We start from the raw sequence: 72,089 nt of genomic DNA, 5'->3' as shown, positions 1-72,089 counted from the left end.
TAAATAAATTGATGTAAGACCTGTAAAGACTAGTTTATGCTTATGTTTCTATATAGGTTATGACATCTCAAGCTTTCAAATATTAATGATAATTGTTTCTTCAGAAATGCTTTTTGATATTAATATCATTCCATATTAATAACATTTTGGGAAAAATTCCACACTGATAAAAATATTATGTTTTAAATCAGCATAAAGAAAAAATTAATCGGCCGTGAAAATGGAAATGTCACACCAGTCACTATTATTTTTTGCGTGAATTTCCTTGCACCAAAATTCCACGAGGTTTATTGCCCATTGTTTTGCCTTTAAAGTTGATGCTATAGATTTTCCTTTCCAATTCTTTAGCATGTAACACCCGAAATCAGAAAGGTCAAGAAAGAAAAGGAAAAACCCTAAGTTAAAGAGGGTTGACTCGTCGAGTCTAGGGAGGAACTCGGCGAGTCGGATCGGGATCCGGGTGTAAAGTAAGTGACCGACTCGGCGAGTCGGCAAGTGGACTCGGCGAGTCTGGTCTGGGTTGGGAAACCCTAATTTCGGGACTTGGTACCCTATTTAAGCATCTTATTCTCTTCCCTAAGGCTCATTTGCGGCCCCTATAGTCCAGAACCAGAAACCCTAAGCCTCCATTGTTGCTCATTCAAGCTTTCTTGCCATTTTGGGTGAATTGAAGGAAGAAGGAAGAAGGCACCCATTGGGGATTCAAGGATTGACAGTAGATCCAAAGTTTGTGAGGTCTTCTAGAACATTTGAAGGTAATGAGTCGCTACCTTCCCTCTTTTGCATATAGATCAACCTTTATCATGGGATTTGGGGCTTTTAGGGCAAGTTTAAGAACCATTTCGAGTTAGAAGCCCAGATCTGAAGTTGCTACTTTAGATTTAAGTGTATCTTGGCCTAGAGAATCATAAAGCATCAGTCTTTGGGTTGATTGTTAAGCCCCTTTGTCTTAAACCCTAGTTTATAGTGTTTTGAGCCTAGATCTCCTTAGCTACACGTAAAGTTTGCCACTTTACGTAAGGAATAGACTTTAGAAGAGTGGATCTACAGTTTGGAGTCCATGCATGACTCAAAAGTCCTCTGCATGTATGTAGATCTGAATGGACTCGGCGAGTAGCATGAAGATGAGGATGAACTCGACGGGTGGGATGAACAACTCGTCGAGTCGGATGAAGTTGGGCATGAACTCGGCGAGTTGGAAGAAAAACTCGACGAGTTGGTTGAAGATTGCATTGGGCTCGGTGAGTCTATTCGTGGACTTGGCGAGTCAGGTCGCGAAACCCCAAACCCTTCGAGTTGAGACTCGAATTAGTGAGTCGGGTGGAGACTCAGTGAGTTGGACAGGACAGGACTCGGAAATCGTTGGACTCGGCGAGTCATGGACTGACTCGGCGAGTCGAGTCATGAATAGAAGGACCCTGAGCATATGAACTCGGCGAGTCAGTAGGTGGACTCGGCGAGTAGGGTTGGCCTGGAAGGTTGACTTTGACCAGAGTTGAATTGGTTGACTTTTAGAGGACTGTCAGACTAAGTGTCATATTGATATTGGTAGCTCGGAGAGCTGGAGGAGCAGCGACTCAGGGGATTGTCGATTAGCAGCCAGAGGATTATCGGCGGAGCTCAGCAGTTCAGGTGAGTTTCCTTCCAGTAGGAACGGGTCTAAGGCCACAATGCCGGCCCGTTTAGCTAGCAGTAGTTTCCGGACTTCGATCCGATGCAGTAGTTAGTATGTTTGATGCCTTCGTGGCTCAGACAGGATTTATGTGTTATGTTTTCCGAGTCACGACCCGATGCAGTATGCAATATATGTGTGTCCATGTTAGTTGATATGTTCATGTTATGCTTTGTTCAGTTAGTTCCGGACTTCGGTCCGATCCAGTTAGTCCGGACTTCGATCCGATGCAGAGGATAAGGTCCCAGCCAGTTTCCGGATTTCGGTCCGATGCAGGGGGCAAGGCCCCAGTTAGTCCGGGCTTCGGCCCGATGCAGTTTCCGGACTTCGGTCCGATGCAGGGGACATGGTCCCAGTTAGTCAGGGCTTCGGTCAGATGCAGTTTTCGGACTTCGGTCCGATGCAGGGGACATGGTCCCAGTTAGTCCGAGCATCGGCTCGATGCAGGTTCCGGACTTCGGTCCGATGCAGGGGACATGGTCCCAGTTAGTCCGGGCATCAGCCCGATGCAGTTTCCGGACTTTGGTCTGATGCAGTGGGCAAGGCCCAGTATGCGATTTATATGTTGTATGGTATGTGGTAGTTTGGGGGAGCTCACTAAGCTTCGTGCTTACGGTTTTCAGTTTTGGTTTCAGGTACTCAGTTTTCAAAAGAGGAGCTCGGAGAGGTTGTAGTGCACACACCATAGTCAGTTAGCTTGGGGAATGTTTTACTCTGATAATGAGATTATGTTTTGAATTTAATGCTCGAAAATTATGTTATGACTTATGATACGTTTTTATAAACATGGTTTAGTAATGTTTTAAAAGAAACTTTTAGTCGTGATTTTTGGGTCGTTACATAACAACTCTTACATCCCTGAATCTGAAAAATGCGAAGTCTTTTTTCCCTTTCATTCATGTTCTATTACCCATGTAAACATCTCTCAACTCTTCATGTTTGGTAAAAATGCTTCAGATCTATCCTTTGTTTGATTCATTAGGCATGTTCGTAACAAAGTACGTGGTTATCTGACTTATCTCTCTAGTGTATGTGTTCACCGGTGGGTTTCTTTGTCGAACCTCATTCCATTCTGACTTTTCGTTCCCCTTTATTCTCCCTCGAGAGAAAATAGTGTCAATCTTTTAAGTGGCATTCTGTGACATCCCCATTTTTACATTCAGAAAATACCGATTTCGTTTATGCTTTTTAATAAAAATCAGAGTAACTTCTTAAGAAAAGTATTGCGGAATTTGTTCCCAAAACAAAATATGATATAGATTTTATCAAAGCATTTCTTAAAGAAATGTATTTCTATTACATTACAAAAACTCAGGATGTCAATCATTGATACAGACCATAAGCATAAACTAAAAAGAAATAAACATCTTAGGCCACAAAACACTATATGGCCTCAAATCCGTAATCTCTCGTCAAATCATCCAACTATGCTTTTGTCACCACCTGTAATACAAGAAACTGAGTGGGTCAGGCTGGGGAGCTTGGTGAGCATATAGGGTTTTCAACCCACAATAATAAGTTCATTATTTATTTTCATCAAATCACTAGCCCGATTACCCGTTTCCGTTATCCTCACTTTACGTCCCTAAAGCATCTATTACAAGGGACCTATCCTAAGGAATTTCATCGGGATGGGCACTACTGCTAAGGGGATTCCTCAGCCATATGTGTCCGTAAGGCAACCATGGGGGGATGGAGTACATCTTCAAAAACACCTACAGGTTGCGAGCCTGTTAACGTTCCACTGGACTGCCTAGAAAAGTTTGTGGTCGTCATCTATACTCCGCTAGCTGACTGGATCATCTTAAACAACGTAAACATTGAGGCCTCTCATCATTTTATCGCACATCATCTATTTCATCTACCCATTGTTCTACCCAACATATTTGTAGATATAAAATACATACACAGTCCAGATCTGAAAAACAATGTTTACATCTTTCATCCAGCATAACTTTCAAAGCATAAAATATTTATACAATCTAGATTCGAAAAATAATGTTTACATTTTTCATCCAACATAACTTTCAAAGCATACAATACATATACGCTCTACATCTGAAGAAAAAAAGTTCAAATCTAAAGGAAAGAAGTTCAGATCTTTCATACAACATAGATCTCAAAGTATACAGTTTAGATCTGAAGAAAAAGTTTAGATCTGAGATGAGAAAGTGTAGATCTGAAGGAAAAAGTTTCAGATCTGAAAGAAAGAAGTTCAAATCTTTTATCCAACATAGATCTCAAAGTATACAGTTTAGATCTGAGAAAAAGTTTAGATCTGAGATGAGAAAGTGTAGATCTGAAGGAAAAAGTTTCAGATCTGAAAGAAAGAAGTATAGATCTTTCATCCAACAAACATCTCAGATAAACAGATAATATATATATATATATATATATATATATATACACACACACATACATAGCACATAATTTATATAAAATACTTCATATCTATGTGTAAGATGAAAGTGACTATACATTCACCTGATACGGAGTGATTTGGACAGCACCACGTTTCTAAAAATAACCTTCTTTGACGAAACTGGGAAGTTTTCTTGAAAACCGGGCTCTGTGCGAGCAGAGTTTCAAACCGAAAAACTCTTTTTCTTGGAGACTTCGAGAGCCTCGGGGCTTCCTTCGGGTGCTAGGCAGTATACCTAGGCTTAGGAGGGTATTTGGGTGAGTTAGAGATGATAGAGAGAGAAAGATAGTTGAAAATGTGTGGAAAATGGGGCTGCACCTCGCACCCTTTTATAGGTCGAGGCCTCGCAGTACGCTGGGCGTACTGGTGATCTATGCGGGGCGTAATCCTCGCTCCTTACATACGTGTCCGGTTCTCGGCGGTGGTGCATGGCTTATCTCAGACCGCATAAAAATTCAATACGCGTGGCTTAGAGTCCTTGTATGCAGGGCGTACTTGGTACGCTAGGCGTCCGAAGTCTACGTTGGGTGTAGCCTCGCATCCAACTTCGTAATTTGCACTTCCGACTTCTAAAAAGCATAACTATCGCATACGAGCTCCGTTTTTGACGTTCTTTATATCCACACGTAGGTGAGACCGTACTCTACAACTTTCGTTTCGACTCTGTCAGCTAATTTTGACTTTATTTTAAAAGTTATATTATTAACAGGCCGGGACATGATTGGTCTGTTAAGATCTCATAACTTCTTCATCCGACGTCCGTTTCTGTCTGTCTTTTTATCTTTACGCTACTATTAACTAGATCTTCGATTCTCGTTTAGGTTGTGTCGGCTAAAAACCGTTCGATCTAATATTCGAACTTCAAGTTGTACACTGTTAAGCCGAAACTTCGAAAAATCATAACTTCCTCATACGAAATCAGATTTGGGCGTTCTTTTTATGGACGCTCTCGGTTTCACGTATTCTAAGACTTTTGTTTAGATTTCTAAGGCTAAAAGTCGCTCTATCGTAAATTCACTATTTACACTTTCCGGTGTCGCGTCGGTTCCGTCGCGAAACTTCGACGGGTCATAACTTCTTCGTTGTAACTTGGATTTCGGCGCTCTTTATATAATCCGGAATCCTTGTTTCGACCACTAAAACTTTATGTAAAGATATAGGGTTTATCTCACACTTTAATTTTGACGCTTATTTGTATCCCTTATTTATTGTATTATTATAAACAAGTAATAATTACACAAAAGCACATAATTCACATAATATTCAAGTAATCCATCTTTATTATTTTAAAATGAGTTACAATGGTTGACCTAGACTATTACATCATCTACTAATGCTTAGCCCCGAAACACGGACGTTACACATTCATAATGAAAACAACTTATACATTCTAAATTACTTACAAGATTGGTCTCTTTTGGAACCATTAGCGACAATGATAAGTTGATGACATTTACTTTGCATAAGAGGTTTGGTTGTGCTAACTATATTATATTAATTACTTAAATATTAGTATATTAACATCACTTAATGGCCAAAATGTTTTATTTTATTGAAAATTATGCATGTGTGAAACAAGTTGCGACTTTTCATCTATTCATTGATCAGTTTGTATAAATTTAATCACAAAGATTTTAGGAATAAATTACATATTTTCATTCAATCACTTACATGGTTCTTAACATAAATTATTTCTTAGTATTCATATTTTTCAAAAAATTTATCGGTATTAAACTAAAGAACAAATTATTAAAATCGTTCTTTTTACAATTAGACCTAGGAATAAAAAAGGCCTTACCAATTGTTCTCATTTATTGATCCATCCATTGATGATGTGTGTCTATACGCAATGACTTTTACGTTAAAAACGTAACATAATAGTTTTTATTTTTGTTCTTTTTTATTTTATTTTATGATAATTACTTATATTAATGTAATGTAATGCAAATGTGTCTTCCTAGAGAACTAACCCGGTCAAATCCGGTCAAATCGTACCTAAAAAGTGGCAAAAAAGAAAACATATAATAATAAAACAATAAATCAATTATTTTACGAAAATATGTTTTTCTAGACGTAACCATTAAAACAACTTTATTTTAACCGGTGTTGTAGAAATCGACTTTGGCGACCGATTAATCGGCGATTAATCGTTTGGTGGCCTTGAACCGATTATGATTAGTGTTTGACCGAAATTGGTCAAAATCGGTCAAACTAGGGTTTGACGGTCCTCGGCGGTCATAGGCGGTAAATATTTTAAAAAATCAAAACTTTTAATTTGCTAATATTACACCGAATTGTTAAATTTTTAAGTTTTCAAATTTTAAAATATTATACTAAAATTTTCAAATTTTCATATTTTTAAAATTTAAAATTTTCAAATACTTATTTTTTTTAGATGAATTTTTTAAATAATTTAATTTATAATTTAGGGTCCCCGATTAATCGACCATTAACCTCCACCTAGTCTGATTAATCGTTTATTGTCAGTCAACCGCCGAACGTTTTTTACACCTTGATTTTAGCTAAAGAATCAATCTTAACTATTTAGTTTCTTTTCTATGGTTATTTGCAATTTATTTTTCCATGCTTATATTTTTTTCTAAACAACATGTTAATTGTTAGCGGTTAGTATACGAAAGCTAGGGACGGATCTTCTTTGAGGTCAGGAGGGGTTGTGGCCCTCCCTGTTTTTTATCACAATAAGTCCTTAAGTATTAAATTTTTTACATATTAGGCCCAAAAGCTATAAAATTTGGCTTTGGCCTCCCGTTCTCCGATTTTCATACTTATTATACTTTTGCCCAAAAGCAAATGTGTGTTCCTAGAGAACTAACCCAGTCAGATCGTATCTAAAAACTGGCAAAAAAGAAAACATATAATAAAAAACAATAAATTAATTATTTTATGAAAATATGTTTTTCTAGACATAACCATTAAAACAACTTTATTTTAACCAGTGTTGCAGAAATCGGCTTTGGCGACCGATTAATCGGCGATTAATCGTTTGGCGGTCTTGAACCGATTATGATCAGGTATTTGACCAAAATCGGTCCAAATCGGTCAAACTAGGACTTGACGGTCGTCGGCGGTCATAGGCGGGAAATATTTTAAAAAATCTAAAATTTTAATTTGCTAATATTACACCGAATTGTTAAAGTTTCAAAATTTTTAAGTTTTCAAAATTTAAAATATTATACTGAAAATTTCAAATTTTCATATTTTTAAAATTTAAAATTTTCAAATACTTAAGTTTTTAGGAAATATGAATTTTTAAATAATTTAATTTATAATTTAGGGTCCCCGATTAATCGACGATTAACCTCCACCTAGTCTGATTAATCGTTTATCGTCAATCAACCGCCGAACGATTTTTATACCTTGATTTTAGTTAAAGAATCAATCTTAACTATTTAGTTTCTTTTCTATGGTTATTTGCAATTTATTTTTCCATGCTTGGTATTTTTTTTCTATACAACATGTTAATTGTTAGTGGTTAGTATAGCGGACGGATCTTCTTTGGAGTGAGGAGGGGTTGTGGCCCTCCCTGTTTTTTTTATCACAATTAGTCCTTAAATATTAAATTTTTTACATATTAGGCCCAAAAGCTATAAAATTTGGCTTTGCCCCGTTCTCCAATTTTCATACTTATTACGACATATTTAAAAAAAACTAAAACTATACACACCTAAATAACTTTATGTATATAAGGACTCCATATTCACTCCCCCCTTTTCAATTATTAAATGAAAATATAATTCCATCAACCCAATGTCTAGATAATAAATAGTAAATAATAGACACATTTCAGATATTTATGATCATTTTTAGGAAGTAGTTTCTGAAATTTGTGTTTTAATTTCTATATTCTGTTGGCCGTAAAAATTATGGAAGATAACGACGGATCATCCTTAATAGTTAAGACACCAGTGTCGGATTCGGTCCCCCGCTTACCGGTCCCCGCCCTACCACCATATCCTTTCTCTCTCTATCTCTCTCTCTCTAGTCTCTATAGCACACACTTTCTCTCTCTAGAACACACCCAAACCCCAAAAGCCATCTTATCTAATTGATGATGTAATCGTAGTCGTAGTAGAATTGAATTGAAAAGTTGTGGACCGATGAGAAAAACGTTGCTTTCCTTCTACTCCAAAACCAAATGCTCTCCTTCACCTTAATCATCAAATAAATCCGAAATTTCCAGAAGATTAATAGATACGCACACCGGCAGCAGCTTCAACTTCATCCGCCATTGAAAGCCAAACAAGATCGCATCGCATGGTTTCTTTTGTGGGTGCAAACTGCAAAGTCATAGGTTCTTCTGATTGAAGAAAGAGAAAGGTGAACGTCTTTTCTCTGCCGCGGAAAGTGGGAAAGTACCATTTGGCAGTTCTCTTTTCCTTCCGTCATTTTCCGTCAGCGGTGCCTTTATTTTATTTTTTTTTTCAGTTTTCCGATTCAACTTTTCCACCTCCACTTGAATTGCTTTTTGGGTTTGGTTTGGTACAATCGTTTTCGTTGGAATATTTGCTTCTGTTGTGCGTCTTTGAGTTGTTGTTCATTCTTCAATTATTGTGTACTTTGATGGAGAAACATGAAGAAATGGGGGTTGAATCGTTTCAATTCGGCGAAGATGATATTCAGAGCCTCATGTCGGTGGTGCCACCGCCTGAGCCCGGCAATTCTTTCACGGCTCTCCTTGAACTCCCACCGAACCAGGCTGTCAAGCTCTTACACTCCCCCGAAGAAACCACACCCCCCGCTATTTTCCCCCCTTCGGTGTTTCCGGCCATGGAAACCGACAATTCACTGGAGACGACGAGCTCAATTCTCCCAAATTCGAGCCCTAATTACTGCAATTTGGTGAAACAAGAACCGATTGATTCTGATTCTCTGCATAATTCATCACCTATACAGTCAGATCCGATTATCCCGAAATTAACGAAGCGCAAGGAGCGAGAGAAGAAGGTTTGTGTCACTTCATGTCTTTATTCCTCAATTCTACCTGTTTAAAATTTTCAATATTCGAGTTCTAAATCCATCACTCCACCATTTAAAACTTCAGGTAAAACCATCGGTGAAGAAGATCAAAAACGTCGCAAATGAGACCGACAGTGAGAAGCTTCCGTACGTTCATGTCCGTGCTCGGCGAGGTCAAGCAACAGATAGCCATAGCTTAGCTGAACGAGTAATCATCATTAATCATCTCATAACTTAATCATGTTTAATTAACATTAAGCTTCCCCTAACCACTAATTACGATCAACTGTTGTTAGGCAAGAAGAGAGAAGATTAATGCTAGGATGAAGCTCCTTCAAGAGCTGGTTCCTGGATGCAACAAGGTTAGCTTAACTATATATATATTCACAAGTTCTGTATTCGTCTGCATTCCTCACTTGTACTGTACAAATGGTCAATGCATGTTTACATTGCTTATCTAATATTGTTATTTCCCTGATTATCATTAGGCTTTCTTTACTATGGTTTAGTTGATATTGCCTGTGTCCATTCCATTGCATAGTAGGACCGGGGTAAAGATGTAATTTACTAATTTTTATTATTATTATTATTCATCTTTCCTCGTGGTCAAGAGCTTTTCTTTTGAGCTCATAGAAATACTCTTGTAGTATGCAAATAGACAAATAATCTTTATTCGGTTTATCATTGTTTTAAGAAAATTTCCTTTCAGATTGATAGATTATTTTTAAAACCCTGTTACGTGGGACATGACAAGACAGAACAGATTGTACATTGTTGAGACTGATGTCGTGTTGAGACTGATGTCAGCAGGACAAAACTATCTTATTGTCTTGCAGATTTCAGGTACGGCGATGGTGCTTGACGAGATCATCAATCATGTACAAACCCTGCAACGCCAAGTGGAGGTTAGTTTTTGTATAATCTTTTTATTTTTATATAATTTTTAACTTTTTTTTTTAATAACTAAAAAACTTGCTTTTGGTGCAGTTCTTATCAATGAGACTGGCTGCAGTGCACCCTTGTATCGATATCAACCTAGACAACATCTTCTCTGCAGAGGTAATTATTTTTTACCTAGTGGTAAATAATGATACCAAAACCTTTAATGCCTTGTTGTTACAGTGGGTCAAAATACATAATAAATGAACATCTGTGATGGGAATAAGCTTTCATAGAAAATTGGACCACTTTGCTAAGCTTTGCAATGTAGTATTTATTTAATTTCTCTGCACATTGAACATTGAACATTGAACGTTGAAAGGCATTGTTGTTCCAATTGGGTACTATGTGGTTCATTCATGGTAGCATATATTATTAGACATATAAAAGAAGCAATTAATGTGGGTCTTCACTTGTATGGACAAGATTGACATAATGACATTCTTGTCCCTAATAATTTTGTTTGACCATGTTGCAGAGTGGGTCACTTATGGACTGTAGTTTTGCTGGCATGGTTTCACTAGATGGACAAATGAATGGAAACAGCCACAACCACCACCACCACCACCAGCAGTTATGGCAGCAGCAGCAGCCTGATGGGATGCCACTCCAGGGACTGTGGGGTGGGGAAGACCTCCACCTGCACCCTAATTTCTTGACACCAGATGACTCCCTTTTAAGTTATGACTCATCTGGGAATTCAGGTAAAAAAATTCTAAATATTTAATTAATTAGTTTTTAAAAGTTTAAAGAGTTGTTGATTTGAATTGTGTTGTGTTATGTAGCTTCTTTGCATACACAGCAGTTGAAAATGGAGTTGTTGTGAAGAAGATGGTAGCAAGGAAAGGTTTGGATTGTATATAATGGATAGAAGAAGAAGAAGATAGTGGGTTAATTTAGAAGAAGCTTAATTAAGAGTTTAATCATTGATAATTAGAGGTTTAGAAATGGATATTTAAGAATGGTATTATGCATATAATTATTATATAGTTGCACTAATTTCTCACGACCACCAACATTCATAATCTATTAATTTCTCAACTCTTAATTACGCATATCACCACACAGACTTTTTCATGATAAAACCAGATTAGAAATTAAGTCAAGGGACTTTGACTAATTGACTTGCAGGGGTATCTTTGTGATTTCCTTTTCTAATGCTTCATCTGTTAAATTATTGATAGAACTCCACCATTACGTTCTTGTATTTGGTTATAGATATGACATAAATCAGGTCGAGTTTGAATTGTCGAATGAACAAAACGTCTTTGAGAAACAAATTGTCATTAGTTTAATATTATCCCTTAAATGGATTTAAATGAGCAATAGAATTGACGAACATACCTTATTTTTGGTAATTTTATTTTTATGGATATCAACAAACAGATCTTTGTTGTTGCAAGTAATGAGAGAGTAGCACTACAATCTAATAGAAATTAAATAAATTAAATATCTTCCTACCATTTGTTTTTATTTTTCCTCCTATCATATCAAATGTTGACAAGTGGATTAAATGATTATTAATTTTATTAAATGTCTAATTAAATGTGACACATGTCAACATTTGATATGACAGGAGGAATAATAGGAACAAATGGTACGAGGATATTTAATTTCTCATAATCTAATATCCAAACAATTGGATATTACATGTTAAGAATTTACAATCGTTAGGTTGGTTTTATTATTTTTTTTTCATCTTTTAATTTTTTGATAATGAGATCTGACTGCTAATGTCAACTTGGTAATTTAATAATAATAATCTAATTTTTTATTTGCATCCATTAACATTTACTTCTTAAATTTATTTTTTGACGTGTACAAGTTTTAATACAATTACCATCAAACACTGTTACCATCTGCATACTTTATATATACACAAGGTAACCTACACATGACAACTAACAAAATGTCTAACTAACAAAACGACAATTAACGAACTTAACTACCATCTTGCATACTTTATTTTAAATATTAGTCTAAATATATCCCATCACTTTGTTTTAAAAGGTAAATGAAAGGAGAGGAATATTTAATTATAATGTTAATTAATAAAAAAAATGGGGGGGGGGGGGGGGGGGGGTGGGTTAACCTTGTAGAAGGAAAACGATCGCCGATCGATCGGGGAAGGGGAAAGACACCCTTGTGTGTGTTCGATAGAAAGAAAAACATCGAGATTCAAAGAGAAGAAACAAAGCTTATTGTGTATGTGCGTTCTAGTTCGATTGAAAAAAAAAAAAAAAACAGAAACAAGAGGACGAGCGATCCTGAGGTTGGAGGGGAAAATGGAAGCAACAATGTTGCAATCAAGATGAAGGGGAGCTGAAGCAGCGACGACTGCCAGTGGTGGCCGAAGGCGGCATCCAACGCCTGAACTACGCCAGAATTGACCACTGTGGCAGTAACCTATGATGGACAAATTCAAATGATCCCATGTTTTGTAATTAAACCAATTGAGGTAATTTCATACCCTAGAAGTTTTATGAACGAAATAGGGTTAGGGTTTGTTGTAAATTGGATTTTGTGATAATTTGATCATGTCAATGAGGTTATTGCTAGTAATGACCCTGATTAGTTCCTTCCATTGCATAACAGCGCAGTGTTATTCACTAATTTTGCAATGCCAATAGACAAATAGTCTTCATTCGATCTATAAATCCATTCATCCTTAAACTATACATGATGTACTACTGTGTTTGTGTTTGGCATACAATGAGTAGATAATAATCAATCATGTACAAATTACAATCCCTTCAACATTAAGTGGAGGTTAGTTTATATACAATCTTTCTATTTTTAACTAGAAAACTTATTTTTTGCTGCAGATGTTATGAATGAGACTAGCTGCTGTGCACCCTTGTATCATATCAACATAGACAACATATTTTCTGCAGAGGTAATGCTTATGGAGTCCTTTTGCCTATTTATATGCAATTTCACATGCTATGATACATATATAATTCCCCTTGGTTTTTACCTACAAGTGAAAATTTTGTAACAGTTATCAATGTTTCCTTGTTACTGTTAGTCAAAAGTGTCAAAATACATATTAAATGAAACCAATGAACATCTGTCATGATTTCCCTCAACCAAGGACATGCTCGATGATAACAACATGGGAATAAGTTAGCATTAAAAATTGGACCACTTTGCAATGTAGTATTTATTTACTATTGTGGGACTGCAAATTGAAGCCATTGTTGCTTCAATTGGGTTTCTATATTGTTCATTCATGGTAGCATAAATTAGGCATATAAAAGAAGTCATTAATGTGGTGAACTTAAGGTGGGCCTTCACTTGTATCAACAAGGGTGACATTGTTGTTGGGGGAATTCATTTATATCTGTAAATAATGAATTAACTTGGGTTTTAACTTTTAAATTTAGAGATTTGTTGATTTGAATTATTGATAAGTAGTGGGTTAGAAATGAGGATTTGAGGATGATATTATCCATAAAATTATTATATAGTTGTACTAAAATAATTTGACTTGACATATGTGTTAACAAAAATACGTTTCTTATGTCTCCCCACCTATAAAATAAAAGAAAGGTATAGAAGAACACTTGGATATTAAGAACACTTGGAAACGTTTTGAGTGAAATTTGTGATAATGGTTTAGAAAAAAAAGCTAAAAATTGACACTTATTTGTAAATGTATGGTCATTTCTCTCTTTTATCTAAAATTATGGTTACATGGAAATATATATTTTTCGAGTACATCATATTCGCGAATAGCTCTTAATTTATTGTATAAGTAGGAGTATGACATTAAGGCTATATGGAATAGAAAACAACACCATTCCCGTAGAGGTGTGCCTCTTCACCCAAAAAAGCAAGTCAATTGCTTCTTACTAGGTGTCTAGATATAGGAAATGGTGTTCAATGGTCAAGTTGTTAGCGAGTAAGAGATAGAAAAAGAGAAAGCAGAGGGAAAAAAAAAGAGAGAGAGAAAGTTTTTCTTTCTCATTTGTAAAGGATCGTAGCCACAGTCATAAGAGGTCATACTTACGCTGTTACGCAATACGAGATTGTGTTGGAATGCATGTCACACGTTGCCAAGTCATGTAACGCATAAGTAGATGCATTATGAATAGCCTTATTTTAGTTTTCAAAAATTGTTAAGGCTTTTCCAACCCATACAATTCTCATACCACTTCAATTAACTATTTCATATTTATAAAACTTGCCATTTAAATCCCTTCAACACATACATGATACAACCCTCATGCTACTCGATATTCATCTCATTCTTTATATATTTATCACAAAAGAAAAAAAATCATACTAGAGTTGTATGTTCATACCACTCTCCACCCAATATGATCACCCTCCAACCCATTTAAAAAAAAAAAAAAAAGAACACTCCACCTCACTCCATGGATGTAAACGAACCGAATATTAGCAAACAATTTGTAAACCGTTAAACAAGAAGTTCGTTTATTTAATAAATGGATCAACATGAACAATAATCTAGTTCGTTCATTTATGTTCATGAACATTAGTTTATGCTGTTTGTTTACATTCATTTATGTTTGGTTATTATATTACATTATATATAATATGTATTTTCTGTTCATATATATATATATATATATATATATATATATATATATATATATATATATATATATATATATAGAGAGAGAGAGAGAGAGAGAAAGAGAGAGATGTTCAGGTGTTTAAAGTAATTATTGTGTTATTGTATGCATAAATATGAATCAATCATTTTAAAAACCTAAATAGGGGTAAAATTGTAATCTTAGCTTTTAATTAATTTAGGTAATTAATTATTCAAATCATAAACCCTTTAATTTAGGCAAAATTGTTTACATTTACCCTTTAAAACCCTATACAAAAACATCAACCTTTTATAATCAATCAAAATCAGATGAAAGGTGAAGAAAGGTCAAGCTCCAAAGTTGTAGAGACCTTTGCCTCGCGCACCTTCATCAGATCAATATTACATGATGAATTTTGGCTTCATTCGACACATGCTTCCAATAGTTCGAATGGTCCCCACACTAGACTGGATCCCACATGCGAAGAGCACGTCGTGCGTTTGTCATTTTCGAGCTCTGATTCTTTGATTCCTCCTACTTTCAAGGTACCTCTATTGCATATTTTAACTTCTACTTAGTTCATAACAACCAATGATTCTGTATTTAGCATTTTTTAGGGTGTATAGTATTTTGCCACTTTGGCTTGTAATACTCGAAATTGATTAGCTAAATGTTTAGTTTAACTACCGATTATTAAACCCCAATGCCCGATTTCTCCTTTACTCAGTTAATCTATCCTTAATTTGAGGTTTCGTTTTTTAGGTAAAACCTAGGGTTTTGCTAAATCCATCGATTCATGGTGTTTTTGATTAGATTGATGCTGTATTCTACTAGTATAAGCTTCACCTAACATTCCCCTATAGATTCTAGGTTGAATTTTGGACGATTTCGGGGGATTTTGGTACCGAATGTTTGTCGTGTTCTTGAAGCACGTTGGGCATCTTCATTGCACGCGACGCATCTTCATACCGCGCATGGTGCAGTTCTTGACACACACGAACAATATTTTCTGTTATTTTGCAATCCTTTTACTTACATTACTTTAATTCTAACTTTCTTGCCCTATTTTTCTCAGGTTATGTCTCGATTAAGTCGCAGAGGGCTAGTCAGTTGCCGCCTAACTACTCATCCTATCCATTTCTACAGTTCACAGATGATATACCTACTGAGCATCGGAGCTTCTTCATTTCCCGGTTGATTGCTCTACTGTCCAAGCAGTTCAATACTCCTCAGGCCCTCATATGGCAGACCGTTGATGATCTTGGATTGTCGGCGCGATTGGAGTGGTATCTCACTCGGGTGCTTAGTGATTGTAACACCCCATTTATTAAATAAATAAGTAAATAAATTAATGATTGAATAGTACCCATAAAATCATTAATTATATAGCAAGGTGCTGGTCTCGAGGAGCTAATTGTCACAATTTTAGAGATTGGGGGTTTAAAGTGTAAAATTTGGACTTAATTTGTAAGCAATATGGAAGACAGGGGCTTCTTGGTAACAATTAGGACTCATTATGAAAGGAATTATGGAAGCAAGGGTTAAAATGTAAATTCTGGATTTAAATTGTAAAGATTTATGGAAGCTGGGGGCTGAATGGTAAATATTGGATCAATGTTGAAAAGAGTTTCTGGGGTCAGGGGCCAAACTTGTTATAATGCTTCAATGTTTCATTTAGAACACGTGATTAAACCATGTCTTCCCTCCCCACCCCCCCCCCCCCCCCCGGTCGCATCTTAAACCCTAAGCATAGAAGACCTTATCCAGCCGCCATCATCTCCCGTGAGCCTTACAGCCGCTACCACTCGTCTCCGTTCATTTTTCGATCAGACGTCGCCGCCAAGCAGCCACTTCATCATTGAAACGTAACCTCGCTACCTGAGACGTGTGTGCAACCAGAGAACTACCGATACCGGGAAGTAAGCTTGGTTCGTCGTGTGTGGGTCGTGAGCCACCAGAAACGCCGGTAAGTCAGTCGCAATCCACCTTCTTCTCTCTCCCTCTCGTTGTTTACTGTAGGTACGACGTTGGAAACATCGTTATCGTTGTCAATGGTCATGGGGCCACTGTTTCGTTTGTCCGGTGACACCCGCCGCCTAGACTGTGGCAGTGGGAGTGTGTGTTCGAGTATACATGTTGCTGTCGGCATTTATGGTGTGACATGTGTGTTATTTGGCTGGTACTACCCGAGAAAAACCACCATGGTGGCTGCTACCATGTCATCTCTTTCTGCCGCCACTAGCCACCATGCGGAGGTGGTTGTGTGCGTGAATTACTGTGTGTATGACTGTATCTTGTAAGGATAATGCTGTATGGTTTCTCTTAGGCAGGAAAACGAAAGACGGTCATCACCGTCGCCTGCTGCCGCCGTTCTACCAACTGCCGCCGCTGCTCTGCCACTGTTAGCCACCATCTTTGGTGGTTGTGGGCTTTCGGGTGCGTTAGATTGATGTTTGGAGTGCTTTTGGTGTTGTGTTGGCCCAAGATCATAACCACCACCACTGTGAGGTGGTGGCTGCCACCATATGCCGCCATGTGTGTGTGTTTATGTTAGTTAGTGTGTGTTATTTTTGGATTTTTTTTCGTTGTAAACTGTAATCATGTCGGAATAATGAAAAGCAAACTCAAACCACCACCGTAGGGTGGTGGCTGCCGCCACCGGCCGCCTTGTCGGGTGGCGATGTGCTTTGCCTCGTTGTGTTGACTCGTTTGGGGTGCTTGAAACGCTAATGGGCTTAATGAAAACCCTAACGGGCTTAATGATATTCTAGTGGGCCTATTAAGCCCAATAAAGCCCTAATTGACCTAAAAGCCCAACAAATTGATAAATGGGCTGGTATTTGGGTTAGAAACCCTAATTAGTGTTTGGAAAACACTAATGCCAAAAAAACCCAAATTTTGAGAATTAATCGGGACACACACACGTGAATTATCTAATAGCTTGAAATATTAAATAATAATCATTGGCAAAGATTAATCTAAGAAATATTGGACTTAATGGATTAAGTCCTTAGTGGATTAAGTCATTAATGGGTTAAGTAGGAAACTTAACCCTAACCGTCGTTTTATGTGAAACCCTAATTTCACTTGGGTTTATTATTGGGCCTTGATAATTGGGTTATTAATGTGCCATCCAAGATCAAACAAATGGACTTAGAATAATGATTGGGCTTTGAGGTAAGGCCCATATGAGGAGTTGGGCCTAATTTGGAAAATTGGGCCATAGAGGTGAGCCTTTATGATTATGTGATATTGGGCTATTAGAATGTTGAATGTTGGACTGGACTAAATGGTTGGGCCTTATGGTGAGACCTTATAAAGGTTTGGGCCCCATTTGGAAAATCGGGCCATGAGTTGGGCTTTGAGCCATGGTTGGACTTTTGGGCCCTTGGATTGGGCTTGAATCAACTCAAGTTAGGGGTAGAGTAGTCTCTTACCCTAAGCATGGACTTATGATTATGAGTTCGAACCTAATTATTAATTGGGTGATGCTTTGTTATTAGCAGTTCGGGAATATGTCGTCCAGCAGCGGGGATTGTGTCTACGGGACTTCGGCAGTGCGATGTGAGTCTCCTCACTGTGTGCATGGGTCTACGGCCACAATGTCGGCCCATTTAATTTATGTATGGTAGGAAGACTCGGGGGTTAGCCCTAGGCATTATGCATGGAAGACCAGGAGGAGGCTCCTGGCACTCAGTATGTTATTATGTATGGTAGGAAGACTCGGGGGTTAGCCCTAGGCAATATGTATGATAGACCAGGAGGTGGCTCCTGGCACACTATATGCTATTATGTATGAAAGACCAAGAGGTGGCTCTTGGCACACTATATGCTGATTTGCTAAGTAGAGTATTATGTATGCTAGTTGTCTTTGTGATGCTTGCATGGAAGACCAGGAGGTGGCTCTTGGCATTTGTTTGTGGGACCGAGGGGGTGGCCCCCTGCTTGGCAAGAAAGACCATGTGGTGGCCCGTGACATAATGGCAAGACTATGTTTGGCACATAACATCTTTACTGATTATGATATGTATGGCTCATGTTTATGTATGACAGTATGTGAGTATGTGTTTATAAGCTAGACAATATCCGGTTTAAAGAGGCCGAAGGGGTAGGCCAACTCCCAGATATGTTAGGCAATATGTTGATATGTATGGTATGTGGTATTTGGGGAACTCATTAAGCTTCGTGCTTACGGTTTTCAGTTTTGGTTTCAGGTATTTCGTTTTCAAAAGAAAGGAGTCGGCTCGATCGCAGCGCATCACACTATGTTTTCCGCACATGAGATCTTTGAGATTATACTCTGATATGATTTTAGATAACATGTTTTGATTATTGACGTACTAGTTTTGACATGATATGTTATTATGGATGTTTTCTTATACTGTTAGTTTTATAATAACTTAATTAAAACGAAATTTTTGGCCTGTATTTTTGGGATGTTACAGTGATGATCAAGGGTTTGAAGATTAGATGATGGTTGAACAATTGTCATTGGTCTTCACAAAGGAAAGAGTTATTCTTCTGATAGAATAACCTACAATAGAATGATAGTGGTATATGTAATAATATATTTTGCTAGAATATTCTTGTCGAATAATTTACATGGTTTTGTTTGTTATTAGTGAGTATTTCATTGTCATGGACTATTATATAAAGTTTTTACATTTTTAAGAATGTAATGAAAAATTTGAAGTTGTATCCAAAAATTTGTTATTAGTCGGTGTTGGTATTCTAATAGAATATCATTCTAATAGAAATATATATCCTGAAATTCCTAGAGAATATGATTCTAACAGAATAAAATCGTGTTTAATTATAAAAATTACGTTATAATTAAATTAAAGTAATTAAAAAAAATTAGAATTTTAAAATCAAGAGAGTTAATTATCCCAAAAAATATGGAATTTTCCTTTTTTAAATTTATCTCAATTGTCTAAAATACCCTTAGAATGAAATTAGATGGTATTTTTCAATTATATTTAATTTAAGGGTAAATGGCACAAAAAACACTATTTTTACACAGAAATTCGATTTTGACACCGTGTTATTTTTTGTGTCAATTTTGACACTGTGTTTTCCAATTTGTTACAATTCTGACCACTTGACCGGTTAACCAGGTTACATGCTAACGTGGCATGATGACGTGTCAGTTTTGATGACGTGGCATGCTGACATTATATGATGTCGTGTGAAAACTGAATTTTTTTCTCACAAAAAACACTAAGTTTTCATTTTTTTTTCGATTTTGACACTATGTTTAATTTTTTCTTTCAACTTTGACACTATGTTTTTTTGTTCCAAATCGAACATTATTTTTTCCAATTTTGTTCAATGTTGACAATTTTCTATTTGAAACCGTATAAATATTTTTTAATACATTTAAACCGTATAAATATGTTTTTTTTCATTTAAAAACCATAAGTTTGTATAAATACATTTTTTTACACTCAAACCATATTTTTATATATAAATATGTATTAGTTATATAAAAATTGTATTTTATATTAAATATGCAACTTTAAAATGTGTCTGGAGGTTTGGAGGCGTGTAGTCGATCAAAACTCAGATATCAAGTTTGCAACCCATCAAATTTTTACATCTTATTAGAAGCTTATGGTTAGTTTGATTCTCATGATATAACTAATGCTTTGAATGTAAGAAAAAAACATTTTGTATTTAAATAAAAATGTGGTTTTTAAACGAAAAAAATATGTTTATACGGTTTAAAATGTAATAAAAAAATATATATATTTATACGGTTTCAAATGGAAAATAGACAACATTGAACAAAATTTGATAAATGATGTTCGATTGGAACAAAAAAAAACATAGTGTTAAAATTGAAATAAAAAATTAAACTTAGTGTCAAAATCGAAAAAAAGTAAAAACTTAGTGTTTTTTGTGGAAAAAAATCAATTTTGACACGTCAGCATATCATGTCATCAAAACTGACACGTCATCATGCCACGTCAGCATGTAACCTGGTTAACCGGTCAAGTGGTCAGAATTGTAACAAATTGGAAAACACAGTGTCGAAATTGACACAAAAAATAACACGGTGTCAAAAACGAATTTATTTGTAAAAAGAGTGTTTTTAGTGCCATATACCCTTAATTTAATAATATGTATTAATCACTTTCTTAAAATAAGTAAAATGATTGGTCCACATGTATGGATACAATAACATAATAATTAGTTTAAATAGAATAACCTAAGCCTATATATATATATATATATATATATATATATATATATATATATATATATATATATATATATATATATATATATATATATATATATATAAGCCATCTACCTGCGCAAAGCAGCAGGCATAAATATTTTTTTCGACAATTAGTTTCTTTTCGTGACAAACATGAACAATGTAATATATTAAACCAACGAACATGAACAAGAAAAGTTGTTCGTTTATATCTTTATGTTCGTTCGTTTGTTCAGTTAACTTAAATTTACGAACATTAAGAAGCTCATGTTTGTATTCGTTTCGGTTCGTTTACAACCATATTCATAAGTATGTGTCGTGTGCATGATATATTAAAACACCATCATGCAACAACTTTCGAGTAAACAATGTGTGGCCAAAAAAGATCAAAAACTCATTTATAAACAATTTTAAATTATATAGACCAAAACCTCCTTTAGGTCACTATCGACAATAAACACCAAAGAGGTGGGCACTGTTAGTGTTAGGTCTTATTAAACGACTAAAATACCTTTTTAAATACCGTTAGGTCCTCACAACCATAACACTTTTAAAAGAGTCACTTTATTATTAAAGGGAACTTAATGCCTAAAAGATACACCCTAGGTCATAAAAACAAGACACGTATTTTTAACATGTTTTTATCTTTTTTTGAAAGAGAAAACAAGACACATTTGAGACATTCTACCTTTGAAACGCATAATAAACACCAAATATAATACTCAACACCAAAAGGTTGTAAAATTCTTTTTTCCCCATGTTTCTCTCTTTATGGTGTTGCACAAAATTTTAAGAGAACTATACTTCTTTCTTTATATATATATATAAAAAAAAGGAGGCTAAACCCTATGTGTATATGTAGAAAAGCAAGGATTGTCTCATTACTTAATAACAACCAATGCTTCACGTCCATAAATGACATGTACCTAATTGACATTGCGAAATGCCTTTAGCAAAACACTCTTATTTAAAAAGAAAATACAATGATGCCAACATAGAGATGCTTTAAGATATCTAATTGGAGATGTTCTTTACACAAAAACACGACTTCGAGATGCTTCAAGATATCTAATTATAGTATATTAAGTATATGTGATTTTTAATTCTTCAACAATCAACAATATACTTAATTTGGGTAATGTCCTTTCTTATAATATGTATATTTTTGTAGGATTCTTTTATGAGGCGCAACACGTATAATCAAGAAAAAAAGTGGTAGTACTAAGCTATAGACCAAACAAAATATGAATCTATAGACATAACCATACGATAAGATATATCCACTTAGTTAATCTGACTATCTATTTTCAGTTACTTTGGATCCAAAGTTCGGAAACAAAGTGTGACATTTTTGTTGAGATAGTTACGTAATTTCCTGTGACTATTACTCTAACATAGAGAAAGAATATATAAAATTGCATTCGAACGAGTCCCGTCTATGGTCCACTACACTTGCTAGGCACTATAATACATAACAATTTTTGTTAAAACTCTAGTAATCATAATTATAATATTTTTCTTTTATAATTATTTACAGTTTTTAGTCTGATTCTCTATTATACTTGTTATTAAGTAATATGTAAAGTAAATTACAATCTCGTCCCTCTGTTTTATTAAAATCGCAAGTTCACTCCAAATTTTGATTTTGTAATAACTACATCCTTATGGTTCTATTGGTTTCATTCTCTTCTGAATTTGATTTGGGAATATAAGTTATTAAGGTAATTAATTTTTCGGTTTGTTCACATTTGAGTAACTATTTTTTTGTATACATCTAGGTAACGAAACTTGTTGAAAGTATTCACATATGACCATTATGATTTGTTGTAGTAAGTTACATTCAGTCATAATGGTCACATGTGAACATTTTCAACAAGTTCGTTACGTGGATGTGTACAAAAAAATAGTTACCAAAATATTAACAAAACGAAAAGAAGAGTAATTTACACGAATGGTCCCTATGGTTTGGGGGAATTTGTGCGTTTGGTCTCTAACTAATTTTTTTAACTCAGATGGTCCCTACTATTTACTTTTGTTGCACACTTAGTCCTTGTCTTACCTAAAAAACTATTGTGCCCTTATTAATTTATTTTTTTTTAATTATTTTTCTTATTTATGTATTTATTTTTTATATATTTAAAAAAATAAATAGACCCCACATATTTGTATCTCCTCAACGTAAACCTGAAACCACATTTGAGAAATATAATATGTGTCCCACCGATCACCGTCCCATCTTTCGTCATCCTCAACTTCTATTTCCTTTCCATATTTAGTGACATCGACGTCTTCACCGTCCTTTCTTTTTTCGGTCCTTCAACTCTGGCGAACCAACACCACAATCCACTAAAGATGAAGAGACATTGGATTGTGGTGTTAGTTCGTCGGAGTTAAAGGACCGAAAAAAGAGGGGATGTTGAAGACGTCGATGTCATCAAAGGTGGAAAAGAAATAAAAGTTAAGGAGGATGAGAGATGGGATGATAACCGGTGGAACCCATATTAAATTCCATAAATATGGTTTCAAGTTTAGGGTGATGAGATACAGATATGTGGGGTCTATTAATTTTTTAAAATATATAAAAAAATAAATTCATAAATAAGAAAATTAATTAAAAAATAAATTAATAAGAGCAATAATAATCTTTTTACATAAGATAAGGACTAAGCGCGCAACAAAAATAAACAATAGGGACCATCCAAGTTAAAAAAATAAGTTAGGAACTAAACACACAAATTCCCCAAACCATAGGGATTATTCGTGTAATATACTCTTACTTATCGTTTTGTTCATATTTGAGTAACTGTTTTTTACACATCTAGGTAACGAAGTTGCTGAAAGTGTTTACATATAACCATTATTACCGGATGTAAGCTGTTACATCAGCTCATAATGGTCATATGTGAATACTAATAACAAGTTCGTTACCTAGATGAGTATAAAAAAATAGTTACCTAGATGTGAACAAACCAAAAAGATAATTACCTTAACAAGTCATATTCCCATTCGATCTTTATGTTGTTAACTTTAACATCTCAGTTGTTAGATTTTTTTAAAAAGACCAATTTATCTCTTGACTAAGCCTCAAACCCAAAGGGACTAAATTTGTAAACCAATCACTATTTTATTATTAAGTTATTTTCTTAATTATAAATTATAATATATTTAAATAATAAATGTTTTAATATTATTTAATATTAAACTTGTGGGTGAGCTCGTGGTGAACCACAAGTCATTATTGTGGCTGATCGTGTATGCTTATTGAATTTGGAATTACTGAAATGTGTCTTGTTTTATTCACAAATGATGACGGTGAGAAAACGAAGGCGGAAAAATGAAGCACAAATCGGTAGAAAGAAAAAGAGACAAAAGGAATGTCAAAATGGTTAAAGGGACTAAAAGAGAGAAATATTAAAACATGAATGGCCAATCTTTAATGAAAAATAAGTAGTAAGGAGAAAAAAAAAGGGGGCAAAAGGTAGGCAAAAATGGTCAAAAAGGACTAAATTGGTAAATATTAAAAGACATATGGTTACTCTTTAATTACAACAAATCATTAACCAAAATTGTCAATATATATGGCCAAATCTTAAAACATACTAAATGCTCTAATGACATGGCTATTAATATAGTATATTAAACTTTTTTAAATAATACTATATTCGATTATCTCACATTGAAAAATATAGATTAAAGTAAATTATAGTTGTGGTCCATGTTTTATACATATTTATGTAGTTTTGGTCTTGCTTTTAGAAAAACTGATACAAATGGTCCCTAAGATTTCAAAATCCATCAAGATTGATCATTTTGGCTGATATCATTACTCGGACTCCGTTAAATGCATGTAAATTACCATTTTAATCTCATTTATTCTATTTCTTAGTTTTTATGTTTTTTTTTATTTTTTTTTATTTTACTCTTATTTTCATTATTAACAAATAACAACACAAAATTGCAAGAATGGTCCCTATGGTATGTCAAAACTAGCAACTGTTGTCCAAAATGGGTTTAGCTCGCAAGGATGGTCCAATAGTTTCGTTTGGTTGCGAGTTTAGACCAAAAAATTTAAAACTTTTTATAATGACGGATTTGCCCTTCGTATTTTCCCTTTTTCAAATTTTCTATTATAGAAATTAAAAAAAGAAAAAGAAAAAAAAAAGAAAATCTCTCTCTCTCTCTCTCTCTCTATCAATCTCCCTTTACTCCACCACCTTTTCATCTCCAACTCGTCTATCTCCCTCGTTTCTCACTTCTCCGGCGAAGAGAGCCACCACAGTCGACTGTGGCAGCTCTTCCACATCCCCCTGTCGTGACCCACCACCATTCAACATCCCAAATCCAAATCCACAAAGGGTGTTCTTTGTTCTTGATTTTGGATCCGAAATAAAACCCAAATCCAAAAGTTGAATGTAGGTATGTTCTTGGTTCCAAATTTGAAACGAAGACGAAGAAGGGTAGATCTGAAACAAAATTCACACACAAAACCTTACCTGAAACAAAAACCCATCATCGATTCAAAGAGAAACAAAAACCCACCATTGATTTTGGATCTGAAATAAATCACTACACGTGTTTCCTCCTGCTTTTCTTTCCTTCCGGGGAGAATGAAGAGAAAGGAAGCTGGTGGTCGGAGGGAGTGGCAACATTTGGTGGTCGGAACTCACAACAACAGCGATAACAACAAGTTGTTTGGGTGATAGAGCGACGGGAGGAGCTGGGTTTCCTCCTTAGCGGTGCAGTATGATTGGAGAGAGGTAACGAGGGTGGTGAGGTCATGTACGGTGGTGAGAGGTGGTGTTTAGAGACTAGGATGGGCGGAACAAGGCTGGCAGTCGACGAGCTCACATCCGTCTCCTTCTCTCGTCATCGTTGCAGATTCAAAGGGGGGTTGATGGAGAAAGTCGGGAAATACAGTGATTAATGGTGGCAGTTGGCGAGTACCTTCCCTCATCGTCGACTGTGGTGGCTCGGACTGGATATGGTGGAACACCGGTAAGTTTGTGGTGATGTTGGCATACAACTAAAGTGGAGTTTAATGTGGTCGTGGTGGTGATGTGATAGGCGAAGAGGTGGTGGATGTTCACAGTGGTCACCACAGCAACACCACCGGTGTCAAAACAACTGGTGCTTCATTCTCTGTTTGTGAAATGGGGACAAAAGGAAGAACATAGATGAATCGAGAGAGAGAGAGAGAGAGAGAGAGAGAGAGATTTTTATGTAATAAAAAAATTGAAAAAGGGAAAATGCCAAGGGCAAATCCATCATTATAAAAAGTTTTAAAATTTTTGGGCTAAACTCGCAACAAAACGAAACTATTGGACCATCCTTGCGAGCCAAACCCATTTTGGACCAAAATTGCTAGTTTTGACATACCACATGGACCATTCTTGTAATTTTGTCTATTAACAACCTTCGAATCCCTAGTGAGAAAGTACCCAGAGAACCGGAACCGGACCGGTATTTCACAAACGGTTTGGTTATCGGTTAAACAAAATAGTAATTTTCGATCCGGTTTGGTGCATCTAAACCCGACTCAAAAATTGGAACCGGACTAGAAATCTGAAAGGACATTATACATGCAATTGATTGTAATCTTCAAAATATTTTCTAGATTTTGTCCCGCTTTTTAAAATACACATAACTCATTCATGTAAAGTTGGAATAACTTGATTTTTTATTAGCATGTAATTTGGTGTTTGTACTTCGAATTTAGACTGTAAAAAGACATATTTTGGTTATATATTGACTTAGATATAAGCAACATATCAATGTTGTGTTTTTTCTATTTCATCACTATTTACTTTTTAATTTTATCTCTTTTTTAACATACACATAACTCACTCGTATGAAGTCAGAATTATTTAATTTGTTTTCTAACATGTAATTTGGTGTTTGTACTATATTTTACTTTTTAAAAAGACATGTTTTGGTTAAATGTTAAATTAGCTACATGCCTTGGAAGACAACATATCAATGTTACATTTTTTTCTAATTCCAAACATTGCTATTCTTGGTTCCATTTTGAAAATACATTGCTATTCCTGATTCCATTTCGAAAGTGTATTGTCATTCTTGGTTTCATTTTGAAAGTGTATTGCTATTATTGGTTCCATTTTGAAAGTGCATTGTTATTCTTTGTTCCATTTTAAAAGTACAGTAAGACTAACACCAACATTTCGATTCTAAGTTCATATAATATGTAAAATTCGGTTCTGGTTCCAAACCGGTTCGGTTCTAAAGCTAATCCCTAGGATCCACCACCATTATCATCCCCTTCTGGTCACCATCTTCGATCATCTTCTCTGATCAACCTCAAATCCATCAAAATTCACGATTTAATATATATAAATTAATTCCAAAAAGATATTTCAATTTATTAATAAAGAAACTACAAACAAACACACACAATTCTACAAGAATTCTTGAAAATAAAATACATAGTGGCTTCCATGTTTTCATTTTTTCTAAAAAACATGAATCCACATACATAATCATGATCCTCCCCTTTAATGCATTGCATTCCTAACGTCATATTAGAAAGATCAAATATGTCTAAGATCCATTATAGAATGATATTGCTAATAACATATGATCATATAGAGTCACACTTTATAGCAAGTTACCATCAGTTGATTATTTATTAGTATAATTTGATTATTAATAAATATATCAACACTTGTATTTAATTGGAAAATTATTATTTCATGGAAATAATATTTTACTAATTAGAAATTTATTATTTATGGAAATAATATTTACCGGAGAAATAACAACTTATGAATTATTTCATAAAGCATGATTATTTATAAGTGATATTTATATCTTATTCAACTAGTTAGAGTTTATTTATATAAAATATAGTTTTATATAAAAGAATACGTGTATATAAATATACATACTAGCCGTTTACCCGCGCCAAGCGCCGGGTGCGGATATTTTATTCAAAAATTAAATTGTAGAGACGATTAATTCTTTTGCACAAATAGTTTACTACATATAAACAATTATCAATATCATTAAAATAATAATATATAAATGTACACTCTTGATTACAAACCCGATTATGTCAAACTGTGCAAATGTTAAAATAATAATATATAAATGTACACTCTTGATTACAAACCTGATTAAATATTTGTTTTTTTCAATATAATTATGATTTATGTTGTTTTTTTGTCACAACAGACAAGTAACAGATAAATCGACACTTAGATAGCAGATAAATCGACACTTAGGTAGCCAATATATAACTCACAGGAGCTCGATCCACTCCAAATTTCTCATATTTTTCCACCTTTTCACTTTCTCTCACCTTTGACTTTGACTTTGACTCATTAACAACACCTAAAATCCCCCTTTGTCTCAAACTCTTCCAAGAAACAACCGCTTTTCGTTTCATCTTATGTCCCCACACAACATTATCCTTATCCCACCTTTTTACCACATTAAGCAAAAAACTTTCATTCTCTTTCACATCATCTTTCATTCTTGGAACAAAAAATTTCGGTTTTGACCCTGCCACCGCCATTCTTGGAACACCCAACATGTTCACAAACGAATAAGGAGCATCATGTCTTTTTTCCCATTTGAAGATGAAAAGGCAGACAAGAAAACATCCTTAACATTTCTCATGTGGGTCCCCGTTTGACTTTGACTTTGACCACTCAACATCCTACTACCTTTTGAAAGTCCAACCACTACATAATATGTTTTAGGCCTTAAAGATTCCACCTTTTTGTCTTCTAACATTCCAGGAATTGAAGAGAATGAAAACTGACCTTTGATGGAGATGGAGGGTAGGATCTAAGGGGTGGGGTGAAGTTTTTTTGGAGGGAGTTGACTTTTTTCGGGTGGTCAACGGTTGCCCCTTCGACCCATCTAACCACTACGATCCGTGAAGTGCGATTTGGGTCGTATTCAATTCGTTCAACTACACCTACTGATGAAGTGTTGCGTTTTAGGTCAATTGTTCTTTGTGACCATTTTGCCCCTCCCCCTCTGTGGAAAATTGTGATACAACCCTTTGAATTTCTACCTGTTGACTTATCTTTAGTTGTAACGAATTGCCTAAGTGGCCTTTCAGAGCTCACATTTTGAACACCTGTAGGAATATGATAAAGTCAGTAAAAATGTTTTTGTTTAGATAAATCATAGATGAATTTCAGATAACAATATAATCAGTAATGTTCAAATCCTAAGCACCACATCTCTACAATCAAATTAAGAAAGCTGGAAGTGACATCTCTCTGGTACTGATTATCCATCTTGAATTGAAAATATGCAACTTTAAATACCAATTTCTTTTTACTTTATCATCATATGATTCAGTCTTTCAATATATTTGCATTTTTACATGTACAAATAAGTGTTTACTGAAATGTACATGAACAAAATCAACTCTTTTTATTTAAAAGAGTATACCAGGGTCTAGGAATGTCAAAGAAAGTTTCGCTTCTGATGTCAAAAAAGGTTGTTTCTTATTGTAAAATTGAAGTTAGGGTTCAACAAGAAGAGCATCAAGCAAACAAATTCAAAAATTCACCTGTTTCATCAGCAATTCGTAAAACACGTGTTTTCGGCATTACTATTACCAAATTAACACTCTGAGAGAACCAATATCCCAGCAAAGCTGAAACCTCAAAAACAGAACTTTGCCTTGGGTGACTACCGATACCCTCACGCATTTTGACCTTATACAGACGTGGGTTTTGAGGCTAGAGACACACAGACGACACTCGAACGTGTAATAACTTGAAAGAGCTAGGTTTGACATCAAAACTGGAACAAAGAATCTGTATTTGCACATTAATTCCGACATCAAATTAAATCTTCATTGAGCCCCTTTTTCAGATTCATTTCTCTTGAACACGACAATTTCAACTTTGAATTTGCATTTAAAAAAAAAAAACTTACGGCTAATAGAGTGCTTGGATCTCATCTGAAATTTGCTAATCCTCGAAGTAATCTCAAGCGAGTGGTGAAAGTGTAGAGGACAGAGGAAATAAAGAGAGAGCGTGGTGGCTTCTTGTCACCAAAAAGTGTTGCGAGAGCACAGTAGGTGGCGGCGACGGTGATCAGATACAGATACAGCGAGTGGTGCGAGGTTGGAGAGTGGGTGGTGATTCACTACCGATGGTGATGATGACGATGAGTTAGGCGGATGAAGTGCGATGTCGTCTTTTCAAAATAGGGTTTTTGCTATTTGTTTAAGGGAAAATGCGAGTGTAGATGACAGAGGAGAAAAATAGTATGTTTACTTTTTTGATTCAATTTATGAAACGTCAATGTTAATGCCATTAATTTGTCAAACAAAAATATGAATATTTAATGCAATTAATTTGTAAAACGGAAATGTGATAAGAGTATTAAAAGGTATGAATAAATTGATTGTATATTATGCAATAGGTTTAGTACCTCTTAAATTTCAACAAATGGGCAATATCCTTAATAATATAGTAAAGATATGATGAATAATCTTGTTGATATTTATGATGGACTCAACTAGTGCACAACATCGTGAATCCAATCTTTTAGTCCTTTACTTGGCTCTTTGTCAAGGAATATATTAGTCTTAAATTTTCTAAGTACTAAGATTTCCATACATCACATGACTTAAATCATATGATTTCAAGCTTCTGTCCAATTGAAATTTAGGCGATGAGAATCTTTCTTTACTTAGATAAATTTGACACTTCCATAAATAACATAACTAAGAATCACATCCATTTATAGAAATACACAAACATCAATTTTCACAACGATTTCATTGAAAGGATATATATATATATATATATATATATATATATATATATATATATATATATATAAGACAAACCAAAAAAAATTATTTTATTCATAAAAGCAGCGGAAAACATGTCCTTACAATGCAAAATCAACTGAAAAACTAATTAATCAAATATTCCTAATAAATTTATCATAACTTCCTAAGCTCAAAATCTGATCTTCGAATCCATGTGATCGTAATCCATTTCTTCGTGATCAGACTCATCTCGTTCTTTCATCAAGCTTCCTCTTTTTTTTTCTGATCCTACAAAAACATTCAAATGTAATCTTATCACATCATGTATTAAGAATCAATGAATAGGAACTTAATGGAGTTAGATAGTAGATTTTACCTGAAGTAGAGCCATACTCCTTGACTCTCCCATCTCTTGGATTCCTCAGGTGATCCGGGCAACTTCATTTCCAACGCCCCTTCTTTTGGCAGCAGAAACAGGTGGCTTCTTCTGGAGTGACCACGGAAGCATGGTTGGTTAAATTACCAGAAAAATATGTTCCATTACTTTGCCAAATCCTTTCTGATTCAGCGGCAATAAGCATGTAAGTTAGGTCAATGAGGGTTGCGTCAAGATCCATCATATAATACTCTCTTATGAACTTATTATATGATTTAGGGAGTGACTGAAGAACCCAGTCTACAGCCAACTTCTTTGGGAAAGTTGCACCTAACATTATCAAACTATCGATCAGTGATTTCTTCCCTAGGACGTGAGCACACACGGGTTTTCCATCTTCATGTTTCATCGCCAACAGGGCTTGAGTGAGCTTGAACTTTTCAAGCCTTTGAACTTGTGGGTTAGGGAGAACAATAGGAGGAGGTAGAGGAAGTGAAGCATGATCTCTTGTTCCTCGATTAAATCGTGGAATATCATCTTCATGTGGAGAGCTTGTTCCAAGGGATTTGGGAAGATCATAATTGTCATACTTTGACATCTACAAAACGGGAGAAAATTCAAGTTAGTTGATTTATTGAGTCCTTAATAAAACACCCAAATGAGATATTAAGGCTAGGACCCAACACAATACTCTACAACTTGGGAGAGGGATGTCGTAACCCAAATTGCAGAACATTTGAAGGTAACTGAATGACGATTCACTAATTTTCCACCATGAAAAACGAAAAAGAGATTAAGTTTTAAATGTATTGAAAACTCCTAGATCCTTTGAGATTCATTGAACTTTTCAATGGCATGTTTAAATCTCGATATGCCCCTCGATTTGTGACTGGGATGCCAAGGATCACAAAACAGGGTGTGAATAACCATGCAAATATACATGGTGCCCCCAATGTTACAGTCACCTGTTCGATGTGACGGTTAACCACACACGCTCCACTGAACTATGACAAACATCGAGTCACCCTTCGCTACCTTTGCTTAGAATCCATTTAGTGTGTCGGTTAACCACACTCGCTCCACTAATCGTCTTAGCAAGGATACAAAGTGTAATTTCATGGGATTGCATCAAATTCACTTTTGCCTAAAGTAACTAAGATTTAGAAATTTGTAAAAACATTTAGTTACTTTATAATTCATTATACTTTTAATGGAAAGGGTTTGCCCTATCCTACCCGTTCGGCTAACGATCTTCCACTAGTCAAGAGTGTGGTGGGTAAGAGTGGATACCCAATGACGGTCATTTTACAGGCCGCTTCCTTAACCCCCTTATAGACCAGCTTCATGAATGAGGCCTACTGACGGTAAGACTGACATTTAAGTTATACATATATAATATTAGAATTTTTTTAATTTTATATACAGTATAAAGGTGTATTTTACACTTTTAAAATACTATGTGGTCTAATTTAACAAATTATACTTTTAATTTAATTAAATATAAACCATATCATTATGGATTTATTAACTCTCTTTTAGTTATACAAATTTAATAAAACCATTAGGGTGCAATTTGAACTTTTCAAAAATAAGGGTTTTAGAATTTAACATTTTAAAATTAAACTTTTAATTAAATTTAAATTCCAAAACTTGAGGGCAAGTTTTGAAACATTTCAAATCACTAAGGTTTTAATCAAATTTAAAATTTTTGAAAATTAAAATCTTTTAATTTGAAATTTTAAATATTAAAACTTTGATTTAATAATTCTCCCAAAATTAAACAATTAATTTGAATCATCAAATCTTGAAGGATTATCTATTAATTTAACTTAATCTCTTAAATCCCCAAAAATTTGAAAATTGGGATGGGATAACTTAAAATCTTTAAATTACCATATTAAACAATTAAAGGGATAATTACAAGATATGACATTATCCAAATCCCTAAAATTTAGGAATCATATCTTGGGGAGGAGGCAATTTCGAAAACCCTAGGGTTGGATAACCCTAAAATTTGAAATCTTGGAGGCTAAGGAAAGGGTTTGGGAAACCCTATCAAAATTTTGAAATCTAGGGTTTAGGAACCCTGATTTCGAAAATCAAGCCTTTAGGGTTTATTTGCTATAAACCCTAATATGTCAAATTCATACTTTTGTATAAAATCTAATTGAAAACAAAACCAAAAAGCTCTGATACCACTTTCTATGAGGCGCTTCTGTCGGTATTGACCTTTAAACGCTACTATCATAGTCATAAGGCTCCCTATTAGGCGCAGCTGCCGATACTGTCCTTAGAGCGCAGCTGCTAGGACGTTTACCGTAGATTTAAAACATCTACGGGTTGTGGCGCGGCTGCCAGTGCTCATCTATAAGGTACTAGGTCCATTGCTGCCAATGTTTACCTATAGGGCACTAGGTTCATACTACTAATGTTCCTTTATTTCAGCTTTTACCCCTCATCATTCATCTACCCATGTTTTACCCAACATATTTTGTAGATATAAAATATTTTATACAATTTACATTATTTAAAACATGTATAAAAATCTTTCACCAGCATAGACAACAAGTATTTAGACAATATGCACACATAGCATGTAATTTATATTAAAATACTTTATATCTATGTGTAAGATGAAAGGGACGATGCACTCACTTGATATGGTGGTGACTCAGAACTCAGACAGCGCTTCGATACTCTCAAAACAATTTTCCTTCGATAAAACCTAGTATTAATACCACTAGGGTTTAGTCTAACGATAACCGCGACTAATTAATAGTCTGACTATTATTATTATTATATAAACGTTAAACGATACTTATATAACTCATAATAATAGCCCAAATAATTATTTTAAGGACCTAATAACATTACTATAATTATTTGAAAGCTATATTAAAAGTTGCATAAGCGTAACTCACTTACAGAGGATTTTAAAGAAAACCGGGCATTGCTCAGAGCAGCGTTTCTGAAACCGAAAGACCCTTTTTCTCGGGACTCCGGGAGCCTCGGGGCTTCCTTCGGGTGCTAGGGCTTCACCTAGACTTTAGGGGACTCAAAAGGGGCTAGAGAGAGTGTGGGATTTGGTATGTGAAACCCGGCCATCCTCGCACCCTTTTATAGGGCTGAACCCTCAGAAGTACGTTGGGCGTACCGGGGCTACGTTGGGCGTAGTCTCGGATAGGATTGCCAACTTCGCGAGGCGTACTCACCTCGGACGCGGGGCATATAGCGAAAGCGAGGCGACGTGGTGTGATCAAAAGCGAGCCTTGTCATCAGTATCGGACGGCTGTAGCGCTGCCACGTCAGCACTCCTATCATCAGCTTCGTAATTTCGATTTTAAACTTCAAAAATTCGTATCTTCCTCATACGAGCTCCGTTTTTTACGTTCTTTATATCCACACTACAACTTTCGTTTAGACTCCGTTGGCTAATTTTGACTTTATTTTAAAAGTTATATTTTTAACAGGCCGGGACAGGACTGGTCCGTTAAATATTCATAACTTCTTCATTCGTCGTCCGTTTTCGCCCATCTGTTTCTCGTTATGCTACTCTTAACGAGATCTTCGATTCTCGTTTGGGTCGTGTCCGCTAAAAACCGCTCGATCTATTATTCGAATTTCGGGCTGTACACTGCTAACCCAAAACTTCGAAAAATCATAACTTCCTCATACGAAGTCAGATTTGGGCGTTCTTTTTATCGACACTCTTAGTTTAACATACTCTACGAGTTTTGTTTAGATTGCTAAGGCTAAATCTCGCTCTATCGTAAATTCACTATTTACGTTTCCCGGTATCGTGCCGGTTCCGTCGCGAAACTTCGACGGGTCATAACTTCTTCGTTATAACTCGGATTTCGGCGTTCTTTATATGTACAAAACCCTTGAGACATATTCTATAACTTGTTTAAGGTTATTCATTCTAAATAATCTTTTGTCGAAAAGTCGTTTTCGACTCCTATTATCTCTAAATTGACTAGCCCGGATCTGCGGGTGTTACAATTATCTCCCCCTTAGGATGATTACGTCCCGGAATCATCAACGAAACAAGACTCACATGATGAATCCATACGCTATCTCTTCATCCTAAGTAATAACCGTAACTTTGATGTTTCTTCGAATGAGTATCTAAGTCTAAGACTTCTTGACTGCAGGCGGTGCTCGATCTTACACTTTTTCCCTATCTCACGTTAGACTCCAAATTATGACCTTCAAGTCACAATCTTGATCCTTACTGGAGACTGCTTCTTCTTCTTAACAAACTTAAGATAAGTTATTTTATTACTAAAATGGACCGATGTGTCCTATTCTAATGACTTATCATCGTATGTTCCCATGTTTAGACTCAGGTCTCTTAGAGTCTTCCAGAACTGACTATACCTTCCTTCATGTTCTAATGTGATATAATCACATTTTAAAAGGTAGCATTCCTAGCTATAAGCAATTATCACGATACCTCTACTGATCGCTTTGATTAATTCTTCCGGCTTGAGTCAGGTGTTACATCAGACTTGGTTCTCTGAACCATGTAACATACTCGTCTTAGTCGGACTCAATTCAATATGACCACTAGGGTCGGAATAACAATAATCTCCTTAATCATTACCGAAATGATGGTAACGACCTACTTGAATAAAACGAAATCGATTACTGGTTTCTTGGTAACCTTGTGACTTTCCCTGATACAAGCGTGAGTCCTATGCTTCTGGTAGTATAGGCCTCTACTACCATTCACACCTACTTATACTCGTCCCAAGTATTGTCCCACAGTTTTCCAAGTCACCATACAAGAAAATCACGTAAAAACTTAACACATCAAATATCAAAACGAAGTTTTATATTATTCCTTGAAATGATTACATAGATGTTCAAGTTCACCCTAGACTATGCCTCTAACAGGCTACATCACTTGGTACTATCTACACGACTACTTCATAACTCGATCTTTGGATGTCAAGACTTTACTCCTAAATCCTTGCATTGTCATCAGCTTCATCAAGAATCGTTTGAAATGCTCTAGCCTTTGGCTTTGGCGGAAAATTTGGCTTTGTAGCCCCCTCTCTCTTTGGGCAGTCTTGCTTGAAGTGCCCTTCCTCGTTACATCTGTAACACACCCTTTTATTGAATGTACACTCATTGGCGTAGTGCCCATGCTTTCCACACTTGAAACAAGTCACCTCCTTACCACATTTTCCAGTGTGTTTCTTTTTACACTTTTCACATCATCTTTCTTCACATCCTCCTCCTCCTCCAAACTTCCCTGTATTGAAATTTCTCTTCTCATTGGGCCTTACCGATCCTTCGAATTTCCTCTTTTTGCCAACCTCAACCTTGCTGGCAGCTCTTCCCTTAATCATATCCTCCATAGATTTGGCAGCCCAAATAGCTGCTTCCAGAGTAGGTGCCTGACGCACTGGCACTGCGTACTCCCATGGAAGTCCTTTTGCGTACTTGTCGATTTTCGTCAGCTCATCCGGAACAAGACGCAAGGCGAACTCCATCTTCTCTGTGAAGTTGTTGGTGTATTCATCAATAGACATGCTTCCTTTCTTCAAGGTAAGGAATTGGTTTTCTAGATCGAGCAGATTTTGGGCTGAGCAGTACATACGTTTGAACTGCACCAAAAACTATGCCCACGTCAGTTGCAGGGGCTCATTGGGGCTTAGAGTCTTCCCCAGAGTGTTCCACCAACGAACCACGCCAACTCTGAACTGGCATACTGCAAACGTGGTTTGTAGTTTTCCTCTGCAACCACACGTCATGAAAGCTAACTCCATCTTCGAGATCCAATCCATGACCCCGAATGGATCTTCCTTTCCAGTGAAAGTCGATGGCTTGCAAGTCAGAAAATCCTTGTACTTGCATCCATTCCTCTCGACTCCGTCATCCTGGTTGTTTTGTCGAACTATTGGTGGGTTGGCTTGACCAACGGTCCCAATGTAGTTCCCTCCTTCTGACTGCCCATCGTTCAATTCGGGCTGTTCAACTGGCATTGTAGGTTCGTCCCTATTTTCATGCAATATCTGCCTCATTTCTTCCCTTTGTTCAGCTAACATAGCCCGTATCATGGCTTGTACTCCAGCCATGGTGATTGGCTCAGGTGTAACTTCTACTATGACTGGTATTTGCTGTATCATTGGGGGCTGATCTCGGTTCCCATTTGCATTCACGTTTCCGCTATGGGTCCTTGCCATCTTGATCAATACACCGCATAAGGTGAATCTAGATCTTTATTTAGGATTGACGTTTAAATCATCCTTATCACTCCGAAATGTTTATATGCTAGTTCTAATATCGTATTCGTACATTTAGAATCCTAAACACATAAGGTTTCCAGATCTGGTCAGCAACAGACCATAGATCCGATCAAACAATAGCATAAAGTATAACAAATCATTTAGCACGTAAAAGCAATTTAGGCATCATTCCTAAAATAAGCTAGTGCTGGTGTCTATTCAGGTGTATAACCTAAATCTATTAGACACACTCCTCACAATCATTGCTTAGCATTCTAAGTTTAAGTCTAGAAATAAATTCATATTCCTAGTTCGCTTAAACTAATGTTCTGATACCAACTGTGACATCCCCATTTTCACGGCCAGAAAAGACCAACTTAGTTTATGCTTATGTTTCTGTATTGACGATGACATCCCAAATGTTTTAAAATGAATAAAAATACATTTCTTCGAGAATGCTTTGATAATGAAATTATCATGTTTTTCTTTGAACAAATTCCGCAACGTTTTTATTAAAAGATGTACTCTGATTTTTATAAAGCATAAACAAAATCAGTCTTTTCTGGCCGTGAAAATGGGGATGTCACAGTTTGAGCAACTGTGACATCCCATTTTCACAGCTAGAAAAAACCGATTTTGTTTATGCTTTATAAAAATCAGAGTACCTCTTTTAATAAAAACGTTGCGGAATTTGTTCCCAGAAAAACATGATAATTTCATTATCAAAGCATTCCCGAATAAATGTATTTTTATTCATTTTAAAACATTTGGGATGTCATCGTCAATACAGAAACATAAGCATAAACAGAACTTACATTCATTTACATTAGTGATCTACATCTCTTTTAAATTTCTCAGTGTAATGTAACTTCATATCGACACATGTGATACAAATAAACTGAGTGGCTCAGGTTGGGAAACCTAGTGAGTACATAGGGTTTTCAATCCACAATAATAAAATTATTATATTTGAACACCAAACAATCAACCCAATTACCCATTCCCATTATCTTCTTAAGGATTTACCCTAAGGATCAGCTAATCCTTGTTCATTCATTCCTAAGGATCATCCTAAGGAAACAACATGAAGTCCATTGTTGCCAATGACACAGTGGTCAAGCGCAGCTGCTAATATTATCACTTAGGCGCAGCTGCCAGAATTGGGACATTTTCTATGAGGCGCTTCTACCGGTATTGACCTTTAAACGCTACTATCATGGTCATAAGGCTCCCTATTAGGCGCAGCTGCCGATAATGTCCTTAGAGCGCAGCTGCTAGGACGTTTACCGTAGATTTAAAACATCTACGGGTTGTGGCGCGGCTGTCAGTGCTCATCTATAGGGTACTAGGTCCATTGCTGCCAATGTTTACCTATAGGGCACTAGGTCCATACTACTAATGTTCCTTTATTTCAGCTTTTACCCCTCATCATTCATCTACCCATGTTTTACCAACATATTTTGTAGATATAAAATACTTTATACAATTTACATCATTTAAAACATGTATAAAAATCTTTCACCAGCATAGACAGCAAGTATTTAGACAATATGCACACATAGCACGTAATTTATATTAAAATACTTCATATCTATGTGTAAGATGAAAGGGACAATGCACTCACTTGATACGGTGGTGACTCAGCACTCGGACAGCACTTTGATACTCTCAAAACAATTTTCCTTCGATATAACCTAGTATTAATACCATTAGGGTTTAGTCTAACGATAACCACGACTAATTAATAGTCTGACTATTATTACTATTATATAAGCATTAAACGATACTTATATAACTCATAATAATAGCCCAAATAATTATTTTAAGGACCTAATAACATTACTATAATTATTTGAAAGCTATATTAAAAATTGCGTAAGTATAGCTCACTTACAGCGGATTTTAAAGAAAACCGGGCTTTGCTCGGAGTAGCATTTCTGAAACTGAAAGACCCTTTTTCTCGAGACTCCGGGAGCCTCGGGGCTTCCTTCGGGTGCTAGGGCTTCACCTAGACTTTAGGGGACTCAAAGGCGCTGGAGAGAGAAAGTTCTTAGAGAGAGTGTGGGATTTGGTCTGTAAAACCCGGCCATCCTCGCACCCTTTTATAGGGCTAAACCCTCGGAAGTACGTTGGGCGTACCGGGGCTACACTGGGCGTAGTCTCAGATAGGGTTGCCAGCTTCACACAGCTGGCTCGCACCTTCGTCGGATGGATTACACACGAGGGTACGCGGGTCGTACTCACCTCGGACGCGGGGCATAAAGCGAAGGCGAGGCGACGTGGCATGATCAGAAGTGAGCCTTGTCATCAGTATCGGACGGCTGTGGCGCTGCCACGTCAGCACTCCTATCATCAGCTTCGTAATTTCGATTTTAAACTTCAAAAATTCGTATCTTCCTCATACGAGCTCCATTTTTGATGTTCTTTATATCCACACGAAGGCGGGAACGTACTCTACAATTTTCGTTTAGACTCCGTTGGCTAATTAATAGTCTAACTTTTATTATTATTATATAAGCGTTAAACAACACTGTATATAACTCATAATAATAGCCCAAATAATTATTTTAAGGTCCTAATGATGTTACTATAATTAATTAGAAGCTATATTAAAAATAGCGTAAGCGTAGCTCACTTACAACGAGTTTTATAGAAAACCAGGCTTTGTTTGGAGTAGCGTTTCGAAACCGAAAGACTCTTTTTCTCTGGACTCTGGGAGCCTCGGGGCTTCTTTCGGGTGCTATGGGTTTTACCTAGAGTTTGGGGGGGGGGGGGGTGGAACCCTAGAGAGAGTAAGAAATTTAGAGAGAGAGTGAAGAAAGGTGTAAAAAAGATGGCAGCCTCGCAACCCTTTTATAGGCCGAAGTTCGAACCTACGCTAGGCGTTCAGCAACACTACGCGAAGCATAGTCTCGGATAAGGTCAGCAGGTGGCAGGCTCCAGATGGTGCGACGTGGATTAAGTTGGACCGAGGTGTAATCAGCAAGCAACGGCTAGGATCTTGCCACGTCATCAGTCGAGCAATAGGCTTCACAAATTTTAGTCTAAACTTTAAAGATTCGTAACTTTTGCGTACGAGCTTCATTTTCGACGTTCTTTATATCCACGCGAAGGCGGGAACGTACTCTACAACTTTCGTTTAGACTCTGTCGGCTAATTTTGACTTTATTTTAAAAGTTATATTATTTAACAAGTCGGGACAGGATTGGTCCGTTTAAAATCTCATAACTTCTTCATCCGACGTCCGTTTTCGTCTGTCTTTTTATCGTTACGCTACAAATAACGAGATCTTCGATTCTCGTTTAGGTTATGTCGGCTAAAAACCGCTCGATCTAATATTCGGATTTCGAGCTGTACACTGCTAAGCCGAAACTTCGAAAAATCATAACTTCCTCATACGAAGTCAGATTTGGGCGTTCTTTTTATGGATGCTTTCAGTTTAATGAATTCTACGGCTTTCATTTAGATCGCTAAGGATGAATATCACTCCATCGTAAATTCACTATTTACGCTTCCCGGTGCCGTGTCGGTTCCGTCGTGAAACTTCGACAGGTCATAACTTCTTCGTTATTACTCGGATTTCGGCGTTCTTTATATGTACGTAACCCTTGTAACATTTACTATAACTTGATTGAGATTATTTATTCTGAATAATCTTTTGTCGAAAAGTCGTTTTCGACCCTTATTACCTCTAAATTGACTAGCCCGGACCTACGAGCGTTACAGATAAAAAATTCAAAGTAAAAATATGAAGAACATGAATAACTTCTAACTACTCAGGATTCAAAAAATAGCTCACAAATCTCTCACTTTGATACCAACTGATAGAATTTTAAGAACGAATAGAGTATAATTTGATAACGAAATGATTTTTTGAATGATTAAGAAGAGAAGAAGGTAAATAAGATCATAATTTTAAAAGAGAGTAAATGAAAAGTTTAGTACAAAGAGTAGTGAACTATTCACGCAAAAGGTACTCTCTCTGCTAACTAACTCACCTATATATAGAACTTGAGATGAGAGTCAGAAAGGAACATCTAAGTTAATAGTTCAGAACTGTGAACATAAACATAAACTAAATATGCAAAATACAAACAAATTATCCCGCATACGAAATGAAGACTTTACAACATGACAAAGCAAACTACGAACTCAGTCACTTACAAGACCTGACACAACCTAATATTCCAAAACTCAACAAATTTCAAATGCTCTCACACAGGTCGGTCTTGAGGATTCAAATGCACATGAAGAGCCACAAAAGAAAGGTCCTTAGGCCTTAACGTGTGATAAATTAAATTATATAAACTGAAGTTTTTTTTTAAACGACAACAAGTTTCAGAAATCTGAATTTCTGAAACTAAAAGTGTGAATCATCAGTTATTTAGAGCAACATTTAAACAGTTACAAATAATGGAATGGAATAGGAGTCATTACACTATGTTATGATATTTTGGTTAAAAAACTATAAAAATATTAATAATTAATAAAGAAAATGATTCATCCTAACGGAGCAAAGAAGAATGAGAGCTACATTGAACAAGAAAGAGTTCATGGGACTACCTCCCCACCTAGACAAAAAGGTGGTATTACTTAATATTCAGTTCACAAGTCACAATAAAACAAAAATACATAATTGGATAGAAAGGTCATTTTACTTCATTAGATGGATAGTGATAAACACTAGTCTCAGACCAAGCATTATTGCCCCAGCAATAACTGTAAGCAGAAGGTAAAAGTAGAAAAATGCAAAGGTTGCACTGCCCAGAAGACCTGGTGAAGGAAGGACAATTTGGTCAATGTAACAACATTAATGTGGTTCTTCACTCACATATGGAATATATATTAGAAATTACCCCAAATGCCATCCAACTTTATGAAAACCTCATTTAGCAATGGAGAAAGTTGAGTGTCAATCAACAGATATATAATGATGTGTGCAACCTAAGCAATTAACCTAATAAAGGGAACACAACCAATTAGAACCTAATTTTAATAAATACTACATGCGTCCCAAATTGATAGTCCACTTTTAATTTTTGAAGTCTTTTTTCCTTCAACTTTGACCTTAAATATTTTTGTTTTTGATAGATAATATTTGATATAAAATATATGAATAGATTGTATTTTAAATGTTTTTTCATTGTTATAAGTTTTATCAAGTAATATATAACACAAATAAAAATATTTAAGATCAAAGTTGAAGAAAAAAAACTTTAAAAGTCAAAAGTGGACTATCAATTTAGGACGGAGGGAGTATAAGATTTGATTTTGATTGTAATGGAATAAAGAATTACCTAAAGACTTCGAGTATAAGCTTTGCAAGATACCCAAGAATAGTCATGGTCCAAATAGTCTCTAACTGAATAAGTTAATATGTAATTAAGAAACCCATTAAACAAAGTAAAACAAAAAAAAAATATTGTATAATTAGGGCTTTGCTTACTCCAACCGGTCACAACAGTGTTCTCGTGCCGAAGGTATGTAATATCGCTTCAAATACAATTAACATATGTAAAACAGAAGATCAAAATTAAGTAATTACATAATCATAAATATCCAAGATAATGAAGTATAAAGTAATTACCTGTAAATGGATGCAAATTCCAATCATGGGAATGAAAAAAAGGAACACCGGGCATTAAGCAGGGCTTACGAATTTCTTAGAACAGATGAGGAAGAAGGATTTAAGCGTCGGGTTGAATACACAAAAAAATTGTCCCTTAAAATTTTTAGGCCTTGTTCAACTGTCCTGCTTGCTTCAACCCTACACCGACCATGCTCTCATGCTTTACATTAGTGATTTTGTCAACAATGTTTGGTAGATCAAATAGCATTTTTGTTGACAAAAGATTTAAGCTTCAAATATTTTTGTAGGATTTTAGTTTGATTTTATGGATTTCATAATATTTATTTTTTATTTGGATTTTGTATGGTGTTTACAATTTTTATAATTGTTAAAGGAGTTGGTTCAATTATTATTATTATTTTTAAATATTGAATTCAGTAAAAAAAACTAATGCAAAAGGGGTAAACTGGTCATTTTTATCGTTCAACACAACAATTCAGATGTTCCAAACAAACAACATGTTAAAAATTCAGACCTTTTTAGAATTTCAAGTCTTTTAAAAATCTAAATTCTGTCAAACAGCCCCTAAATTTTTTTTAGGTAAGGAAATGAGACAATTATATTTTAGAGTTAAGGACAAAAAGTAAGAATATGTTCTAGCCTAACTAACAAGGAGCGTGCTTTATGAGTGAGAGGTATGTGGTTTGAACATTTTCCCTTTCTTTTCTCTCATAAAATCCGATTCTTTTTAAAGGTAATGAATTGAGCTAACATAGCATACCACATCAGCTATCATGTCAACATTCCTTCCAGTTTGGCTTGCCATGCAGGTGGTTACCTACTGAAAATGCCAAAAGAGACGACAGTGAATAAATTATCCGATTCCCTTAGTTCTTTTATTTGAAAATAAAATTTGGAACTTAATCTTTAATATTTTTAAAATATAAGACACTTTTTAGAGATTTGATGATTTTCGAATCCACAAGAATCTAATAAGTTATAGACAATATTACATAAATGCTTTATATGCTTTACAAAACTCACATCTTTAGCCTCTAGCTAATTTTCTAAAACGTTTAGTTCCGTTGGTTTCAATTTTTTGTCTGGTTAGTAATTGATACATATAAAAATCTTTTATATTCTTTTCATTATTTGTTATATTATATATTTTTTATTTTAATTTAAAAAAGGAAACTAAAAATAGACTCCACCAACCTTTCCTTTTTTTCTCTTAGCCTAGAGAGAATGATGATGCATGTTAAGGCATGTCACTTAACCATAAAAAGAGTGATAATATTTTCTTTAATTTTGACAAAAAAAAAAAAATTAAACAACCAATCAAAGACTCTCATTTTTCTTTCTGCTCTCTTTCCCCTTTTTATATCATTTAACCTTTTACTTATAATAACAACGGATTATATTACTATTTTTTTAAGCAAAATAATTTATTTTTAAAGATAAATCGTGTAAAAAGTACAATGAGTATATAATATATAAAAAGGTATAAACGACTACTTTTAAAAAAATAATAATAATAAAATTAAAATTAAAATTAAAAATAACTACACTAAACAAAATACATTACAAGTAAGAAGTAGAAGTCATTAACATATTTTTTCTAAACACACCCTTATCCGTATATTCTATGTTTTTAAAATTCAACATGATAAACTTCAAACCCAGTCAATCCGGAATACAAAACTAGTTTAAAATACTACGATGTTGATTGGATGAGACTAGTATACCTTTCACTTATCCCACCCGCCGGCCATCGCCGGAATGCAAAACAGAACAATGACAATTTCTCTGAATTCTTTCTCTATTCAATCAGCAACTTTAATCTTAATTTTCTGTAGTGCAATCATCCAATCGGAATCGTACACTTCATCATCAATCCGTCTTCCTCACTCTCACTCTAGATCTCCCTCTGTTACTGTCTCCGTCACCGAATATGGCGCCACCGGCGATGGGGTCCACTACGACACCGAACCTATTCAGTCCGCAATCGACGCCTGTTGGTCTGCTGGAGGTGGTCGAGTTGTCTTCCCGCCGGGGAATTACTTGACGGCGACTGTGTTCCTGAAGTCCGGAGTGGTGTTGGAGGTACAGAAAAACGCGACGGTGTTGGGAGGGACTAGGTTGGAGGATTATCCGGTGGAGCAAAACAGATGGTATGTGGTATTGGCGGAGGATGCGGAGGATGTCGGAATCACCGGCGGCGGTGAGATCAATGGCCAAGGGTTGGAGTTCGTTTTGAGGTTTGATGAGAGGAAGAATGTGATGGTGAGCTGGAATCAAACCGGAGCATGTTCCGGTGATGAATGTAGGCCGAGATTGGTCGGCTTCATCAGATCCAAAAATGTTAGGGTTTGGGATATTCATTTGTCCGAGCCTGCTTATTGGTGGTTCGTCCCCTTTCTCTTTTTCTCTCTCTCGACCTCCATTAACACACAAACACATAGTAGATTTGAGTAGTCAAAATTGTGAAATTAACTTGTACAATTGGTATGGATTTGAATTTTGATTGCAGTTTGCATTTGGTGCAATGTGATAACACATACATTCATGATGTTTCAATCTACGGAGATTTCAATACCCCAAACAACGATGGAATCGACATAGACGATTCAAACAACACTGTGATCACAAGGTGCAACATCAACACCGGAGATGATGCCATCTGCCCAAAAACATACGATGGTCCTCTATACAATCTCACAGCCACAGATTCCTGGATTCGAACCAAATCCTCTGCAATCAAACTTGGTAGCGCTAGTTGGTTCCCATTCAAAGGCCTTCTCTTCAACAACATCACCATAGTCGAATCTCATAGAGGTCTTGGATTACAAATACGCGATGGAGGTACACAAATATCATAACTCATAACTCAATCAAAAGATTCAACCAATTAACCAATTTTGTGTTATTTGGCAGGAAATGTGAGTGACATAGTTTTTTCGAACATAAATATAAGTACAAGATACTATGATCCATCATGGTGGGGTAGGGCAGAGCCGATATACGTGACAACATGCCCAAGAGATAACACTTCAAAGACGAGTTCAATCTCGAATCTGCTTTTTGTTAATATAACAGCTAATTCAGAAAACGGGATTTTTTTATCAGGGTCTGAAAATGGTGTTCTTAGCAACTTGAAGTTCTTGAATGTGAACCTTAATTATAAAAGATGGACTAGTTATGAAGATGGATTGGTTGATTACAGACCTGGATGTCAAGGGTTGGTGAATCATAGCTCAGCTGGGATCATAATGGAACACATTGATGGTTTGGAGGTAGAAAATGTAAATATGAGATGGTTAGGGGATCGTGTGAGGAAATGGAATAACCCTTTGGATTTTAGGCCTTCGAGTGTAGATAATATTTCTCTCATGAATTTTCATTCGATTTCATTTAAACAGTAATATGTTATAAAATTGTTCCTTATTTAATAAAAATATGTTTTTTTTTTTGTGATGAACAATGTAATAGTTTCATATAAAATTTAATATATTTGTTTTGGCATGTCATTTAGAATCAAAAATTATCTTTAGACCGATCTAAATTAAAGAAATTTGATTTTCTTATGTTATTGTCAGAAAACAAATTTTAGGGGGTGTAAATGATATTCTCGGAAAGAATACGAAAGGGAGATAAACCAAGATTGAAGCGACGTCGTATAGGGCGTGGAAAATGGGATCCAATCAATAAAACAGATTCGGAGTTCTCAACAGTCGGTCTTTTCAGTAAGATCATCATCGAGATGCCATCTGCGAAACCCTTCTCCGCCGCCGCAGGCATGCTACGATCACGGTTGACCTCCGCCCTCCGCCAACGAGGCGGTGATACGACTAGCCGATGGACTACCCCTGGCCACCAGGAGCGACCTAATGGCTACTTTCTAAACCGAACCCCTCTCCCACCCGGCCAGTCGAGGAAATGGGAAGATTGGGAGCTACCTTGTTACGTCACCAGCTTCCTAACAATCGTCATCCTCGGAGTCGGACTCAACGCCAAGCCTGATCTAACCCTAGAGACCTGGGCTCGCCAGAAAGCTATAGAACGGCTTGCATCTCAGAAACAGATAGTTGCGGTGTCCACATCTGACGAATCCGATTGATTGTTCAATCCTCAGTCGTCTGGTAATATTTTCTATAATTTTGCTTGTTCCGATGTTGGGGATTGAGTCCAGTTCTGCTGACTAAATGTGAAAATTCTCAAGTTGTGATGTGATTATATATGCTTTTGTTCGATGCCCTAATGTTCCAATAATAATGTTTAAAGTTCCTGATATGATCTTCGAGATTTACGTCTTGATTTACCTTTGATACGATAATGTTTCTTCAAATTTCCTGCAAGTTAAATTAACCCGTAAGAACGGTGATTTTTTTCATTTTCATGGATTGATTTTGGTTCATGTGTTGCTGTAGTGAAATTATCTAGACCTGCATTTTTTTGAATTTCTTCTGGTTATTGTGTGTAAGCGCTATTGTTTGGACATTGGATTTGTTTCAGTGAGAAATACACGCTTCTGTTTTCACAGAGTTTCCTAGCATTAAGATTAATGGAAGTTCTTTTCCATAATATTTTAGGATGCCATGAGCGAATTTCTGTTCTTGTGATGTTGAAAGTTTGAGATACTAGGAATGTATTAAACTCTTACAAGTCATCAAAAGACACTGTCAATCTAGTTCTCTCAAAGAAAAGACTTTTCCATACAATCTTGAAAGATTGTAAATACATTCTTTAGGGAAATTATTCAAAAGATCAAATGCAACTTAAGACATAACATGTCCATTAATTGGGGAGAAATAAATGCAAGAGGTAGCAACATAAGGAGTTGGCAATTTTTGTTAGACAGGATAGAGTGAATACATAAAGTTGGGATTGTGGAGTAGCTGAGTAGCCCTATTCTTTCTTGTTTAGTATTCTACTTTTCTTTTATCACGTATTATAGCATTCAACTTTCAGTTTCAGCTTTTTTCTATTATAACATTGCACTTTCATTTTTTCATATTACAACATTCAATTTTGAGTTTTTTTCCCAATTATAGCATTGTACTTTCATTTTTTTTTTCTTATAAAGACTTTATAGTTTGGTTATTTACCCAATTATAGCAATGTAAATTGTAAAAAAAATATTGTTTTGTTTCATGATTTCGTCAATTTGCTGTTTATATAATATTTTAGAGGTTTCCAAGATCCATTTTCACCCTTTCTATATCTCAGATGCCTAGAAAAATACTTTTTTTAAAAATTAAAAATTGAAAAATATCGTTTTGAACCCCTAAACAGTCATGATTCATGAATGCCCGCATCTAATTGTAAATTTCATCAAATAAATTAGTTTTTTAGTTTAAACTTTTGTAATTAGTTAAAATGTTAATCTAAAAGGTTAGAATTTAAGTTTAAGTGAATCAAGCTGAAATAGGAGACTTGCCGTAACATGTATAACTAGTTTTCAACATTATTTGTAAGAATGTAAATTGAGTTTAGGTCAAACTATGAAGTTAAGGACTTAAAATGTTAGAAAAATCTCAACTTGGGTGTTTTTGCAAAAATAAGAATTAAAGGATTGTACTTGCTAATAATGGAAAGATGAGATGTATTAAACCCTTTTCCCACAATCATTTGTATGATTTCATCTAGATTAACCAACCTCAACTTGATGATGAACTATGATTTTATGTCTTCAGGCTTAGATTCAATTGTCATGTTATTAATCTATTGGAGTTAATCCATTTTTCATGGCCAAATTTGTGATTATAAAGCTTTCATATATAGTTTTGGAACCCTAGCTTGACCTAATGATTCATTGAAATCTGATTTTCATCATGTATTAAGTATTATTATGATGTTATTTGGATATAGACTTTCATATTCCAATTATAGAGTTGAATCTATCAATTGGGTCAAATGTGAGTCTATGGTGCTTTAATAAAGTTTTGAGCCATAATTTTGTTAAATCACCCATTGATCTAAATAACTTCATAATTGATCGTGTCATTAGTGTTTTGTTATGTATCATAATAATTAGATTGTATCATTTTAAGTTGAAATGATGGATGAGAACCATGTCCAGTGTTTATCAGTTGACTTTTGAAGTTTTAAATTAAGTGTTGAAGCATTAATTTGAGAACTGATTGATGATCTCTTTGACTAATGACTGAATTGAGTTAATAATGTTGATTAGAATGTTATTTTATTTTGAATGAAGTTTTGGATAAATTATAATCACTTTAAGTCATTAAAAGGAGTCTGAACATTTTACCTTTATCAAAGGGATAATGACTTAGAAGACCACTGAAGTTTCAAATTTGTTCAGAAAACACCATTCAAGTATTACATGTTCAAAAACACCAATGAAATACATATTATGTTGAAAAAACACAATTTTTATGGTTTGGGGTAACTTACATGTTTAGCCCCTAATTTTTTTTTTCTTAATTCAGACAGTTCCTAACGTTTGTATTTATTTGTCATTCGGACAATGATCGAGTTAAAAGACTAATATACCCTTATTAGTTTCATTTAACATTTATTTTTATTACTTGTTAATTATTTATACAATTGATATACTTATAATAAATAACAACACAAATTGTATAAATAATTAATAAATAAATAAAATAATGTTAAATGAAAGTAATAAGGGTATATTAGTCTTTTAACTCGTTCAGGGTCCGAAGTCGAAGCAAATTTAAACTAAAGGGATTGTCTGAGTTAAGAAAAAAAAAAGTTAGGGACTAAATATGTAAGTTACCCCAAACCATAGAGATGATGATGTTTTTTGAACAGAACATGTATTTGGCGTTTTTTGAACATATGTCTTAGTTTAATGATGTTTTTTGAACATGTAATACTTGAATGGTTTTTTTCGAACGAATTTCAAACTTCGATGGTTTCCTTTATCAAACAAAGTATCCTTTAGCAGCTTTAAAGACCCAAACACGAAAGAGTTCATGAAATTCCATAGCATGCATATAATATTCAAAAAAAAAAAAAATCTTTGAAATAACCCTTTTCATCGATTATTCCTTTCACTGAATCTACCCATACAAACTATTCTCTTAACAAAATAATTATAGGCATCTAAACATCCCACCACCACCGACAAATCCAGAACCATATATCATTACAACATCACCAACAGGTTTTATCCACTCATGTGGCGGCTTTAGCAATTTCCTTATTTTTAATATACTCTCAAATTAGGGTTTTCCTTCATTTTTATAAATCTAACCAGCTTTTATTATGTTTACGGACATTAAAAAATCGAGTACATCAATAGTAGTTGGTTTCTTCTGCAATTCTTGTTTTCGTTGAACACTTGCTTTTAGCATGTAATTATGTAGGTTTTAACATTTTTTTTGGATATATGGATAGGGATATCTTGATACAATTATTAAATAAATTTGGATCAGCCCAGCAAATGCAGGGTACAAATGTGAACTATGTAGAATATATATATATATATATATATATATATATATATATATATATATATATATATATATATATATATATATATATATATATATATATATATATAGATATATAGATGCTAATAAGATGCGATATTGAATCAACATATGTGGATTATCATAAGTGGCGTTTGATTTCAGTTAAAAAATTATGTGTAACAGCTTGATTTTCAGTTAAAAAAACAAACATATGTGATTTCCAAAATCATGTATATTTTATAAGAAAAAAATAGTAATGGTGCTATAGTTAATTATTAATTACTTGTACGTTTATATTAAGATTTTTTTAAGTTCATTTTGTTTTTCAAAAAATCACTATAAAATTTAAAGTCTATAAAAACCGTTATAGTTTAAAATTTGCTCGATTTAACCATCGGGAAAAAAAATCTGATTAAACAATTTATTTTGTAGAAACCATTTTAACCTTTTTTTTTGCAATTCATTACCGAAAATTAGTTTTTTTTTTGAACCAGCAAATATATTAAAATATGGACCCTAGCAAGGTGCTAGGGCTAAAAGTACACGATACATAAAAGCATACAAAAATTAAGAACAACATAAGGGCGAAAAACACCACTTAACCCAATCATCTCTAGTACCTCTATTCTTCCTATATTTTCTCCACATGAAAACAGTAGCGTTAATAATATCCACAATCTTCGTTGGTTCTGAAATCACACCTCTGAATATTCGATCATTTCCTTCCTTCCAAGGACTATAATGTTCTATATACAACACAAGACAACAACTCTTTCTTTTTAGGGCAATGCCTCCAATTCCGAGCGAAGGCTAGCACTTCATTTACTTCTGTAACCTGTTGGAGGAGCGGGGTTGGGCTCTTTAAGGAACTTAAACTTGGCATTATTAGCAAAACGGTGGTGGAAGTACAAAACAAGTCCCCAATCTTTTTGGGCTCGAATTATCAGGGGTATTCATAATCATTCAAATCGACCTTGGTATTGTTTTTCAAAGCGTAATTCGAGTGAGGTCTGGTCAGGCATTGACAAAGTGAAGAATGGGCTTTGGAAACTAAACATGGAGGCGACGAATATCTTATATTCTAATGACGGGGGAAATACATGGAGATCCAAGTTTGTGGTTGATGGAGTTTTTAATGTGGCGAAACTTCGATGTAGATTGGATAAAGCATCACACCCGATCAGCGATGGGGATTTCTGTTGGCTAAATTCCGCCCCGAAAAAAGTGGTGCGTTTTATATGGAGGGCCAAACAGGGACGGATTCCATCGGCAAAGGCATTACAAAGGAGAAACATCCCAGTCTCTTCCATAATCTGTGATTGGTGCAAGAACAATGAGGAGACGGTCAACCGACAATTAGTTATACTGATTAAATTAATAAATAAATAAATTAAAATATAATGATTTTAAGAATTTGCCCTAAATTATTATATGAATTTGTTGGTAATACATAATTAGTTCGAAAATTGAAACAATAAAAGTTTAAAAATATCATTGAGCTCTCTTCAGATCAGAGGCCCGATTAGACTGGGCTTTGTGGACATAACTGCTAATTTTCGAATTATGGATCTTGATCTTGCCAAAGATTGTTTCATGAATTTTGAAATAAAAATAATATAAATTAATCAATATTCAATGATCTTGAGTCTTGACCCTACTTTGCAACCGTATCATCAAATTGAAACTTATGTCCCCAAGCCTTGTCATTTCATGTGAAACCTTTTGGACCAATTTGCAAATTATATTTAAAAAGTTGGTAAAATAGACAAAATGGAGAATACAAAATGCACATGAATCCTATGACATCAACTTTATCCATAAGGAATCCTAGAATTGATAAATGAATTAATAATCATGAAAACTATAAGAGATCGTTAATAGTTCTTTACAGCTTTAATAAATCATTTATACACTTTGTACTTCATTATGAGTTTTTAGATTTTTAATGGGTTAATATCATAAATTGATGTTAGGTGATGATTCATAGTTGTTGATTGAACCATATATAATTGAGTCGATATCTAACTGAATAAAAAACAACTATGATATGACTGAATAAAATACATATTAAATGAATCATGACCGAATCAGAGTCTTCTAAGTATGATATCAAGAGTCTACATTTTACAAAATTAGACCCGACCTCTACTAAAAAATATATCAAATAGGCATTTAAACAATTGTTAGTCATAATATAATAGCCTTTGATAGTAGATCTAATAAAAATGAATAATATTTTGATTAATTGACTTTTAAGTTAAACATCCTGTTATTGTATACCATGACTATAGCAAAAAAACAAATAATAAACAAAAGAATTTGGCTAACTTGTTAATTTAAAATCGCTACGATTCTTCTTTCTTTGCATTTCAGTATACCAAAACACCTATACTTCTACCAACTCCATGTACACTAAAAATTATAGTAGTTTTTTCTAAGGCTTTATTCATTTGTTAAATTTAATTTGCATATTATGAGTATTAAATACTACAAAAAGTTTGATTAAATACCAATACTTTCCCTCACCTACGACATATGTGTACCAATTTTAATATGAAAACCCGTTTATTACAACTTTTCTTATTATATGATCTATTAATCAATCCAATTTATCATGTTTTTTTTTCCCATCATTTTATTTTAGTTTGATTTTTTCTCCAGTTCCGATGAAGAAATCCCCGTCGTTGAGAGGTCCCTACTGCGGCGCAAAACGATACAAAATCACATCTCGTCTTTATATTATTATTTGTATATTATCCTTGCTGTGCATGTATTATATTTCCACTATTTCATTTCTCTTATTCTATTATATTTTTGTTTTTATCACATAATTTATTTCATAAAAGTTTGTAAAGTTTAGATGGATCTATATAAGTTGAAACATAGTAGACTAGTAGTCGTTAAATATTCTAACTTCTTTATATTTTTTCTTTTTATGTATCTTTAAAAAATATTTTTATTTATTTTATTTTCCTTGCTTCGGATGTTTATAATTGAATATGCTTTAGGGTGAACGTCATGGCTCGCGGGTTAAGAGCTTGGGTTGGCAGTACCGTCAGTACCGTCTAGGGCACGAGTCCGAGCATCTCAGGTGACTAATGGCTTGTTGTTTGGTGGTTTATACAATCCGTTCAATGTATCCCTCTCTCTAGATTCTCTTTCTACTCTCTAAAGCTTAAGTATTTGTTCTTCATACATAAATACTTGTACCATACGTTGTTTTGTATGTTTTTAATTGAGTGACTTGAAAAATGTATCATTTACATGTGTTGTGGGTTGGAAAAGAAAGAAGAGAAAACAAGAGAAAAACTAATATATAACTGGGTTGAAACAGAATCACTTCTTCCACCCTTAGGTTTAGAGAAAGTGTATATCCTCTAGGACATTCTCTAAAATCTAGATGATTTTCTTAGGGTGCAAAAGTGGTGGGTGTTTTTGTTTTTGGGTTAGCGGTATCATCGAGCTCACAACTCCGAGACAAAAATGGTTCCACCCCAACCATATGCACGTTGATGAACCCGAGAATCTTCCAACGACTACAATTTTGAATCATTTTTTAATTAAGTTTTTTATTAAATATCTTCTTCTACCATTTCAAAACCACACATTTCTTTCTTTCCATTTTACTTACGAAATGGAAAAATTGATGTGATACCAAGTTAGAGTACCACTCCTTGGGTTGTATGGTATCGTAACGAGTACCCCTCAACCATCTTTTTGTTGGATTAGTGTCTAAGTCCATAACTATTTTGGTATGTACTTGACCCGATGGTGCATGGTCCTTTTGGGTTGCCTTCACCAAAGCAACTTGATAGGATGAATTATGGAGAGAAAGGATTAAATATGATTTATTAATATATTATGGGAATAATATATTAAAGGAGAAATCATATTGTTTAATTAATATTAGTCAATAATTAATTGGTAATTAGTTTTGTGACTAAAAGAGATTAATTAAACTTAAGGGACTGGAGTTGTAATTATAAGATAATTGCAATGTGGGCCATGGATTGCCTTGAATCAAGGGGTGGACGAATTCTATGGGGAAACCCATAAGGAAATCGTCCATGGGGTTGATTAAAGGAGTCTATGGGTTGCTTAGGGCTTAAGCAACCAAATTAGGGTTTCCTTGTTAGATAACCCTAATAGCCTCACTATATATAGAACCCTTAAGGCTAAAAAACGTGGGGAACTTCTTTTCTAGGGTTAGAACACGTTTTGGGCAGCCTCCATCCTCTCTCCTCTTCATCCTCTTGCTTATGGTGTTTGTGAACCATTAGAGGAGTGACACTTGTGACTCTAAGCCTTCCAAAGTCAATTCAAGGAGGAATTGGGATTGTTATTGCTACATAACAATCAAGGTAATATCATAAACCTAATTATATGTTAATATTGATTCCCATATGCTAGAATTAGGGTTTATAGTCTTGGATTCAAAGCATGTACAATAGAGAAACCTAGATCCAAGCATTAGGGTTTGTATGAGCACATAGGATGTCTTATGACCAAATACCATCAGTGGTATCAGAGCCTAGCTTGGTTTCAATTGTATTGATGCATTGTATAACTGGAAAATTCGATTTTTTGGATTCTGGAGGCTGGACTCGCCGAGTCCATGGCTGAACTCGACGAGTCCAAGCCTGACTCGACGAGTCAACTCGTCAGATGGAGGGTATTTCGCGATTTCTTGCTGTTTTTGCTTATGGATAGTTACCTTATCATATTAGATCAATATAAATTCGATTTTTTGATATATATGACTATATTTTTGATCTAATTGAAGATATTTATCAATTAATAAGATAATTGTTTCCTTATAAGATAATTGATTAATTATTTTGAGTAAATTGATAAATTGCTTTGCAAGAAATCATTAAATAAATCAAATATGGATAATTATGTGATTAAATGTTAATTTGAATTATTTGTTATTTGATCCTTGTTGTTATGAAATGTTTCATATTTTCCCCTTTAGGTTTTATAGTTTAAATTTGAACCCAATAGTTTTGTTGTTTTTAAATTTAAATAGTTAAAACCCTAATGTTTTGAAAAAGGTTTCAAAACTTGCCCTCAAGTTTTGGAATTTAAATTTTGATTAAATGGTTTAATTTTGATGTATATTTAAATTCTAAACCCTAATGTGTTGAAATGTTTCAAAACTTGCCCTCAAGTTTTGGAATTTAAATTTTGATTAAATGGTTTAATTTTGATGTATATTTAAATTCTAAACCTTAATGTGTTGAAATGTTTCAAAACTTGCCCTCAAGTTTTGGAATTTAAAAGTTGATTAAAAGTTTAATTAGAAATGTTAAATTCTGAAACTCTAGTATTGTTTTGAAAAAGTTCAAATCACACCCTTATGGTTTTATTAATTAATTAAGGTGTATAATTAAAAGAGATTTAATAAATCCATAAAAAGTTTTGGTTTGCAATTTAATTGAATTAAAGGTATAATTATTAAATTTGACCACCTAGTATTTTAAAAGTGTAAAATATACTCTATACTATATATAACATTAAAAAGTCTAACATTATATATATGTATGAGTAAAAGTCAGTCTTACCGTTAGTAGGCCTCATTCACGAAGCTGGTCTATAAGGGGTGTTTAAGGAAATTGCCTATAAAATGGCGATTGAATGGGTATCCACTCTTACCCACCGCACTCTTGACTAGTGGAGGGTCGTTAGCCGAACGGGTAGGATAGGACAAAACCTTCCGTTATAAGTTTAATGAAGTATAAAAGTAACTAAATGTTTTCATAAAATTCCCAATCTTAGTTACTTAGGCAAAAGTGAATTGATGCAATTCCATGAAATTACACTTTGTGCCCTTGCAAAGACGTTAATGGAGCATGTGTGGTTTACCGGCACACTAAATGGTTCTAAGCAAAGGTAGCAAAGGGTGACTCAATGTTTGTCATAGTTCGGTGGAGCGTGTGTGGTTTACCGACACATCGAATAGGTGATTGTAACATGTGAGGGCACCATGTAAGTTTGCATGGTTATTCACACCCGCTTTGTGATCCTCGGCATCCCAGTCACAAACTAGAGGGGCATATCGAGATTTAAACATGCCATTGAAAGTTTAATGAATCTCAAAGGATCTAGGAGTTTTCATAGATTTAAAACTTAAATTCTTTTTCGTTTTTCATGGTGGAAATTAATGAATCGTCATTCACTTACCTTCAAATGTTCTGCAATTTGGGTTACGGCATCCCTCTCCCGAGTTGTAGAATATTGTGTTGGGTCCTAGCCTTAGTATCTCATTTGGGTGATTTTCTAAGGACTCAATCAATCAACTAACTTGAATTCGTTTTCTCCCATTTTGTAGATGTCAAAGTTTGACAACTATGGTCTTCTCAAATCCCGTGGAACAAGCATTCCACATGAAGATGATATTCCACGATTCGATCGAGGAACAAGAGATCATGCTTCACTTCCTCCTCCTCCTCCAATTATTCTCCCTAACCCACCAGTTCAAAGGCTTGAAAAGTTCAAGATCACTCAAGCCCTTTTGGCAAGTAAACACAAAGAAGGAAAGTCAGTGTGTGCACACGTCCTAGGGATGAAGTCACACATTGATAGGTTAAGATTGTTGGGATCCGTTGTCTGTGAGGAAATGGTTGTTGATTGGGTTCTTCAGTCACTTCCTAACCCATATAGTGAGTTCGTAAGAGAGTACTATATGATGAACCGCGACGTGACCCTTATAGATCTCACTTATATGCTTATTGTTGTTGAATCAGCAATGATTTGGCGCAATAGAAAAGCAAAGTTGATTGGTGAATCTGCCTTCGAGACCTCTGTGGATATAGACAATGGCAACGAAAGACATGCTATTATCGAAAAGTTTGATCACAAGAGAAAGGCAATGTCTGAAGTAGTTCCATGTCATGTCCCAAAAGAGTCAATTTGCTTTTATTGCCAATAGAAGGGGCATTAGAGACGAAGTTGCCCTATTTACCTAAGAGATCTAAGAGATGGGAGAGTCGAAATGTATGGCTCTGCTTTAGGTAAAATCATTGACTAACTCTTTTAAGCTTCTATTCTAGATTCTTAATACATGATGTGATAAGATTACAATTGATGTTTTGTAGGATCGAAGAAAAGAAAGGAAGCTTAAGGGAAGAAGTGAGCAAAATCTAACCGTGAAGGAATGGATTTCGATCGCATTTCTCGAAGATTAGATTCTTGAGCTACTACTTAGAGTTAGAATTAGATTGCTAAGAAAGATGTATTAGGATAGTTTTTCAATGAATTGCATTGTAAGGACAAATTTTTCCGCAATAAAATAAATTTGATTTTATATTATTTATTTATCCTTGCAATGGCGTATATGAAAAATTGATGTTTGAATGTTTCTATTATTAGCAATAATGGATTTGGTTCTTATTATGTTATTTATGGAAAGTCGAGAATTTACCAAATAGGGAGAGTTTCTCATCGCCCAAGTTTCAATTGGACAGAAATTTGGAATCATGCAACTTGGTTGCATGATGAATGAGAAATTTCATATTTGGAAATTAGACTAATTCGTTGACAAAGTGTCAAGTGAAGGACTAGGAGATCGAGCACACAAAGTTGCGTGTTAATCAAGTCCACCATAAAAGTAACAATGATATTCGTCATGATTTACTAAAGGTTTAGTAAATATGATTATACGTATAAGATTAAGTGTAATTCTGAATTGATTGAAAAAGTTTAAATCAATAGCAGAACGAATAAGAAGAATCAAGTAGACAGAAAGATAAAAGTTTCTCCATTCTAAGAAGAAGGGAGAGTACCTTTTATGCTTTATGATAGGTCTTAATGATTAAGAACCATATCTCAATTGATCCTCTAAGTGAGTCTTAGCACAATTGTATGTCTAAGAAGAGGAATCAAGAATTGAAGAAGTGGTTAAATCAAGAAGTCAATCATACTTCGTTCCAAAATAAGTCTTAGAGTTAAGATTGTGACATTGAGTGGAAAAGTATTAAAAAGGTTTGTAACATTCATCAAATGTGGAAAGTTTTGATGTCTTGGATAAGACAAAGACCAGCTAGGACCAATTTATGAAGAGTTTTGATAAAAGCTACACTAACTCTTAAATATTTGTTTGTCAAGAAATGTTTTGACAAGAGAATCTTATATGTCAAGGAGTCAGTGGGAGTCTTAAAGGTCTTGAAAGGTTTCATGAACAAATCAAAGAAACCTTATCGATCATCACTAGCACACGAGTTGAGGTTTACAACCTATCGTGTTGACATTATTTTGTTTTTGTGCCAATCCAATCGAGTTAATTATGCATGTGAGTTCTATGAGTTCTCATTTTGAACACATAAAAGGCAAAGCATCTTAATCAATGAAAGGTACATTGATAGGAAAGAGTGAGCTGCTTAACTACTTGGAAGACATGGTGGGCAGCTGTGCTACCATAAGGCAAGAAATCAAGATTAAGAAAGATCGGTCCATATGAGTTTGAATTTGCCGTAAACTTTAGTTTTGACAAATTCACATGGATAGGAACACATACACCGTTTAAATCTAAGTGTCATAAGATTTCCTCCTTCATGAAAATTATTGTGAGGAAATGCTTTCATTAAGAAAGATTTTAAGAAGATAGTGATTGTAAAATTGCATTCTCGAATTCGATTATGGTTACGGTATCCCTTTCCATAATTTGAATTGTGAGGTTTGGCAATTGTTTACACACACATATGAACTATCTAAGGCAAAGGTGTATAAGTTCAAGAAGCCTTGATAAAAGATTAGCAAAGCACTAAGTATTAGAAACATGGACTTAAGAAAGTCAATAGGTATTGTCTTTCTGAAAGTTAAGATGTTTATGAATACATGTCGAAGCTAGTGGGAGCATAAGTGTTATGTTTTATAATAATCATCATGATAGTGGGAGCATAAATGTTATGATTGTATGATTATTAAGGAAAGTATTGCAAGGTTAGCAATATTAATTATAGAAAACAAGAGTCATACTTTACAAAGTTGTAAGAGTTGAAAGGTTGTTTTGCTATAATTAAGGGAGAGAATATTATGCTTCATTTCAAATCTAAAGGCTTAGGTTGAGAAATGTTAATAAATTTAGTCAAGGGTACATAGTGTGTTCTTAAAATTTCGATTATGATTACGGCATTCCTCTTCACAATTCGAATTTTGAGAACATAGCAAATAAAACATTATCCGTCGTATCCCATACGCTTCGGGTATAGGATCGATTGCAAATGCTTTAATGTTTGACCATTCTAAAATTTTCCAAATGTCAAGCGCATTTAGAGGGAAAATGGACTAGAATTGGTTTTGACTAAAATAATTAAACGGCTATCAAAGGACAATCCAAAGTTTGACGATGATTGGTCGCTTGTGAGTAGTTGGAAGCATGGTATTGAATGGACCATATGGACATTATTACGAATAGATAAGATTCTATTAAGAATGAGTTGTCATATGGAAAATATGGAAGCGTGTCCATATTGGGAATTGAATATTGAAAATCTATGTCTAGATTAGAAACCTTTATGCAATAGGATGTTTAAAGGAATGTACTTTGAGTGAGAGACATCATATCTAAGGAATTGTCTTGTAACAATGTCCGATAGAGGACTTTGTAATATCATTGGCAATAGTCTTTGTGACTTTGGTGCAGTGACATTACGAAAGGATCATTGCATAAAGTGTTAGAATCTAGCATATTTTATAAGTAATAAGAATTTTATATTCTTACACTTATGAAAAAGGATTTGGAGTTGTGAAATGAGAATGATTGGAAATGTGTTCAATTTGATCTATTTCACAAAGTAAGAACCATAGGTAAACATTGTGTGCATGCTAGGAGCATGGGACAAGTGTAATGATTCAAGTAAGAAGTTGATTACCCGAAACGACAAATAATGAGTAATCGATATGGTGATAAATAAAAGGAGTTTTATTTATACTCAAAGGTTTAAGGCCATATGGGATTAGTATTATTCTTGTGTTTCACATTTGCATATTTTGACTTCCAGAATAATTGAATTTATTAAGAATAATCGAATTATTCGAACGGGCCACAGTCGTTCATATGTTGGAAGTAGGTATGAATGAAGACTGTCGTGAATTGGTGTGTGGATTGTCTAAGAGAGTATTAGACATAAGCAAATGTTTGCTGCAACGTTCATGAGTGCTTATGAATATGATTTGAGCATTGGATTAAACCCACGCTCACTTGGATCACTCCATGAATTGTATCACGAGTGATTGGTGAGACGATAACATCTTATATTCTTGAAACCGAGATGTGCGAGTTGTATCTTGAAAATCGGTTGCACATTGATAATATGTAAACGCACCAGTAACTTGGTGTTATAAAACATATTGTTGTCTGTGATTCGGTGAGTGAGTGCAAGCTAGCATTGTATCAAAGTTTATCCGTTCCTTTTATTCAAAGTAGGATAAAAGCGATATCTTTGGGCTCCTCGATGATTTAGTGATGACAAACGTAAATGCTCGGCCGGGCTAGGGCTAATTTGATTTGTTCAATTAGTCAGTCGTCATAAATCGAGAATCGAGATATAATACAAAAAGAATGATTTGAAATCATATCTCATATGATATCTAGAATGGAGGAATATATGATCCCTTGTCTAAAGGACACGCGTATCTGATATGATCAGAGTTGACAACGGCTTTGGAAAGCTACGATTGCATATCAGGATCTGAAGTCATACGCATAATAGTTATTAGACTTATCCAAGTGGGAGACTGTTGGATTAGTGTCTAAGTCCATAACTATTTTGGTATGTACTTGACCCGATGGTGCATGGTCCTTTTGGGTTGCCTTCACCAAAGCAACTTGATAGGATGAATTATGGAGAGAAAGGATTAAATATGATTTATTAATATATTATGGGAACAATATATTAAAGGAGAAATCATATTGTTTAATTAATATTAGTCAATAATTAATTGGTAATTAGTTTTGTGACTAAAAGAGATTAATTAAACTTAAGGGACTGAAGTTGTAATTATAAGATAATTGCAATTTGGGCAATGGATTGTCTTGAATTAAGGGGTGGACGAATTCTATGGGGAAACCCATAAGGAAATCGTCCATGGGCTTGATTAAAGGAGTCTATGGGTTGCTTAGGGCTTAAGCAACCAAATTAGGGTTTCCTTGTTAGATAACCCTAATAGCCTCACTATATATAGAACCCTTAAGGCTCAAAAACGTGGGGAACTTCTTTTCTAGGGTTAGAACACGTTTTGGGCAGCCTCCATCCTCTCTCCTCTTCATCCTCTTGCTTATGGTGTTTGTGAACCATTAGAGGAGTGACACTTGTGACTCTAAGCCTTCCAAAGTCAATTCAAGGAGGAATTGGGATTGTTATTGCTACATAACAATCAAGGTAATATCATAAACCTAATTATATGTTAATATTGATTCCCATATGCTAGAATTAGGGTTTATAGTCTTGGATTCAAAGCATGTACAATAGAGAAACCTAGATCCAAGCATTAGGGTTTGTATGAGCACATAGGATGTCTTATGACCAAATCTCATCACTTTTTTTGTCGGTGAAGCTTCACAGATGGTAAAGTGGAAGAGCAAAATTTGGACATCTCTCTCTCTCTCTCATATTTTTGCCAAGAACACCATGCCCTAACCTCATGTAAAAATGTTTTAAAAAATGCAAAAAAATATCAACATCAATGAGTTGGAAGTTTGGTGCTGATAGCATCACACCGTCCATCTTTACATCATTAGAGTGTGTGAGACATGCAACTTTTTGAATCTTTTAGTTTTTTGGTTTTAAGAAACAAAATTAGAAAAGAATGAAAAGTTTTGTTCGACAATAAGAGTTTTTAACAAAAAAAAAATTATAGTTTGCAAAATACATAATTACTTTTTTTAAAAATCAATGTCGTTTTTTAGATAAGCCTTCTTTATATAATTTTTATGTTTTAAAAGTTTATAGTTATTTTTACAGAACAAACATATACAAATAAAAGTTTTAGGTACAAATAAGAAGCTACCTAGTTTTGTGAAACACACCCACAATAAAAATATTTATGACAATAATGTGTATGTGATTTATTTGATTTAATTTTTAATAATCCTTACTTAAATTAGCTTGCTAATGATTGGCAACCTCCATCATGGACTATTGGCATTTGGTCATGGTTCGATTTAAAAACCCGATTAGTCAATGCTATGTTTGGTGTATATATATCGTAATAATCAGTGTAAATGAAGCAAATGAAATTATTTTATTTTATTTTTTATGAGAAAGTTTAGGATATTTTTAATAGAATTTAATGGAAGTGTTGAAGAGTAGGGCAATGGTGTCGGCGTGTCGCAATCAAAAGAGGAAGAGAAGTCGTCGTCGGTGGGGGGTTCCCAATGGCGGAGCAAAGCTACACAAAACGATTTCCTTTTGTGAGTTGTATATCTATTAATTATTTCCTTTGAGATTTTGCTTTAAAATATATTTTGGGTAAATTTATATGTACTCCTCGTTGTTAATTGTCGCACTTTTTTTTTTATATCTTTAGTCTATTTTATGATTAGATATCTTTTTTGTTTTATTAATATTATTTATTTATTTGATATATTTTATTATAATAATAATAATAATAATAAAGCAAAATATATTTTTATTAATCATCGGATATACTAATAGTTTAAATATTAAAATTGCATGGTATATTATACGTATTATGCGGAACATAAACACCCAGTCGAACATTATATAATGTTTTTCGTCCAGTAAAACGTTTTGATTTGCACGTACGTAGTATATAAGGTTTTCTCTACAATTTTCTCTGTAGTTTTCGCATATAATTCTGTTTCCTTTATTGAATGACTAGGTGTGAGACCTATGAAAAAATTAAATATAAAATTTTAACGATTTGAAAAGTTTGAATTCATAACAAAAATGAGAAAATTTTTGAATTATTAAAATTAATGAGGTTTTAATGTATTGAATACATTATATATATAAACTCTTTCTAATAAATATCTTACATATATATTACCTTACATATTAAATGTGAAATTTTAATTTAATAAAATGACAAATGGAAAATAAAAAATTTAAAAATTTTGGAAAATTTCATGTGTCCAAATGAAGGAGAAGAGGACATGTGACAAAAAAACCTTGATTTATTATAGTAGATTCTCACTCACATTTGATTATAAAAATGGTGATACAATTATTAAGAAAATACTATACTTACTTACTAACTAATTTTACATAAATGGTCCCTAAAGTTTAGAACGCCTGTTAAATATTAACTAATTTTCATTATTATGGAAAATAAGAATTAACATTAATAATAATTTGATCGACTGACAAATATTCGAAGGTCTGTCAATTTTTCAAACGTCTGTATAAATCTGAACAACTCTTAATACAACAAAAAAAAGTATTATAGGGAAATAATAATAATAATAATAATAATAATAATAATAATAATAATAATATTAATAATAATAATAATAAATTATAAAGAAAAAACAACAAAAACACAAAAAAAAAATACAAATTTTTTTTTGATGTGATTGGTATCATGGAGTAATTAATGGTTAATTAGGAGTTTTTCGATTAATAATGGTATGTATGTATATCAACACCATATATTTTTCATTTTGTTTAGAAGGTTTCTACAAATAAAGTATTTGATTAGATGTTACTATATGTATCCTTCTTAGTATTTGATTAGATGTTACTATATGTATCCTTCTTAGAGTGTCAATCCAACAAATAAAGAGGTACAAAAGTATCATATAACTCACTTCTCTATCGACTAAAATGAAGAACATGGTAAACACTGTCAAGCCAGAGAGACACGAATCAAGGCTTAACTAAGATCTAGAGAAACATAAGCCAGGTTTGGAGCTTTATACCTCAAAATGGTGCACAATAAAGAGGAGATGTTGGATCCGAAGTCTTTAGAGCAAAGCTTACTCCTTAAAGGTCCTTCTTCACGACCAAGGAAGCACACAATCACTCCAAAAAGCTCAAAATGCTCAAAATAATCTAGGGTTTGCAAGGAGGGTCGATCTTGGGATGGAGTCTGATAAAAGGAAAGGTCTTGGGGCCATAATGGTGTTTAAATAGTGCACAAACCCTAATTCTTAGGGTTTTGGTATGAACCAGGTACACTCGGCGTATAGGAGTACGTGCAGCGTACTGGCACGGGACATAGTACGCTCATCGTACCAAGGCGTACGCCCCACGTACTCAAGCAACACCAAAAGTCACCGATTTTGACATCAGGGACCCTTCTTGCAACAAATCAAAACTCAGGGGTCCAAAAGCAAACCTGATAAAAGTAGATGTTACAATAGTCCCTCGATAGGTCCAGTACCGGAACCACAATCAGAACCAGAACCTATAGCGGCACCGATATGTCTCAATAAGTCTGGTCAACGGTCCGCGATCAACATAATGCTCTTAAATCGGTCTGGTCCAAATGTTCACCCCTAGGTGTTGTAACCTAGTTGCAACGTTCGTGTCTTCTTGTATATGGTTGTTTTCTTTTCTTTTTATGCCTTTATCTAGACCCTTATTAGTTCAGTTTTGCTTCTAATATAGTTTATGGCCGTTCAAAAAAGAGACAAGTATCAATACGTATCATTCATTATTTGAATGTTAATGACTATGTATATCCTCAAAAAAAAGTTTTTCCAAAAAGAGGAGAATTGGAAACGGATGATGATGGAATGGTTTTGAACAGAAAGACTAAACATTATAAAGAACAAAAAACAATAAAATAATCTTTGTTCTTGATCAATAACTGTCATATTCTTACAAACTCTCTAAAAATGCCAAAATATGATTATATGAACAATGTTGGGACTTTGTTTAATATTATGTTCATGGTCCAGAGTTAACAAACTAACAACTAAAATTAATTGATAATAATAACCAACAAAATATTAACTAATAATATTCAACGGATATAACATAAACAAGCAACCAAAATAAAATTACTAACCATATAAAGACAATTATACACAAAATATCGCATACCAAAGTAAGTTGTTTAAAATCTCTAAAGTTTGTTCTATATAGACACTCGTGAAGGATATTTCCATTCACAGATTGTTGTTTTACATCATTATACATACTCATACTCTTACTTTTTATTTATTTATTTATTTAGTGATATTGAGAAAACAAACAAACAACTTTAAAGGACCTCAAAAGTGGAAAGAAGAACATAATGAGGAATTTGAAGAGTTCAAGCAATCCTTATGTTGCATAAGAAGGATATGCAACTTACAAAGATTAATGTCTTTGTAGTCAAAATATGGTACAACATCTATGAATTATAAGATGCTCCTAACTATGATTATATATATTCTTCAACGACCACGATCTTCCTATTTTTATGAGATCTTCTATAAAAAATATCACAACACTCAACTAATAAATTTTTCGGAATACTAAGTGTTTATGATAGGATGCTAGAGGCCCAACTTGGGTATATTGATGCAAATATAAATATTAAAAATAAGATACAATTTTTAGTCGGGGTGGAGAGGTTTGTGTTTTCGCTTCTCACGGTAGTGGCTTTTAAGTTTTATCACATGTTCAACTGGTTTGTTGGGTTGTTGATGTAATGTAATGTAATAATTCGTTTTCTAATATATATATATATATATATATATATATATATATATATATATATATATATATATATATATATATATATATATATATATATATATATATATATATATATTTTATGATTATTTAGTATATTATAAAAATTTAATGTTTTTTAATATATATTAGAAACAACAATATATAACATCAAAATTAGCATTAGAATTGATTACAATACCTCATAAATGATTACACTAAAAAAACAATTTTCATCTTATTATTTCAACATACATATTTGTCACCAACAAAAAAAAAATTGTTGGGCAAGAATATAAACCGAATTGCACCTTAGCAATTGATGTTAATTTGTAGATGAAAGAGGATTGAGGAGTGTTATTTTTCGATATATATATATATATATATATATATATATATATATATATATATATATATATATATATATATATATATATATATATATATATATATATATATATATATATATATATATATATATATATATTTCATAATGATAATTGAATTGCACCTTCGTATCAGCATATTTACACCTTTGACATTATAGCATTTCAAACTTTGTAACTCCATAAGGCTGCAGGGAGTGGCCGCGGTTTATGCTACCTCAGCCGTGAACACCGCCTTCTGACTGCGGTCTCCTACGGTTTTGGCCGCACTACGGCCCTTTATAGCCGTGCAATGTGATTGGTCGGGAGGAATCAGGTCAAAATACTACCGTTTTTTTCCCCTTTCTTTTCTATAAAATTATAAATACACTTCATTTTTTTTCAAACAAAAAACACTCTTCTCTCTATTTTATTTAAAAAAAACTCACCAATCTAAAAAATGTGTTTTTTTTTTGAAATGCATTGTAATGTTTTTTGAATTTTCAATGTAAAGGGTTTTTTAATTTTCAAGTAATGAAAAAATATGTTGTTTTATTAAAAAAAAATTATTAAATTAAAATAGTTAAAAAAACAAAAATAAAAGAAATAAAAGTGTGACACGACTCCTTTGATGTGGCAAGAAACCACACTTGTGTGGTAAAAACTGACGTGACGTACATGTGGCGGTGAAGGGAATATACGGTTTCGATGGCACCATTCCCTCTAGCCTAAGCAACATATTAAAAGATTTTAAAGATTTTGGTATTATAGTAATACTTTGTCACTGACGTCAAATATTCTTTTTCTACTATAAAAGGCAAATCATAAATAGTTTATTTATTGAATCAAATGCACAGAAGCGACCATTCTTTAAAAAAGATATATGCACATAACTCAGAAGCGACCAATATTTGTAACTGTAAGAATCAAGAAACGCGTAGCGTGACCGGGAGTTGCCGGTAATTTATCTTCCACCGACACAGTTATACCGGTAACTCCCCTACTTTCCCAACACCCCGTTTGTTCATTACTCCGTTATTTTATTTTATTTTGCATTTAGCTTCAAATTCCTCCTATTTTTTTCTTCTCTTTTAAGTATATTGCTTTCAAGTTCCAAAGTAGCACATCCAAAATATTTTTTTTTTATTATTATCTTAAAGGGATAATGCAATAAAAAGCCTTAAGTTTGTCAGAAAATATCGGTTTTATCATTCAACATATTTTTGGTTCGTTTATGTCGCAAACTTGTCATTTTTTTGTTGGTTTTCCCCTTTTTTTACCTATAATAGCAGGTTTTCAGGTTACCATAAATTATGTTTTGGGAAAAAACCCTTAAGTTTACAAATATTTTGCAAAAAAACCCTTAAGATTATAAAAGTATAAAATATAAATATATATTCAAAATTTGATAAAACTAAATGGTTTTTAAAAATTTAATTGTCAAAAGTTTATATCAAACTAATATAAGTTTTATTGTACTTATATTATGAAATCAAAAATGAAAATAGTTTTAGCTTTACGTACATTAAATTTTATATTGGTTCGATATAAACATTTTATATTTAAATTTTAAAAAAGTAACCTAGTTTTATCAAAATTTGAATATATTCCTTAATTTTAAACTTAAACTTTTCAAAGTAAAATTAAAAAACTTATGTTAGCTAATAATTAACTATGATAAAATAGTTAAACTTATGAATAATATGATAATTAAATTCAATTAACTTTTTTAAAGGAAAATAAAAATATTTTTATGTTTAAAAGGTTTGCATTGCAGAAATAATAATGTATCATATTTTTTGGATTCATTGTATATATCCATGGCTCGTAAAGCAATTTTAGAGGTAACCATAGTCACTATATGGTGACACTATTTCCATGCAATTATTTTTTTTAAAGGATAATGAAAATATTTTATATGTTTAAAAGTTCTGTATTTCATAAATAAAAATATTAACATATTATTTTTTATAAAAATAAGTATAGTTGTATAAGTTATTATTTCTAAAACACAAACATAAACGTTTTAAACATATAAAATATAAATATATCTATCTAATTTATTATATAAATATATTTTGTTTTTATGAAAATATGATACATTATTATTTCTTAAATATAAACATTTTAAACATATAAAATATTTTTATTTTCCTTTTAAAAAACTTAATTAAATTTAATTAATGTCAGATTATTCATATTTTTAACTATTTTAGCATAGTTAATTATTAGCTATCATATATTTTTTTAATTTTGCTTTGAAAAATTTAAGTATTAATTAAGGAATATATTCAAATTTTGATAAAAGTAGTTAACTTTTTTAAAATTTAAATATAAAATGTTTATATTTAACCAATATAAAACTTAATATACGTAAAGCTAGAAATATTTTCAGTTTTGGTTTCATAATATAAGTACAATAAAACTTATATTAGTTTGATATAAATTTTGACAATTAAATTTTTAAAAACCATTAAATTTTATCAAATTTTGAATATATATATATATATATATATATATATATATATATATATATATATATATATATATATATTAGTTTGATATACTTTTTTATACTTTTATAATCTTAAGGGTTTTTTTTTGCAAAATATTTGTAAACTTAAGGGTTTTTTCGCAAAAGATAATTTATGGTAACCTGGAGACCTGCTATTACAGGTAAAAAGGGCAAAACCGACAAAAAAATAACAAGTTTGCGACATAAACAAACCAAAAATCTGTCGAAGGGTAAAACCGATGTTTTCTGCCAAACTTAAGGTTTTTTATGACATTATCTTTGTCTTAAAACAATTTAACTTTATTAATCATAAACTTTAAAATTAAATAATCAGAATAAATTTAGGATTCATTTTTTTTTTTTTGTATTTTATTCCCAAAAGACATTAGATTTTTTGTCATCAATAATATATTTTGATAATTTGTAGTCCATAATAACTATTCCATATATTGAGCTTGCAAAAATTTGGTGGGACTCTATGAGAAATAAGTATAAAAACCGTTACTTTTTCATTTTATAAAAAAAAAGGTCGGAATGTTCTCTCAACTTTTCTTGATTTCAATATTTGTTCATAATTCATATTTTTGTAACCAAACTTAGATATAGGTTCAAATTTCATATCCTAACTTGTAACCAAATCAACCCTACCACCATCAACCTCACCACCATATCACCCCACCATCACTACCACCCTAATAACAAAGTACATAAACAAAATCCCTGTCTTGATTCTTGTGTTTGAATTTCACACAAACTCTTTTCTAATCAAGAGTTATTGAAAAACTCTATGCTAAATCACCCACCCACGAAGAAGAAGAAGCCTTGTTCATTGTAATGGTTGTTGAAGTTCTTGATAAATATTAACCCTAGATCGCAAACTTAAGAAGAATACAAAGAGAAGTAAATATTACGGTTGTCGGGTGGTAGAAGAATCAATGAGAGAAGAAGAAGTGTGAGAAAGATTTGGTGGAGAGTAGATGACGAAAGGTGGTGACGCCATGGTGTTACAGGGTGCATTGGAAATCAGTATAGAGATAATGGGTGATAGGAGCGGAACTAGCTAGTAGCCAGACCCAGAGGTTAGTAACCTGTGTTACCCCTTAAAATCTTTCGAGAAGTGTAAAAAAAATGTTACAAAAGTACTATTGCTACATTGCCAAGGTGCTACTCCTTATCGTCGAAGAAGATGAAGAATCAAGCATTCGCTTCTTTGACGACATACGTTAATGATCGAGATAACATCAATAACTAAAGGAATCACTAGGTGGTGGTATGGTGGAGGTGATGGGCAGAGTAGGAAGCAGCGGTCATTTTATATGCATTTAACGGAGAAGAAGTGACATAGTTAGTCGTAGGGAGTAAAGTGCAACTATTGGAAACCACATGGATGATCAATACAAAAAATTCAAAATTTGTACTAAAAATGAAGATGGTTATAAATAACAGGACCAAAACTGTAATTTGCTAAAATCATTATTACGACCAGTTTGGATGGTGATCGCCCGTACTATTTATTTGGTTTTGCATTTCTCATCTTTCACTATCACTTTATTCAGCAACAGCACTGTACTTCTAGAGAGAGAAACCATCGAGGACTGCTATGTGCGAGAGAGAATAAGACTATACATACATACACCTGTATATATAGATTAGAGAGAGAGAGAGAGAGAGAGAGAGAGAGAGAGAGAATAAGACTATACATACATACGCCTGTATATATAGATTAGAGAGAGAGAGAGAGAGAGAGAGGAAATTTAAGGACTATATCTAAAAGTTTTTGGAGTCCAAGGAGCTGTGCTGCCAATCCCGAAGATTCTGTATTTCTTCAATGGCGGACCACAAGGCCAGCTTTATATTCATCATTTGATGCTTCTTCTGTCATCGTCCTCAAAAGCTTGAAGCTCAACAAAAAAGGGAAATTCAGAGAACAAAAAAGTTTTTGGTTAGTTAAACGCTCATTGCACTTGCTACTAAAATCTATAAATGGATACACATCATTTTGTCGCGTCTGTCGTCGTCTTCTTCCACGTTTTATGTTCCGAAATTTGACAACAAAGTGTTATGAATTCTCTATTTCAGGATTAGATCTTCTCTTCCATTTTTCGGATTCTCTTTTTCGGCATATAGTTCTTTATTGAACGCATACAGCCATTAGCACTGTATTGCTACTATTTCTTCATATTGTCCTGTTGCGGATATGATTTTTTGTCCATTAACAAAGTTGCTCTCATTCTCCATTTGAAATTTCGCTTGAGATATGCTTCAGTAGATTTTATATACTCCTTCCTAGTCGATTCGATTTACCAATTCCGCCGAAAGTGTTGATAGATACTGGTGTTCGATCTAACTTTTTGCTTTTGTTAAATTTTCACTTTAATGACCTATTGGTTTCGTGTTAATGAAACCGACTTTTTTAAAACAAGATCATACATTTCGCTCTGTTGTGAGCCAATGTCTAGTTAGAATTCCGCCATTGCTCTGTTTCCGCTTATGTCTTCTTCAGATCTGTTGTAAACTTGTAATTCGAACCTTTTGCAGTTCAAAGATTTACACTCTTTCAAATCTATAGATTTGAACAAAGATAAGTTTGCGTCTGTTCGTTGTTGATCTTCACTTCCTCAGCACCAACAACCAAGGGTTATAAAAGGTATTTCACATATGAGCTCGGATTATTATAGTAATTTGATGAGAGGACTGTGTGGTTGGTAATGCCTTACTGGATGGATGAATTAATTGCATCACATGTTCCCTGTTCATACTTATAATAGTAATATTTAGTAGATTAATGGATTTGGGTTTCAGTAACTGGAGATTTCTTTTCTATTTGCAGTTGAATAAAGAACATACCAAGTATGAAGCAGACAGACAAAAAATCAACAACAAATTTTCAACCAAAACGTTCTGTAAGATCACAAATCAGAGAGAATAAGTCAAACCAACCACCAAGAACAAAGAACACAGATGCCAAACCTTTGCCTGTAAAACAACCAGACACAAACATGGAGTCTGAAGAAGCATCTCAAAATCCCAAACAAAACATCATAAACTTAGAGAAAGAACGAGATGAATCAGACTCTGAAACAGTGACTGATTCTGTATCCACCACAAGTGGAGATGAAAAACTAGAAACCATTCCAGTAGTCTCACAAAAGCCTCCTGAAAACAAAATAATATCATCATCAACTAAAAGAGCACCTTCTTCAAATGGCATAAAAGATACAAAAGGGGGTGTGAAAGTTCATCCAAAGCTATCATCTGCACCTTCATCAGTGTCATCCGAAGGAATTGATGATCAAACTTGCGAAGAGCCAAAGGAAGTGAATGAAACGAAAGAGAATTTGGATGAAAAGATTGAAGAAATGGAAATGAGAATTGAGAAACTTG

The 72,089-nt window shown here is 34.0% G+C and overlaps 4 protein-coding genes, 2 long non-coding RNA genes and 1 pseudogene across 9 annotated transcripts in view; 5 read left to right on the top strand and 2 right to left on the bottom strand.

The window, feature by feature from the left end:
- The first annotated feature begins 8,060 nt into the window (after positions 1-8,060).
- On the top strand, positions 8,061-11,016 carry LOC111897882 (transcription factor bHLH48). Of its 2 annotated transcripts, XM_023893828.3 has the most exons (8): positions 8,061-8,432; positions 8,541-9,059; positions 9,157-9,279; positions 9,368-9,433; positions 9,908-9,976; positions 10,059-10,130; positions 10,489-10,714; positions 10,796-11,016. In XM_023893828.3, the coding sequence occupies exons 2-8, from the start codon at positions 8,676-8,678 to the stop codon at positions 10,834-10,836; spliced, it is 981 nt and encodes a 326-aa protein (XP_023749596.1). In that variant the 5' UTR covers positions 8,061-8,432; positions 8,541-8,675; the 3' UTR covers positions 10,837-11,016. The 2 variants fall into 2 exon arrangements, with proteins under 2 accessions (XP_023749596.1, XP_023749595.1); XM_023893827.3 differs by having other exon boundaries at positions 8,061-9,059.
- A 6,696-nt stretch (positions 11,017-17,712) lies between these two features.
- LOC128125986 (uncharacterized) lies at positions 17,713-18,951 on the top strand. Its single transcript, XR_008223586.1, has 2 exons — positions 17,713-18,136; positions 18,787-18,951. It is a non-coding gene; the product is annotated as an uncharacterized LOC128125986 (long non-coding RNA).
- A 6,046-nt stretch (positions 18,952-24,997) lies between these two features.
- LOC111897877 (60S ribosomal protein L2, mitochondrial-like) lies at positions 24,998-30,095 on the bottom strand (annotated as a pseudogene).
- An 11,622-nt stretch (positions 30,096-41,717) lies between these two features.
- Positions 41,718-43,573, bottom strand: LOC122198156 (uncharacterized). The gene is made up of 3 exons (XR_006192033.1): positions 42,468-43,573; positions 42,027-42,127; positions 41,718-41,943 (listed from the first exon to the last, which is right to left on the bottom strand). It is a non-coding gene; the product is annotated as an uncharacterized LOC122198156 (long non-coding RNA).
- Positions 43,574-44,416: 843 nt separating this feature from the next.
- On the top strand, positions 44,417-46,266 carry LOC111897893 (exopolygalacturonase clone GBGE184). Its single transcript, XM_023893842.2, has 3 exons — positions 44,417-45,144; positions 45,270-45,601; positions 45,674-46,266. Exons 1-3 carry the CDS (start codon positions 44,519-44,521, stop codon positions 46,159-46,161), a joined length of 1,446 nt encoding a protein of 481 aa, XP_023749610.1. The 5' UTR covers positions 44,417-44,518; the 3' UTR covers positions 46,162-46,266.
- A 161-nt stretch (positions 46,267-46,427) lies between these two features.
- LOC111897894 (uncharacterized) lies at positions 46,428-47,129 on the top strand. Its single transcript, XM_023893843.3, has one exon. The coding sequence runs from the start codon at positions 46,500-46,502 to the stop codon at positions 46,854-46,856; it is 357 nt and encodes a 118-aa protein (XP_023749611.1). The 5' UTR covers positions 46,428-46,499; the 3' UTR covers positions 46,857-47,129.
- A 23,127-nt stretch (positions 47,130-70,256) lies between these two features.
- LOC111897890 (uncharacterized) overlaps positions 70,257-72,089 on the top strand; it is a 3,892-nt gene continuing 2,059 nt past the window's right edge. The window contains exons 1-3 of one of the 3 annotated variants that reach the window (XM_023893839.2): positions 70,257-70,647; positions 71,244-71,352; positions 71,536-72,089. The exon at positions 71,536-72,089 is cut by the window's right edge and continues 223 nt beyond it. In XM_023893839.2, the coding sequence (XP_023749607.1) occupies positions 71,558-72,089 (532 nt within the window). In that variant the 5' untranslated portion in view covers positions 70,257-70,647; positions 71,244-71,352; positions 71,536-71,557. Of the gene's footprint in view, positions 70,648-70,671; positions 71,353-71,535 lie in introns of those variants that run through there. The other 2 variants (XM_023893840.3, XM_042895462.2) reach the window with 2 other exon arrangements.

The sequence above is a fragment of the Lactuca sativa genome, chromosome 5, assembly GCF_002870075.4.
Source record: "Lactuca sativa cultivar Salinas chromosome 5, Lsat_Salinas_v11, whole genome shotgun sequence".
NCBI lineage: Eukaryota > Viridiplantae > Streptophyta > Magnoliopsida > Asterales > Asteraceae > Lactuca > Lactuca sativa.
The sequence above is the reverse complement of the archived record's forward strand: the minus strand, read 5'-3'. Positions and strand labels throughout refer to the sequence as shown.

What these genes read in the sequence shown, in the direction of transcription:
- LOC111897882 (XM_023893828.3), top strand. Translation starts at nt 8,676, where the DNA reads ATGGAGAAACATGAAGAAATGGGGGTTGAATCGTTTCAATTCGGCGAA. An exon ending in GCAAGGAGCGAGAGAAGAAG is followed by an intron (nt 9,060 to 9,156) that starts GTTTGTGTCACT and finishes TTAAAACTTCAG; the next exon opens with GTAAAACCATCGGTGAAGAA. An exon ending in TGACTCATCTGGGAATTCAG is followed by an intron (nt 10,715 to 10,795) that starts GTAAAAAAATTC and finishes TGTGTTATGTAG; the next exon opens with CTTCTTTGCATACACAGCAG.
- LOC111897893 (XM_023893842.2), top strand. Translation starts at nt 44,519, where the DNA reads ATGCAAAACAGAACAATGACAATTTCTCTGAATTCTTTCTCTATTCAA. An exon ending in TCCGAGCCTGCTTATTGGTG is followed by an intron (nt 45,145 to 45,269) that starts GTTCGTCCCCTT and finishes TTTTGATTGCAG; the next exon opens with TTTGCATTTGGTGCAATGTG. An exon ending in ATTACAAATACGCGATGGAG is followed by an intron (nt 45,602 to 45,673) that starts GTACACAAATAT and finishes GTTATTTGGCAG; the next exon opens with GAAATGTGAGTGACATAGTT.
- LOC111897894 (XM_023893843.3), top strand. Translation starts at nt 46,500, where the DNA reads ATGCCATCTGCGAAACCCTTCTCCGCCGCCGCAGGCATGCTACGATCA.